Source organism: Lepisma saccharinum, chromosome 1, assembly GCF_977018435.1.
Source record: "Lepisma saccharinum chromosome 1, izLepSacc3.1, whole genome shotgun sequence".
Taxonomy (NCBI): Eukaryota; Metazoa; Arthropoda; class Insecta; order Zygentoma; family Lepismatidae; genus Lepisma; species Lepisma saccharinum.
The window spans coordinates 106,670,849-106,742,937 of NC_139229.1; the positions used below are offsets into that span (position 1 = coordinate 106,670,849).

Consider the following 72,089-nt stretch of genomic DNA (forward strand, 5'->3'; position numbering starts at 1 on the left):
ACCTACAGCTTAAAGTAGGATCCGAACCACTATGTGCCTCCACCGGGTATCGAACCCAGGAACCCTTGATTGCAAGGCGACGACGCTACCACTATGCCATCGGGGAGGCCCTAATGCACTTGTAATAATAAGGGCTTTCTTTCATTTTCAGCTAATCATATTTGTCACATACACATCTCATCGCTTTGCATAAATACTTAAATATTAATGAACTGAACACGTCATCTCTTTACTTTCTTTCTTTTCTTTTTATCGAGAAACTCATTGAAATAACTCTCCTATGCAAACTCACACATTATCTTCACATGGCCAAACTTTGCTCTGATTGGCTGTTCCACAGAATCCAGTCGAGGAAAGCCAGTAGCAATTAGAACATGTCCTATTCCTCCAAACCAGTTAAGCAGCCACCCAGGCAGCCATCACATCCGGGCAGGTAGCCGGTTCGGCGCCAACTAATTGGATATCCAGTTCCGTGTGATCTGGCCTTAACATAAGCCAGATTGTTTCTCGCATTCCAACAGTTTCTGTAAGAATCACAAGTTTGTAGTTATTGCGTTATCGGCGTTATTGGGGGTATTCTCATGAACGTCCGGAATACGTACACGCTCCGCCCTTGAAAATGAATATCAACTTAAATGTAGGTAACAAACTATTTCATATAAGTCACAGTAATTTATTTATGTTATTTTTTATGAGGGCGTTGAAAGAATATGATAACTTCTTGAGGAGGCAACACTATCATGAAGGGGGGTATGGAACGTTTGCCACCTCCCTCTGGAAAAAATACCTTGATTGCTCCTCCCTGGAAAAAATCCTGAGGACTTTCATAGCCTATGTGTACGATAGATGTGATATGTAGTAGTATGAAAATCAGTAACGGGATGTAAGTGTTCGGCATTATGATGAGGTAATTATGAACAAAAATATTCTCAGAAATTATTAATAACGCGAGTTATAAAATAATACTTTGTATTGGTGTTCCATTTTTGCAATTTCGTTCTATTAGAAATGTTTTTGTACAAATGATTAGGGGCGCTTACTTATGAAAACATTGAGTGGGCTCAAACACTTGAGATGTAAGTCTCATAAATCCTTCCATCTTAACACTAGGCGAGAGTATTCCTTGCGACACGGGGAGAAAACTGGATTTTCTTACAGCATGTTTCCTGTTGGAAAAGCCAGAAGAAATTAAACAAGGGTCCCCTCTTATAGGAAAAACTCAATAGCTTTTTATCATTACTTCCTTGCATACTTTACATAAAACACATTCTTTTTTTTATTTTCATCGTTTAAAATCCACATGCCCTGCCATGAATTTTGAAAACTTCGAGTCCGTGTCGCTTGCACCGAGTCATTTGCGCCGAGGGTTCTTATCGGTTCATTTCCGCCGCGACATATGTCAAGACCTTCCTTGGTGGATTTTCCCACAATCCGGAGTGTCATTACCGCCGCGCCCATGTGTGTTTATGACGTTGCCCAGCTCCAGCTGTGTTTATCTTCGATTGAAAAGGAAGGTGATTGGTAAATGAATGTAAGATGAAAGTATATCTATGAGGGATCTACATTGGGAAATTAGTATTAATGTAAAACTGAGACTTGAGAGAGACGACAAGATGGCTGAGAATATGGAAATGATAGAAACAACGCGTGGAATGCCTTCGAGCATTTGCATACCTACAAGAATTCAAATAACGTTTGTATTGTTGTTGTGCAAGTGCATCGAAATATTGTGTTTATATATATTTTATATAATGTTTGCAAAAAATTACACTGTATTTATAATGTTCTTGACGATTTTATGTAGTGTATAATAATTAAGTGTAATAGACTGGCACATTTATGTTGCTTCCAAAGTGCACATTTACGTAGTACTTGTAGAATGCTTTCAATATTTTAACAATACTGTATTTACAATGTTTTTTTACGATTAACGATAAATGATTAATAGTTAATAGGCTGATACTGATTTATGTATTTTCTGTTGTGGAATAAAATTGATACAAGTAATCCTGTGTAACGTCTTTTGAAATAAGTAAAGAAAAGTCATATTTGACTCTCTGGATAGGTTTAACATTTCAGTGTAAACACAGCTGTGCATCATCATAAACACACGTTTGATTTTATGTCTTAAGTCCACTTTATGCACTATGCACCATGTGCCCATAAACACACTTGCGCGCGGCGGTGATGAAACTCTGGATTGTGGGAAAACCAGCCAAGGATGGCCCTGACATATGTCACGGCGGAAATGAACCGATAAGAAGCCTTGGCGCAAATGACTCGGCGCAAACGACACGACACCGAAAACTTCTACCACCAGCATTCTTTGGTTTCAGTTCAATTGATATAAAATCACGATCCTCAGAATTAATTGAAGATTTTCCATTACAATGAATATAGACACCGGTGACCTCCACCAGCTTCCTCAAACAAATGGGGATGGAATCCACGGTTTTCTGCAAGAATTCGTGTGGGAAGTGTGTGTAATTGTGTTCCGAATCAGTGCCTCCAATTCTTCCAGTGTGCGAGTTTTGTCCGATACACCTCCTTCTTTGCCCAGCCCCACAGGAAAAAGTTACAGGGCGTGAGGTCTGGAATTCTTGCAGGCCATTCATGAAGCTCTCGTCGTCCCAGCCATCGTCCCCGAAACTTCTGATTCAACCAGAATCGTACGGTAAGTGAATCGCTTGTTTCAGAACTCCCAACCTTCACAAATGACATTTGTGAGAAAATAACAAAAATATGTACAGATCGCAGACTGGGATAATGTTTGTTACTAGATATAATTACTTTGCCGCTTAGTATGTGGTTGTATGTGTGAATTGCTTGATGAATTTTTAAGTAGGAACGCATACTTTTGCCTGGATTCAAGCGTGGGTAGCTGCAGTTGTTTTCTGCTCGTACGTGAAGCCGTGTTGGCTGAACTTCGTATACTACGAATAGCCCAATTTTGCATTTTTCTAATTTATTGCTGTTATTTCTGTTACTCCCATAAAGTGCAGAGGAACAATATTCAAGTAACGGCCTAATGAATGCTTTGTAGAACGCTTGCAGACAAATTGAAACTGCTTGATTCTAGGTGCTGCACGGGCACACATTATCTTCACGTGTTGTGAAAAGGATAAATTCTTATCTAGGTACATGCCAAGATATTTTAGACACTCACTTGGTTCTATAGTCGAATTACCTATTTTAATATTGTCAACTTGCGTGATGTTATTGTTTTCCGAGGATAGGATAATATTAATACGAGTACTTGCGTCTTAGACTCGTTCACTTTCAACATGTTAAATTTATACCACTCAAGAACTTCGGGCATTTTTAATTAATATTTGCAATTATTTATTTTTGTAATTTGTTAGATGCGCAGTCCATGAGACAGTCATCTGCGTATAAATAACGTACTATTCAAAGCCAAATTTATTGTCTGCGATATCATTTACAAACATGTTAAAATATTTTGGGTCTAGAATAGATCCTTGTGGTACACCAAGAGATACATTCAGACTGTTCGAAATCGGGTTGCCAACTTTTGTATCGATACTCCTATTGCATAAATAACTTTCCATCCAGTTGCATGCAGCAGCAGAGAAATTGAATTGCTGATATAGTTTCTGTATTAATACATTTGGGTGAACAACACTGTCAAATGCTTTACTGATATCTAGTGAAATTATGCCTATCCATTGCTTACCTTTACGATCTAATACATGCCGCCAGTTATGTAACAGTTCATGCAGAAGCAATTCTGTTGAGTGATTTTATTTAAAAGGGAATTGTTTGTCAGTAAGTAGGTTGTTACAACGTAAGTATTGTTCTAATTGTTCATATATTACCTTTTCAAGAATTCGACTTACCTCTTTAAATATAGGCCTGACTCTCGCATGTTCCCAACTGTTGGGAAAGATTCCGCTTTTTATGGATGAATTAATTACATCGGTGAGAGGTTCGGCAAGTCATGAAGCGAGCAGATATAATATGCGATTACTTATTCCATCGAGATCTGGACCATTTCTGACATTAAGATTTTGAGGGATTTTCAGAACGTCATCATGTAAGACGGGTGTACTTTGAGCTTGCTGCTCTAGATTGACTGGAGTCTTCAGTTTGTTTGCTAGTTTCATTTATCTTGAGCGTTAAATCGTTCGTGGATGTATTCGATATTGACTTACCGACATTAGCAAAGTGGTAATTCAGGATATTCGGCACCCTCGCAGCTTCGGTAACTATTTCATTGTTGTGTTCAATAGATGTAATGGATTGGCCTTTACTGTCATTTCCAGTGAAGAACCTAAGAATCTTGAGTTTATTGTTGCCTGCATATTTACCAGAATAGATCTGTTTAAGGAGATACTTTCTTTTAGCATATTTTACTGTCTTATATTGTTCCCAATTGTAATTATTATTTGAACTACGTGCGCGTTTGAACATGCGGTTCTTGAGTGATATCAATCTAAGAAGACCAGCAAGTGATCAAGGGACGCTTGTTGGCTCTAACACGAAACGTTTTTATTGGTGCATAGGCATCAAGAGCTTCGGTTATTAAACTCCAAATATGCTACTTTATCGTTTATATCCGGCATCATTGTTGTTTTGTAAAAGTGTAGATAGGAACAATGATCAACGAACTGCTGTTCAGGAAAATTTTTAAATGAATGCTTAGTTACGAGTATTATTGGAGATCTTTGTGGCCTTAGGTTAATTGATGTGTATATCAGAAACTGATCGCTTAAATCATGCATTGCCACAGCGGATTTAACATGTATTTCTTTCTTGTTAATAAAAATGTGATCTATGAGACTTTCACTAGTGTCGGTCACGTGTGTCGGCAAACGACTGAGCTACTTGTACCCCGCTGATGCCATCGAATCGAAAAATGAATTATCCGTTGCGGTAGGTTTCATGACGTCACGATTTGTATCTCCGACGAGAACCGAAGCGTGGCGAGCCGGAAAAGACTGCAAAATAATTTCTAACATTTCATTAAACGTGACAGCGGCCTTGGAATGTCTATACACGCATCCGAGAATTAAAGGTTTGTCGTTTTGTTTGAGTTTTAAAGACACCCACAATCCTTCAATGTCCACTTCGGACAATAATAAATAAGTGCAGATATTACGTCTGTTTTCACGTAAACAATTAAGCCGCCCTTTTGCTTAGGATAGTCTCGAACGATCCTATACATTCTGAAGCTTTCAATTTCAACGTAACGATCTGGAATGGAATTATCTAGCCGTGTTTCGGCGATTGCAACGCAAGTGAAATTACTTAATTGTGAGGCTGCGATTTCATGTACTTTGCTCTTTAGGCGGTTAATATTGATGTGGCCCACAGTGATATTTTCTGTGTCCAAATAATTATGCAATTCACTGCCTAAGTAATTTCTGGACTACGAGTTTGTCTTAATTTTGTCTCAACATTATATTTTTCCACTTTTTGTTATATTATCAATTTATTTATTCCCTGAAGAATCACTAGACTTTATAAATATCGAACTGTAAGTGATGACATACAAAGGCAGGAATCAAAATATCGTACATTAGTACATATTTTTAATGATTTATTACGTATACCGCTTGTTTTGTTATCTCAAACCTGAGAAGTTAAGATCGATCCCTTTCATAATTATAATAATTTGTTTTCATTGTAGCCACGCCCACATTATTTGCGCTAGATCCTACACATTCGTATTAGGATCGAACCTGTAAATCTGTTGCCAGTACAGAAGTAAAAAAAAATGCAAGTTTTGGTCTGATTGTGTACAGGGTCTCTCTCCCTCTCCCTCCCCCCTCTCTCTATCTATCTATCAAACACACACACGCAGTATTTACGTAGATTAATTCACAACACCGAGTAAAATTCCATTTATACACATTTGCTCAGAAACGTATTGGAAAGATAAGATATTATTTCAAGTAGAAACGTATCCCATATACAATGATGACGGGATTTCTCTTGCAACAATGTCTTTGGACACTCTGAGAACATGTGGGTGATGAGAGAGAAAACCGATAATGCATAATTGATTATGAATCATCCTTGTGTTTAATTCAGGGAATCATTCAGAATTTTGTTTCGTAACAATCACATCTTGATGATACGTAATCTACGAAATCAAGTGCTAGATATTCAAGTGCGAAGGGACAGTATAAGTATGACATTCGTCTAGCCATTAATCCAGTGTAATCCTGGCATTGAGGCGTATTGGACATGGTTCACAATCTTATATTGTTCTCCTTCACCTTGGCATTGGCGAGTGCCAACGCGTCGAACTGGAAGAATTTATATGAAGACCAGCAGTTCCACAATGTCAGCGAAATGTTGTCTTCTCTTCGTCAAAGCGAAAGTCTTGATCATGAAATAATATCTAAGTTACCCATTCTTGCTTTGTCTATGGAATCGTCTAATAGTTCGTGCAATCTTACGAGTTTATTCTTGCAGTCTCCCGACGGGTGGATCGTAAAAAGTAAGTATACAGCCATATTTCGAGTGTTTATTCACATTAGTGTTCCTGATTAGAGAATACCTTAATTTTTATACTAGGATCACCAGGAGCTGATTGGACTGTCGACTTAACATTTCTGTAGGCGATACATAAAAACTTGATATTATGCCTTCTTTGGGGTTTCGTTCTCATCTAACCTACTTAAGTGTGTAAAATTTTATTCTGGCTTTATATGGTTACATGACTAGGTTAAGCATTCATTCAAGGTCCAAGGGCGGAAGGTGAATTCCACGTTTTTATCTCCATGCCCCAGAGAAGACATAAAATTATTAACAAAGATTCCTTCAGAACTGTCTAATCATTAGCCTTACACGTATCATTTCAGTATAAATTAAGATTAGTGCTACATCAGCTATGTTGGTCATCATTCAACAATATTATGTCAATAAAAACAGTAGCGCAATCGACTTAGTATGACATTTGATTTCCACCACCAAATTCAATCACACGTGCGACGTGTTTACATAGTAAAATATTTATTGTACTGTAGTTCTGGGATGCAGAATTGATGTACAAGTTCCTTGGAACCAATATGGCTAATACAAGATAATATTATAAAATGTATGAGGGGTTGTATTTGAGATTTCTCAAATACATTTTCATAATCGTAGTAGTAATGAATTAATTGTTTGTATGTACAATTAAAACAGTAATCTTTAGATAGAACCGGATTTTGAAATACTTTTCAACATGTTCAAAAGAATGGTAAAAGTTTTTACTTAGCTCAAATTCGCAATCCTGAAGCAGTGGTCTATCGCAAAATGAATACAGTTACTGTCAGTGGGCTTGAAGTTACACCACCCAAAAAACACATACATATGTCTTTGAGGTTTCATTTTGAACACCCTGTATTTCATCCTTGCAGAAATGAGTGCCTGATTTCCATACAGGAACTTTTACGATCATTGTGCGTCTTCCATTCCAACCTACGTATTTTCATGGACGTCCGCAGGATTTTTTCCAGGGAGGGGCAAGGAAGGTATTTTTTTCCAGGGGGGGCAAACAAGGCACATTTTCCCCAAAAATAGTGTTGTTCCCTAAAAAAACATTGCTTAAATTTGAATTTATGGTGTTCATGCAATATTTAACACATATTATTGTGGCAAAAATGAAATTATATGTGTGAAATACATAATTGTTGGTTGACTTTCATTTTCCAGGGGGGGGGGGGGGCACGGCCCCCCCTTGGCCCCCCTTCCGGACGCCCATGCGTATTTTCATTCTCTATTCCTTATTTCCAGTGCTGGACGCATCCGCCAAAATTGAACCTGGAATAATGCAAGGAAATTTGAAATGGTTTGGGAATTACGACCAATGTGTAAGCTTGAGGGTTCCAGAAAATGGGACAAAACTCTTCGGCGGAAAGTATTGCTTAGCCACAATATTACCCACAACAAACAACGCAAGTGGAACCACAGAACAACCAACAGATGGAAGCACTTCTACGCCTGCCCAACCTTGGATGTTTGGTGCTGACCCAATTATGATCAATGGTATTCGAGCAATGCAGCAAAATAAAGAGGTAATTATCATCTGTAGTTATTTCGGCTTATGACAAATGTTAAATGATGATATGAATATACGCATAAAACAAACTGACCTATCTGTGTTTAAATAAAACTTAGAACGAAAGCACATTTATGTGAACAAAATCTCCATATTGAAACTAAAATTAATCGAAATAAAATTCCAAGCAAACAGTGTTTATAATTTATTATTACTTTGTTATTCTACCAGCAATATGATACACTGTTCCTTGTAACTTCGCAGAAGTTAAAATTTTAAAGAATAGTGGTTAAAATGACAAACGTGTATACAAATAGCAACAAACAGTGAATATACACCTATTTATGTTTATTGGAGTGTTTTGCTTGTCCAGTTCAATATACCTGTGTTCTTATTCAGTAATTCAGCTCTTCAAGTAAAGCACATCTTCTTATATTTCATTCCATCTGCTTTCACAGGAAACTGATGCCAGAGCTGGCTACGACATGTTGCTAACAGCCCTTGGAGGTCTGCAGATTGCGTTCTGCATGCCGTCTACTTGTGGTGCCGATGACCTACAAGATCGACTCAACGAGATCCTTAATCTAACTGAATTTGAAGCTTTCGTCAGCCCTACCTCTTGCTCCACGGACGAACAAAAGAGTTTCGAACCGAAAGACTGGGGAATGCTGTAAGTACACATTCAACATAACTCAAATGGTGTTCGTTTCTCAGTTATCTCTTTTAAAAAGTAGATTAACCGTCTGAATATTCAGATAACTTATTTTCCTGTACATTCGTAACTTTCATCGTGGTCAATTCAATACGTTTCAAGTGTTTCTATACAGTATATTTCAGTTTTTCTGATTTTTGTCTTGTGGCAAAAAGGCTTGATTTGATTTATTATACTTCGCTTTTTGTGCCACTTTTGGGTAATTTGCGAAGATGGGAATGAGGGATAATATGATGAAATTGATGAATGGACACTCAGAAACATCCATGCTCAGGCCAGGATTCGAACCCGGGATCCCTAGCGTCGTAACGCGATGTGCTAACCACTCCGCCACAGGGGCAGGCTTGTGGCAAAAAGACTTCAATAAATGTTGGGGCTTTAACAAATTAGCTGTTTTAATTATTGTGAAGTCATCTTACGTTCCTTGTAATATTTTGTGCGAAATACAGTTAACCTTGCATCGTTTCTAACCAATGTTTCAATTGCTCTTTCTTTCATGTTATTAAATCTTACAAATTTATTAAAAAAATTCTGATATACACTCTGGAGAGCATTGTAATGATTCTCATGAGAAATTCACCAACTTTGCTCGATGAAAATTTAGCGATCTCCAAGAATTTCATGAAATGAGTTCTGCAAGACTTCTCTTCAATAGCATTTGTGCTATAAGCATTTTCTAATTGATTGTTAAGATTAATTATTCATATATTCACTATCATACATACCTTTGAAGAATATATAGTTGATGCACTCATGAATATGTTTTAGTTTTGTTGAAGCCGTAATTACGTACACTTCTAATGTGACTTTTCTTACACTTGAAATGTTGCAAAAGATCTAACAATGTTGAACTGAACTGGCCCCATTACACTATTTGCCTCTTAAGTCTGTGTTGTAAAAGTGTGTACGAGGGAAGATCCATTACTGAGTTCACGCTTCTACAAGGTTGAAATGTAAACAATCACTGTACTACTTATTAATTTATTTCATTTTTTATTACAGATCTGTACTCATTGTTTTTGCTGTTTTGATTGTCCTAAGCACTGGATACGATGTCCTGCTCACTTTATACGGAGCGGAACAGATAAAAGGTATATGTCTGCTTCATTGCTCTTTTGCTCTCTATAGTCTGTTCTCAACAGATATTCTAAAAGAAACGTTGCCAAATGTAACATTAACTATTAGGATAAAAGTCATATAGTCCTCATGCGACAATATTTCTTCGTTTAGAAAACTGTTAAGATACGCTACTATCATATAATAAAGTGATCTATCGACCTTGAGATGGCAAAAATTAAGTGTTTTGTATCGTTCACTGTTAATTGTCATTGTTGTGTCTGTGTTGCAGGGCGTTGGCAGAACATTTTCGTTGCATTCTCCTTCTTCTCCAACGGAAAGCGTCTTCTGAGTACGTCATCCTCTTCAGACACCATGGGCTGCTTTCATGGGATACGATTCTTCAGTATGATGTGGGTCGTCCTTGGACACAAGTTGATGGAGTTTATCAGTGTGCCACTACTCAACTTTGTTCCTTTTTTCGAGGTTAGTTCAGATTGTATTAATAGTGACAAAGAAAGAAGATACCAAATATATGTGAACCGAAAGATGAAATTTTGTCGGAAATTAATTCGGTAGTTGTGAAAGAACCAAAGCAAATTAAATTAGTTTCGAGCGAGCTATTTCCCATCCACTGCAAGGCTTTTCGTCTCCAGATGTGGAAGTTTTGGAGTTTTCACCCAGTCCCAAATAACACTTGCTGTCAACATGCAGCCTTCGCTCGCAATTCAGGGAGACCCATTCATTTGTTAACCGGTGGCGGAGTCGCACCTTGGACCTAAAACTATTGCGCTGAGGCAAAGTTTGGCAATGCATTATATCACGAGATATTCCCATCACCATTTAAGAAAAAACTACCTAATTGGTTCACTGCTTCATGTGTCCCTCCCTACTCTCCTGTGCAAGAGCCAATAATAGAATTCGAACTCCGTTCTCTCACCGTGTGGGAAATAATGTTTTAAATGGACATAAACTTTATGTCATAAAGGCTCTTAATACGAACTATGAAACATGCCTGCTTGGTGTATGGTCTGAACCTTCTCTCAATTTCCGACGTATGACTACTACTAGCACTCCGTTGATGGACGACACAATTTTTTAACCCCCCTTTTTCGGTCTTATTTATATCACCATTCAGGACATCCCACTATCTTTGTCCTGCAACCTGAGTCAGGTATTGCTAATTTGTCTTTGGACAGGATTCAAATTGCAGAGAGTAGTGACAGGCCATTCACAATACAGGATGAAAATTGACCTTATGTAATCCCCATGCATAACCTATATTTCCTCATTCTTCGCAGGTAAGAAAAGACTGGCAGAAAATGGCAATCCTCAACGCATTCCTATCCGTGGACACGTTCTTTCTTCTTAGTGGAATTCTCTTGGTTTACGTCTTCCTGAAGGAGATTGAGAAGACAAAAAGGTTCAACTTGATAGACCTGTTGGTGTTTTATCTGCATCGATACATAAGGTATGCGATACTTACGTCCATTTCCACCCACATTATTGATATCTAAATTTCAAAACTAGTTGAAATTGTAATAAGATATTCTTTCGGTTAGGTTTCTTATTATTAGTTAACAGCTACTTCTTTCTGCCTGAAGAAAGTACTGCAGGATTAAAGTATCGGTCACTACGAAACGTTTCCTGTGTATCTTGTAATTTTACCAGTCTTGTTCAGAAACACTGACTTAATAACAGCTTGCTGTGTAATTCCAAAGAGATATCTCTCTGGGACGGCAACTTTGGGAATGTCAGAAAGTTAAAATGCTTGAAGTCTAGAGTTAAAGAAGACACATGGTAACTTTTCTCTCTTATTTTCAGGCTCACACCAGCATTAGCGATTATGGTAGGCCTCAACGCGACTTTGTTTTACTTTATCGGATCTGGTCCCCTGTGGAACGCTTCAGCTTCGATCGCGAGGGATGCCTGTGCTCAGAGCTGGTGGAAGACGCTCATCTACGTCAACAACTACAAGTACATGAAGGAGTTTTCAGGCGCAGAGGTCAGTATATCTGTTTATTTCTCCATCTCAAAGGGATACTATTTTGCAAGGTTTATCTGGCCGTCAATTCGAGTTGAAACGAGGCTGGGAAGTCATAGAGAAGAATAGGGAGAAGGGCTTATGAGTTGACTAGATTCAAAGAACAAATGAGGACAAACATTTCAAATGTGTGGGCGAAGAAATACTTTATTTTAAAGTATTATATATTTTACATAAAGTGTTATTGACATAATTCAATACTGCACGATTACTTTAACAATAGTGTAAGAAATGGATGGAGTAGTTATGTTTGTTGCACTGCTGAATGCAGGATCTGAAGTAAAGAAGAGCCAGTATGTCTGCAGCTAATAACTACGTAAGAGAAAATTAGAAATCGTTTGTATCCATCTGTGCGGATACACAAATAGATGAGAGACAAATATTGAAAATATAACAGATGTGAAAGTAGAAGAAATGTGTTAAACATCGTAGCTTTGTTAAGTAAAAATAAAAAAAATATGTTTAATTTAGTATTTTCATATCGGGTCACGTGACTGGACATTTCGAGGATGGCAAATCGACAAGCCAAGGCAACCATGATAATTTTCACAGTTATTATTTACATATTTGCGTCTTCAGCACACAAGTGTGCATATAATGCATAAAGAGACTCGACTCGTCTTGTTTTTGTTGTTTCGGAAAATTGTAGCAAGGAAATATTTTGCAAATTTTACATTTGATGTGCGATGTGTGTTACTGTTAACATACAAAGTTAGAAGAAACTCCAGCTAAAGATTTCAGATGTAATTTCCAAACATTAGCATTGCTTGTTGACACACTTATTGTTTCCTTTCAGTGCGTTGGTCAAGCGTGGTACCTCCAGGTAGACATGCAGCTGTACTGGATCTCACCCGCATTCCTCTACCCTCTGTGGAAGTGGCCCTCTGTGGGATTATGGCTACTTGGTCTCCTCACAGTGTTGTGCATAGCCTTGCCGTTCTGGCTAACTATTGACATGAATCTTCCATGGACAGTGGTTATTACGTAAGCATTTCCTGTGACTTACAATTCTCATATGCGGCTCGTTCATGAACACGAGCAGCTCCACACAATCCCTAATTGGTGTTACGTCGCTTTTCTACCACTTGCAGCTAAGTGTGGATGATGATTTCATGAAATTGATGAAGTGGGCGCTCACAGAGAACACCCATGTGTAGGCCCGAACTCAAACCCAAGGAAGCAGGTGGTGCAATCGAAATTCAGGCACTTGACACGCTCGGCCACCAAAATGGCGGAAAGTTTTATCAGGGCATGAGAAGTATTTGAAATTGGACGTTCACAAATTGATACATAATTACAATTTCAGTTCACCACCCATGATACATGAGCATCTAAAAATGCTACCCTTGAAACAGAAAAAAATGAAAGATGGAATCTGTTCTAAAAATACCCACCATATTTACGTATTCCTAGCAACAAAAGATTTTGACAAAACTTTAATTGTACAATTATTTAACTAGTGGCATTCCTAATAGGTATTGCAACTTTCCTTGTGACGTGATTAAAAAAAAGAAGTGTTCTCCGTTTACCAGTCAGCTTAAGTCGACGTTTACTTTCAGCAATTTTTAGTTTCTCGTTATCAGAGATTGGTTCGCTCTGTGTCCTGGTGTATCATTGGAGAATGTCATATTTTACTGAGATGTGGATTCCAGGAGCTACTGAGCTGAAGACCCAAGTCACTGTTATGGTTCAGCCTTCTCGGTCAATGTTTATAGCATTTCTCTTTTGCATTTATACCTCATTATTTATACCTAAGCAGTTGTAGATTCTGTATACATGTTTGTTGTAGTGTTCAAATTTTCCTCCTTTTGATTATATTTGAAAATTCAACTCTATTAACTTTTTATGAAGAAATGACTAACCTTTCATGTAATTTCCAGGAGCGATAAGATAATGGACTACATGAGCTACATCTACGTTCCAACCTACTGTCGAGGATCAGTCTACTTTATGGGGGCAATGCTTGGTTATTACCTCTACAAGACAAGAAACCAGAAGGTGCACATTCCAAAGGTAAATATTACTGGAAGCATCCAACGAAGGCGATTTGCTATTTGTGTTTGTATTTGTGTTATTTTGCGTCGTATTTCTTCCATTTGGTTAACCGCTTCGGTGAGGACGGGTGATGATTAGATGAAATTCACGAAGGGACACTCACAAGGACACTCCCAGGAGTGGATGGGACTCGAGTAACTATGGCGAGCAGTGGCGCAGGGAGAGGAGTGCCTTGCCTCAAACAATTTGGCAAACCTAAGATGCTGCCGTTCAAAGAATCTTATTCTTGGTAGGAAAACGCAAAAAGTCTATTTTGCCTACATTACCTCCCATTCCAAAAAGAAAATTATAACTACTGCTTTGATTATACTATACTCAGTCACTCTTGATCTGTAGTCTTCGAAAACTTTATAAGGAAGTAAAAGCTGTTTAAAATGTGTTCAATCCATGGAATGGAGCATGGAACTTATCAAGCTTGTACACGTTTCTAAAACCTATTATAAGCTATTTTGAAAAAAGCCATAAAATTCTAAATTATTTTATGAGTATTGCTTCCATTATTTGCAGTACATATTTTTGAAAATTTTATTTTAAAAATTGAGACCTATGTGGCCTGTCTTAAATTCATAGGCCATACGTATATCTATGCACACACACGTCACCTACGTCACAAACTGTTGCATTGTGGGATCGAGCAGCCATGATTATGGCGGGTTCTTGTAAACATTCGGAATTCAAGCGGGCGGGGGGGGGGGGAGATTTGAACCTTGTTAACGATGGTATACTTTGTGCAATATTAGGTTGTTTAGGTCTAACAGGCACTCACGTTTATCCTAGAATTTTCCGAGCAAGAACAGAAGGTGCAATTCACGGCACAGAATTTTCCGATTGTTGATTAGAATACGCCGTCATGGCGAGAATAAATCGTGCCATCGCATTTCTCTGTGACTTTGAGTACAAATGGGTTGAACTGGTGTTTTTTATCATACTTGCAAGCAGTGTTTCCTTGTTATTGTTTTATTTGATAGAAAGGTGCATGGGCGTCCGGAAGGGGGGCAAGGGGGGCCGTGGCCCCCTTTTAAAATGAAAGTCAACCAAAAATTATATATTTGTAACATATTATTTCATTTCAGCCACAATTATATGTCTTAATTATTGCATGAATATGATAAATTCAAATTTAAGCAATGTTTTTTGAGGGAACAACACTATTACTGGGGGAAATTTACCTTGTTTGCCCCCCTGGAAAAAAATACCTTCCTTGCCCCTACCTGGAAAAAAATCTGCGGACGTCCATGGAAAGGTGTTGATAAGTTTGACGATAAAAATGATAACATTCAAAGTTAAATTCATCTTGATAATTGCACGCTTGTACTTGATTCTTTATATTTCATTCATTAACAGAAACTGTTATTAATTGTTATCCTATTCATGAGAAAAGGTGCCGGTGGTAGATCTTGCGTACTGTCAAAAAAAGCACTGCTTGGTTAAAACATGTTAATGATATATCAAAGTATCACAAATTGATTGATTTATTTGGTTTATTTTACTTCGTTTTTCTGCTATGTTTGGCTAGTCGTTAAGATGAGTCATGCCCAGGCCGATATTCGAATCCGGGACCCCTAGTATCGTAGTGCGATGTGCTAACCACTCCGTCACTGAGGCCTGCATATCCCAAATTGTTAAAGTTAAAGCAAGGAGTGGAATTACTGTTTTTCTACAACTCAACATCTCAAATTACTGCCCTTGAAACGTTAAAAGGAACATAGAAGATAACGGCTGAGTCTTGGAATTTTCAGTTAATCTGTACTCAAGGTCGTAGATGACCACTTTCTCCCACCCCGAGCGGGAAACATAGGTTACTTACTGGATGTAAATATTTCAAGCAGAATCCGAACCACAAATAAATACGAAAACAAACTAATTCCATGTAGCTGGTTCAAGTAAATAAACACAAGTGATTTAGAGTTGGCCTTTTCGTTGCATTTTTATGCAATGTTACCGACATTTTAAACAGTACTAACAACAAACGTGCACTTGGCGCAGGTGTAACGAACACTGCGTGGTGGGTATTTCCTTGCAGACGACAAGCAGCTTTGCCGCAAACATGGCGGCGGTGCGAATCCTGACGTCACATGAAACCCACCTATATGGGGGACGGAGGTTGACTTTTGTACACCCAAATCAAGAACATTCCCGCGCCACTGGTGGCCAGATCAAATATGTACCAGTGACAATTCCCTGTTCTGCATATGGTGGCCACGAAATATGTTCTCACACACATGCGGTTGTAGCATGCATCTTCACAGAGTCTTATACGCGAGAAAATATTTTAAAGCAAGTGTACGGAAATTAACAATATTATGTCAGAAGAACTAGTAATATCTAAAATAAGACTTAAGTTTCAAAATTGTTCGGTTTTTACTTACAGTGGTTGGTTGCGTTAGGATGGCTTCTGTCTACGGCCTTCTGTCTCACCGTCCTCTACAGCCTGATCATCGTCTACGATGATGGATACGTTTATGACGCTGTAGAAGCTGCCTTCTACTCCAGTTTGCATAGAGTGGCGTGGGCTGCTGGGATTGGGTGGGTGATATTCGCCTGCGTCAAAGGATATGGAGGTAAATATGTTATTTCTTAATTTCGTTCGATCATTGGATGCAAGAATGCATACTTGTTTCAAATTGTATGTCTGTTCTATTAAATATTTTTAACAACTGCTGTGTTGCTAAAAATACCATTCAACATAAAATTTAAAACATTTTGGAGTACAGCATAAAATTGGAGTCTCCTCGTTAGCTTTGGAATCTGGAGTCTCTATGAGAGTACACACCAAGAACTTGAAATATATAAAATCAAGGTTGATGCAGTTTTGAAGCATGAACTGACATAGGTCAGAATGTAATTTTGGTTTCTTTGAAATTATCGTGTCTGATTATCTCAATTCATGCATTTTTATTGCATCACACAAAACAGAAGCTGATAAGAGTACCCTTTGATGTATTTCTGTGTGTATTCTGATGCAGTTTATTCACTTTGATGATGTGTTATTGGAGTCAACATATTTGTAACAATAAAATTTTGGGTTCAGTGTGCACGTGATTTAGATAGCACTTTAAACTATGGGTTCAGGCACGAATTTTACCACATAAACGTTCTTCATTAATTACAAGATACTTTTTAATATTTTTGATCGTAGAAATACACTCTAGTGAATAGGATGTGATATAGGAATGTTGTGCTTTATATATATTTATTCCTTTTCTCTCCAGGTCCAGTAAATGCCATTCTTTCCTGGAAGCCTTTCCAACCTCTGAGTCGACTGACGTATTGCTCCTATCTCGTGCATTTCCTCATTCTCAATTACATGCTAGGCACAGCAAGAACCACAGACTATTACTCGGACAGTCGATTTGTAAGTATATCATTCTGTGCCGAATTTAATTTCAAATATTAATTTCCGTATCAAATGCAATCCTCTTTTCTGTCTTGTACACTGTAGAAAGTTGACGAAAAGAAGTTGCTTTCCGTTTCTCTCTCTCTCTCTCTTTGTAAGTATACAAGCAGACTTAAATTTTACTGTTTAATATTGTAAATTTTACGGTAACTTCTTACAGTTCAGTTTTCTTACACGTTACCAATTTTCAAGGCTTATTTTTATTCATGTACGTACAGAGTTCTTTTCTGTTTTCCAAATAATTTTTTATCACTGATTTTTACATGTAGTCTAATGCTGCTTCACATTAGAAATATTCCTTGACCTTTATTAATCGATTTATTCGAAACGTTTGTGAGAGGACCAAAGATATGAGCGAAAATACGTTTATAACGTTGCTAAATTTTGACAACCTCTAGCAATCGCATTAGTTTTCTTTTTTTTTTATCTCAATATAATATTTTCTTATTTATAACCAGATTTTACAAGAATTTTGTCATATTGCATTCCCTTTAATGCATGTTTCATGTTATTTGTCCACGTGAGTCTACTTGGAACACATTGTTATGTCTATTGTAGCAAAAATGTCACAGGTTGTTAAATTATATCAATTAAGCAAACATCTCACCTACCACCCTTCTCCCTTGTTTGGTGTCCAAATGTTCTCCAAGGCATTTTACTTTCAATTTATGTTTGTCCATATTCTAACATTGGAAATAACGATATAAAGTGTTTAAACAGAAAAAGTAGGAATTTTTTTCACAGTCTAAGGTTGCTTGTATCCTTTCTTCTTGCAGACAGAGATATTCCTTGGAGACATGGTTCTGACTCTCCTATTGGCAGCCATCTTCTCGTTGGCCTTCGAGTCGCCCATCCTCATCATCGAGAAGGAGATATTCCGAAAAGGTAAGAAGACCATCAGCAATGACTACATGTGTGTTCTTATATTCGCACACGCATTCTCAATCTCTCTTGCGTTTAATATTAATTGTACACGCACACTCACAAATTTGGTCTCCCAAACGCATCAACTTATCTCTGGCTATAATATCTTTATAATGTTTTAATCTTCCTCCGATGAAGCAAGGTCTACATCATGGGCTAATATTCTTTCTCTTCCTCTCTTGATAGGCGGACAGAGAAACAGCAGACCGCAGGAGAGGCAGCCTCACGTGTCCAATGGCACGGCAGTTGCTGTGACCAATGGCACGGCAGTTCCTGTGTCAAATGGAACGGCAATTTCTGTGCCAAATGGCACGGCAGTTGCTGTGTCGAACGGCCACGCGAATGGAGGTTTCATACACGACGATGATCACTCGCCATCGCAAGTTGTTGTGTTGAGTCAGAAACCAATCGACTCCGAAAGGTAGCACCTCAAGAAATCACCATGATAATTCATCACCAATCACCATTCATCAACATTTCCACTCGATGCCTTAATTCTCATCGTTTATTTATGCCATTATGGAGTATTATTGATTTATAATATATTTATTCGTTTTGTATATTTAAAATCATTACTTGTTTGTAAATAAAATATTTTCATACTATTCTGCCATGAGTATATGTATCTTTCTCTCCCATCCATCTTCGCGATTAGCCAAAAGTGTCAGAAAAGCGAAGTAAAATCAATATTTTTTTGAATTGTTATTCCTTCATTTCTTTGTATAGCTGGCTTTTCTTATTTCTTTTTTAAAGAGAAACGACGAACGGAGTGGTGTAATAATCACTACCAACTCGGTTAGAGATGTAGCTACGAGTGATTGATTGATTTGCTTTATTATACTTCACATTTGTGCCACTTTTGGCTAATTTGCAAAGTGGGGGATGAGTGATGATATGATGGAATTTATAAATCGACACTCACAAACATCCATGCCCAAGCCGGGATTCGCTATGTGCTAACTACTCCGCCACGGGGTCCGGCAGAAATGTAGCTACGACTCTGATCAGTATTTGGAACGTTGTGTTTAGCATACAACATGAATGTTCGTAAGTTCCAAAAAGAAATACACATCCTTCTACAGGTAGTCACCAAACAGGAATATCACACACAATGCAATGCAAATTAAATACGTAAAGAATTTGAAATTGTGTAAACATTTTAGTTGCTCTTCTCAGTAAATAGTTATCAATTCGTACGCTAGATGTCACGCCGCATTCTCTGTACCGCTTTTGAAAGTTACGGAAACTGCAAACAGATGGAGTACGTTGAAATAATGCCAGGCTCTCGGTGATGCAAAAGTTCAAGAGCAAGAAGAAAAACTGCTGTTCTGTGTCAGTGTCAATACTCAAGGCGTCCTTCAGGCGTATTTTTAAACGGCTAATTATCCTTTATCTAATAATGTTGCAGCTGATTCCGAATCCCGGCAATGTTCCAAATGGAAAGACGTGCAAACACAACTCGGTGTCCTAAAAAAGACGGGAGGAAGAAAATATACAGATTCTGGATTCAGATAATGTTGGAATTAATGTAGGCCTACAGTTTTTTCTCTCTCTCTCTCTCTCTCTCTCTCTCTCTGCTTCATTTCTGTCTTTTCTTTTTCTATCTTTCGTTTTGTCGAACTTGGGTCCAACATAACATGTCGTGAAATAATATATCAATCATTAATTTTAGTAGCAGAGGCGTATTCTACACGTTTATCGTCGCTAAACAAACTTTTCTCGTCTATTTTTTTAATATATACATTTAGCTTTAATATGTGGGAAATTGCTTATTATATATTATACATGCTATTAAACTGGATTTGTATTACACGATTTAAAGAACTTACAATACTGGTTTACAGTGGCGTCTCGTCCCTCGGGGCTTCCGGGGCTTAGCCCCTAAGAAAAACGAACGTATTGACGTAATTATCAATCACCATAACGCATAACTAGAGTCGTTTTCACGTTCAGAAGACACAACGGCGCTTATGGAGAAACCGCACAGTGTTGCCAATACAGCGCTAGCTCATGTCGCCGGGAAATGATGACCTTCCTTCACAATGAAGGTGTTACATATTTTGTATATATAATGATAATTATATGTAATTATTAATATTAATATTATACTGTGAACGTTACAGTTACCCTTTTTACTATGATCCATTGCGATCACTACACACGCGAGTGTAATGCACGAATATGACACTTCAGAAATCACTTAGAAAAGTAAAAATCACTGAGAGCTCACACAACTGAAAACACTTTTTCGGGAGAGGGAAAAAGTCTAAACAGACCAAAGCAGATCTCTCACTCAAGTAAGGGGAACCTGGCACATGGGTTAGATTAAGTTGCAACCCAAACAAACAAATAAGTTATGGCCCACTTGAACTGATAAGACGTGAATGACTCAAGCAAGGCATGTCATATTTCTATCTTGAAGCCCCATATTTTGTCACGTGTTGGAAAGCCTTTCAAGGGTTAATATGGTGTCTATGAATTTATGTGTACGTTGGAAACTGAAAGGTGATCTTCATTTCAGTATTAATGTCGACAGTAATGTAAACGAAAACAACGTGTATTTGCGACAGCAATAATGTTGATCACAACAGCAGCATTGGAAATAATTGTCAATTATTAAATTTAAGTAATTTCAAATCTATTATAACAAACAGCATGAAGTTCATATTTTTACTGAATGGTGAAAACTTGGTGGTGATTAGCCGGAATGCTGCGGTGAGTCAGCTCAAGATGGCCAGACAACGTCTCCTTACTTCGCGCGCGGTTCGGGTTAAAAAGAAACTCCAAATGCATGGAAGTAATATTTCTGGGAACCTTTGAGTGGTTATAAAAAATAATTTCATTATTTTCTCCACAACTTTGTCGCTGGAAGTTTTTACTTGGAATTACAGAACAAAAAATGGCCAGCGACGACATTTTCTACTGCACGAATATAAAAAATCTCCACATACTTTATTTGAATATTTTTTAATGCGAATATGCTTTAAAGTATTGATAAATTCTGAGTACCACCGTCACCTATGACAATTAAAAAACAGTGTCAATTTTTTTCATAATGAAAGCTTCAATTGTACGGCATGTTTCAACGTTAGGAATGAAAACAATGTAAAAATTGTGTTTTGACAGAAAATTTGCGTTTTTAATTTATCTAAAATTATGTAAGCAAGTTACCAGTTTTATGTGTTCACCATCGTATTCTCTACAAAATTTCCTGCAAAACTGCAGGTACCGATTTTACTTAAGCTAAATTTGTAAATCCAGAAATTTGACAACAGCGCGCTCGTATTTCCCATAAGAAAAGCATTGCCCATAAGAGCCCATTGTGTCTTCTGAAAGTGAAAACGACTCTAGTCCGAGCGTTCATTATATCCCCAGCGGTTAACAAAGGGAGCGGTACTCTTTGTTAAAAGAAACACCCAAGCTGGCGGTTTTCTTTTGAAGTAGAACCAACAAACTGGAGTAGGAAAGCAATGTTGCCAAACTGAAGAGATAAAGGAAAAGCAGAAGGAAATTGTAAGGAAAAAAGAAAAAGAAAGAGAAACAAAATTAAAGAATATGGAAAGAGAAAATAAATACATATAAAGATTAAAAAGGAAGTGTTTAAGGGTATTATCGAAGGGGGGGAAATATCCAACTCTTACATATTAGGCCTTAATTGACACGGGGGTTCTGGGGGAAGGGATTCTGAATTAAACGTGGGGGGGCAGTATCCAACTCTAGGTCTTACATTATGGCTGGTATTTTAGTTAGAGGGGGATTTAACATTAAATTGAGGGGGTATCCAATTCTTGTGTATTACTATTGTCTTAGACTGTTGCGGAAATTCTGGTGTGGAGACTGAGAATTTTTTTTTTTTTGGAGGAGGCAATGCTGTCTAAAAAGTAGCATGGAAATTTTGGTGGTAGGATTGAGTATAAAATTTAAAGGAGGAAATAGGAAGCTCTTGATAAAGTGTTAAACCTTGGACTGTCGAGAGATTTCTGTAGTGGAGAGAGAGTTCGAACATTAAATTTTTGAGACTATTTAGCGATATTGTATGTAGTACACGTTTTCGACCCCAAACGTGTCAAAAGAGAAGCTGGAAAAGACAAAATATCTAGGGATCTTAAGGAAGTATTGACACCCCATTAAATTAATATTCTTGAAAGCCTGCAAAGAAATGGGTGTAAACATTTTCTTGTTCGCTTCACCCGCTATCATGTGTTGCGAGAATGTGTGTTTGGCGCTTTACTGAGGTGAATGTGAAGTTTCATACTATAGCTGCGTTACAAGACATAAGCGATATTCTCGATATTCATTAATAACATCCCTTCTTATAATATAATGCTTAGTGTTGGTATACTGCTTAATTTAAAGCAGGTGCATCATTTGGGACAAAAATATATCGAATCCGTATTTCTAACTTGTCACAGGAAAATTTTAAATTTGCACTGAAGATAAAATCCAAGTAATTATTGTTATGGATTACGGTTTTTTACTAAAATAATTATATTTACCCGAGGAAAACGGGGGGCGAGGGCAGTGGCGTGCCCAGGATTGTCGAAAGGGAGGGTTACGTATACTTTTTCTTGGTAGTCAACCCTCATTTTGTCATATTTTCCTACCTTTGACACTCTTTTTCTTAGGAATACTGGGCCACAGGGAGTTATAACCCCCACCAACCCCCCTTGGGCACGCCACTGGGTGAGAGTGAGTTCTTTGAAAGAGGAACCCTGTTATATTATCGCCCTGAGGTTAAGAATTTCTAGCTAGGGTTTTGTAATGTCTCGTGAAACAAATTGAATCTGCCATACGGCTGGAGCATATTATTTGGTTTCCCAAGATTGAATTATTCTATCTTTATCTTAAGTTGTCTAACAATTTGTGTTAAATACTCAAATTGAGTTTTATAAACCCACTCAAAAATACTATTTATATGCATATTTACATATTTTAATGTACTACATTTAACCAATCAATGTGCTAGCTTTAAGTTTTTTCGAAAATCGAACAATCAAAAAATATGGACAATGTAACATGGTATTTCATTCAAATAGACATCAACTATTACACATTCATTAAACTATTTCCTGGGGTTTAGGAACGATTTTAGGGGTGGTCATGAGTGATGGGCCCCCTGTTTAGGGAATAAGGGCAGATCAAGTATAGTGTTCTGTAAAGCTAACAAAAAAGTTACTTTCGGTAGACACGCTGTCGTAATTAAATACTTTGTGGGGATTACGATATGGTTTGAGGGCGCGAATGATGTTTTGGGGGGGGGGGCACATGATATAATCTGGGGGGGTGCATGACATGCTTTTTGGGGGGAATGCGCCATTGGCTTTGAGGGGGGTGGGCACCTCTGCTCTCCATGAAGGAAATAATATCCTGCAGTTTTGTCTTCATACTTAGGATTTTCACTAGGAACCGTGAGGGATAACTTGCATTATGCAAAGTCTAAGGAAAAAGCTAGAAGCACAACACTATAACAAAGCAAGAAAACAGCACCATAACACAACACAACTAGTTAAAAAGAATCAACCCCGCACGTGGTTATGGAGCAAAAATATTGAGAGGCGCCTTGCAACTACAAGAAATGTAAAGAAAATGTGGCAACAACGTCTGAGTGCACGCGCTTATCGGGAGCGGCTTGGCTATTGTTTGCTATTGTTGTCAGTGTTAAGTTTTATAAAAGGGTTGCCGATGGGGACATAATAAACGCGCGGACTTTTACTGTAGTGTTTTGGTGGCTTTTATTCAGGGACGGCGCCAGGGGTGCGCACGGGTGGGCAAGCGCCCGCCCAAAAATTCCTGTGCCCACCCGATTGCCCACCCAATCAAATTCAATAAGTACATATACTTGGAGATATATGAATAATTCGATAAATAAGTGTATTCTGGTGTTCATAACATATATATTTTAGTTGTGAATATTATCTATGCTAGAAATATTCACATATTATCAACCCATAAAAAGCCAATTTTGTCATTAGAAAGTGAAAGTAAATACTAGAGCTATTGAAACAAAAACTGTGATCAAATGAATACTTCCATGATTAAAAGCAGTTAGTAGGCTTAGGAGGCTCAAAATTATGCAGGGTATGATCAAGATTAGATCAGAATTTAGGTCGAACTTGAGGACTGCGGCTCCGGGCCTCCACATACGTATATAAATCCCGGCCTGGGTATGGTTAAAATAATCTCTAAACAAATAAAATCATCATCTTAGCGTTACTTCCACCGGCAACACAATACATTATTTTGACTTTTTAATTATTATTATTAGAATAATTTAATCAAGAAGACTTAGATGGGTAAGCCATGTGACACGAATGGCAGAGGAAAAAAATAGTTTACAGGATTCTTGTTGGGAAACCTGATGGTAAGAGACCAGTAGGAAGGCCAAGACGAGGATGGAAGGATAACGTTGAGATGGACCTAAAAGAAATCGGCAAGGATCGAAAAGATTGGATTGATCTTGCCCCGAATAGGGACAGATGGAAGGCTTCTGTTGCTGAAGCCATAAACCTAGAGAGTATAATATAGTTTTAATTAGCTCTGCATTAAAATTCCAGAAGTGTCCCTTTTTTTTATTTCATTACAATTTTTATATACTTCTTATCTTCAAATATCAATATGGTATGCGAAATATCAACTTTATATTCATTTTACTAATAAGAAGGAATCACAATAATCACTACAATACTGCAGTGAATAAATTTTAATAAACCAGTAATGTATGGAAAAAGCTACAGAATTATTCAATTGCTAATGAGTGGCTTATCCTATTTAGAAATCCTCGTTCCATACATAAATTTTGCCACATGAATCAGCCGAAAATGTCATCAGAATCTGTACATGCAGCTGAAGTAAAGAAAAAAAGTTACGTCACGAAGTATCCACAAGACGATTTTATTACTTTGTTTTTAAATCCACTTTTATGCTCAGATAGGCTAATCGGGACTAAACCTACAGTTTAACGTGGAACCAGTGTGCATTGTGCTTCCACCAGAGGAGGGAGGAGTCGAACACAGGACGTCTTCATTACAATGCGACAGCGTTATGCCTTTGGGAAAAAATATACATAAAGAACTCGCACCAAACGTGACATTTTATCACCACAGAAGATGCGTCCATTTTAGGAGGGTGATTGCCTGAGGAAAATATTTGAGACTTTGGGAAAACAACATCTTTGTTCACGGAATTAGCTGTCTTGACTTGATCCACTAATGAAACGCTGTGCAATTGAAACTACCATCTCAACTTTCTAAGAGGTATGAACTAATGCAACTCCATTTTTGGAAGAGTGAGTTGTGGTTGATTTGTTATATTTAACCTTTAAAGAGCCGAGCCGGTTTTCGAAAGTAACCCCTCTCTCGCCGCGGCCTTTGCGCGCGATTTTTAAATTTTTACACTTATTTCAGAAAAACGTTATATCTCGGATACTATTTGAGCAATCTACTTCGGATAACTTTTGTTTGAAAGCAAAAACATCAGAGCACGCGACCGTGTACAATTTAGAAAGCCCAAGTGAGAAAAACGGGGTTGGGAGGGGCCAAGTCCCAAAATTTCAATGAAAAAAAAATCTGGCGTTTGCACCCTCTTCTCCCGTTATTTTGGAAAAAGGGCGCAAACATTTGCATTGTTTTCAAAGAGTAGACCTTTTGCAACAAAGCGAAACTTGTTTCAAGTTCTAGTTCTCATACAAGCTGAAATATGAAGCAATATGTACAATCCTGCATTTTGGCTAAAAATAGCTAATTTGCATATTAGAGAAAGGGGAGGGGGGTGGGTTTTCTTCCACATGACATTTCAATGTCTTGTCTCAACATCTGTCAGCGTTTACAACCTCACATACAAGTATGAAGGTCCTAAAAGCACGTGAATGTTGTAATCCGCACCATGGGTCATATATGACCCATTGGCTGTTTAAAGGTTAAGTCATTTTTCTGCTAATTTCGATAATGACGACGATAAGGTTCAATGGTGATTAGATTAAAGTTACGAAGGGGCGAAAACAAACACAAGCTGACACTCAAAATAAAAACCCTCATAAATTATTACTTTGACAGTGGTTCCAAGCACCAGGGACTCGTTGCCTGAAAAATCAAGTTTCCAGGGTGTGCTGCACAGGATAGAGGTTGACATTCTAGTGTGTTCGAAATGGTCACGCCATGCAACCCAAGTCATTATGAAAAATAGATGAATTATTACTGGCACGGTGATCAACTTCGATGAATTCCTTGTGTTCTAAATCATTTTGTTACCTCAAAAAATATGTTCATGTAACCAACCATACGTGTATTGCTTCTCCCGCATTAGTAACATGACAGTTCAGAAAATGAATAACAACTTAGCTAATAATCTCTTCAATTCTGAACAGATTTTTCGATCTTACTTGTTTGTGAGTGATATTCTGTCAAAATAGCCTTTCATTAGCCTAGGAATACTTCATGGACAATGAACAAAAAATTTGATTTCCGTGTGTGTTTTAAATCATTCCTAGTAAGACGTTCATTTTAATCCAAACATTCAGTGGCGGCGATTAGGAGAACCGGGAAGTGGGGGATGCGGTTCCCTCGCCAAATTTTGCCACTTTTTGCCCCTGCACTATGGCCTTTTTATGCTAAGCCTTTTCTACCAAGAAAAAGTATATTGTCCTTGTCCCTCAAATGTTGGCACCCAATCACCGCTACTACAAACATTCAGATAGATTTGTCAGTTGTACAAACCTTGTAAGCTAAGAAAAGTGACTCCCAAGGAGTAAGAAAACTCTTTCAGTTAAAAACTCATACGATGAAAATACTATGCTCAGGAACATGCATTTAAATTACGAGAAACTTCACGATTGTCTACCATCGCACTTTCTATCATTGTCGCCGAATACATAAAATCAAGTATGTGCCTTGTATTTGCAACACAAGCTTAAATCTAATTCAAATTTATTTCACTGTATTAACATGCATACATTAGAATGTATGGCTGGGGTATGGCTGCGCATGTGTAAACACTTCCTTGAAATAATTGTGTCCATCAGAGACAAAACGAAAGGAAATGGAACAAGATGCGAGAATAGATTAGAAAAGAATAAAGAGGAAAACAAGGAAAGGGAAAAGAAGTAAGAGGAAAATCGGGAGTGTAAGAGAGAGGGGGATACATACGTCTTACGTACACATACATGGTCTTACATTTATACTGCCCACCCTAATCTATCACTAAGGAGCTTCTGCCCACCCGGTCGAAAATTTCTGGCGCCGTCCCTGCTTTTATTCGCTATGTTTGAGTGAATTGGGCAGGGTTGATGTTCGAACACAAATTGATGAAGGACATAGGCTGTCAATAACAAGACACAATGAATTTGTCCGGAAAAATAGGCATATATTAAATAGAATTATCGATTGCTTAAAATTCTGTGGTCGACATTAACTTGCTCTACGAGGACATAATGAAAGAGAACAATCTTTAAACAGAGGCATCTTCCCAGATTTATTATCCCTTCATAGAAGAGGGAAAACTAAAGAGGAAACTTCGTGTTCTTTATTGTAGTGAAGAGTTGAAAAACATAAACTCTATCAGTATATTGCATTCATTTTTTATTTAAAATTATTTAGAGGGTACCTTTTCAGAAACAGTAAAAATGACAAACATAGTTTTAATAACTCCAGTGGCAACAGCTGAATCTGAACGATGTTTCAGCACATTGAAGCGTATTAAAACCTGCTTAAGAAATGCAATGGGACAAGACAGACCAAATGCCTTGGCACTTGTTTACAATTGTAATGATGCGATCATTACTGGATCCTTTTTTATGTTATAAACTGTGTATGGCTATGTATTCCTGTACTTTTGGGTTCTTGGCCGTTGGGGAGCGGTAAGTTTCCAGTAACGGTTTAGGTCATTAGCGGGGCCTATAAATAGGAAGGGCAGGGGAGCAGTCGGCCTCAGATGTTTGGCGGAGTACAGCAATGTAAGAGGTATCTTTTTCTCTGAGGGGAGCGGCTGGGCGAGCTTTCTTTCCATACTATGTGAACCGACGGCGGGGATGTTAACCTTCTTTCTTTTAATACACACACTTGCTCTTTTCATATTATTCCAATAGTTTATTTCATGTGGGAAACCGGGTACACAACACACATACCTTCAGCCACCTTTTTTGGTACTGAGGGTTATATTTTTTTTTACTCGTGGAGCCAGTGGCTACGCGAGTCTACACACTCTCTTCGGGAAGGGGGTACAGGGTACACCGAAATGTAATTGTGCGAATAACGGCCAAGAATTAACTTCTGTAAATATAATATGAATAAACCTATATATATCTAAAAGGAAATGGGCGTTAAGTTGTAATTTGAAGAGGTACGTGTCTATTGCCTAAACTAGCATCCACAGAACTTCAGGTACTGCAAGTTTTGAACCTCGGGACAAGGATTCAAAAATGTATGGTTGTGTATATTGTGTATGTTGCTGAGAATCAGCTTAAAAGCACAAAATATACCGTTACATACTGGGGGCTCATAGTCGGGATATTTTTTGTAAGAAGTACTGAAGGCATATGTTATTGCGAAGTGGAAAGAAAGTAACAGAAGACAAAATGGCAATTCAAATAGACAGGGAGCTCATTGGCAAGTTGCTAGGCAATGCGAACTTGGAGGGAAGGCCTGAGGAAGATATTGTTGGGGAACTTGAGAGACTTTCTCTAAACCTTACGCAAGGAACTTCGGCAAGGACGTAGCGAGGGTTACAAGTAATGAGGAGGTGGAAGGAACGAAGAAGTACAAGGAAAAGGTGAAGACCCAGGCCAAATCTTCGTATTTCGACAACGAGGGAATTCTAAGGAGAAATTTGCCTACGGAAAAGTACAAAGAGAAGGGAAAAGGGAAAATATGGGCATCTACTTCTCTACGTTCGCAAATTCTCGTGTCGTTGCATGATAATGCATTCGTTTGTCATCCTGGGAGATTGAAAACGTTAGCGAAGGTTAGGCAACAATACACTTGAGTAGTGTAATTGGCCATATAACCAGGACCGGAAAGGAAGAGCTCCCCTCAAGCAGGTTTGGCTATACTTAAAACAAGCTCAACATGTCCATATGAGCTTTTTGCTCAAGTGTGGAACCCTGCCTAATCCAAGATTTTTGTAAAAAAGCCCTCATGGATTCCATGAGAAAGGAAGAGCCTCCTCAGATTGATTTGCCTACACTTATAAAAGGCACTTCTGTGAGATTGTTGTCCATAAACTTGTCAAAAATATGCCCCTCTTGATATTTTTTTTACCACACTTAAAACTAAGCCACCCACACCAATATACACACCTACACCCACCCACACCCACCCACACCCACACCCACCCACACCCACCCACACCCACCCACACCCACACCCACCCACACCCACACATATTTACTTCCGGTCTACTTCCGGTCCACTTCCGGTCTACTTCCGGTTTGCCCACTTCCGGTCCACTTCCGGTCTACTTCCGGTCCACTTGTGGCCAAGTTGTGGCCTATTTCTGCTTTATTTATATTGCATCATGCTGTGCAACAAATTATTATCCAATATAGAGTTTTGATTTGAACCCCAAGAAATTTTATATAAATACCAAAGCCAAAAATATTAACACACATACACACATACACATACACACACACACAAATCACACTGCTGAACCCAGCTGATATTTTTATCCAGCATAGAATTTTGATTTGGACCCCAGGAAATTGTATATAATAAACAACAACAAAAATATTGTAATCAATGCAATAAAAATATAACCAGCCCCAATTGGGATAAGCACCAAATATATAATTGTAATCCAGATAAAAGCAGAATTCTCACAAAAATATGCCCCAAATGCCATAGAGAATATAGCATCCAACACTTCACATATAAACATACAGATACTTCTTCTGTACAGTCATCAACAATTCCAAACAAAATTGAATGTGATTGCCCTGTATAGTTTGGATTGCAAGGCTAAGTTTTGCAATTTTCTAGACCAGGAACTTGACCCTGTGCACCAGAAACAGGCTCTCCACAAATTATGTGAACATCATGGAGCACACAATTTTGAGAATCTCAATTCTAATTCAGGAACAAGAGATTTGGATTTGATGTATCTGGAAATATTTTTGCATCTTGAATCAACCTGCAAACAATATTACATGTTAGGCTGGGCTATTTCAACAGCAGTAAATATTTACCAAATGTTAAAAAACAATCAGAATAATATCTTCCAGGAAATATAGATACCTGAACATGCAAACATATTTGAAAGAAGAAACATTGCAAGATATATAAAATCAGACCACCTGTTGGATTGTTTTAGGGAAAAATTTGAAAATCTATCAGAGTATGATTTTTTTAAAGTGCAAAATGAAACAGAGGCAAGATGGGTACTTGACAGTGATGTTGGGTTTGGGTATGTGAGCATAGAATTGGGTTCTGAGTATGATGATTTTGAATCCAATACATACTGGCATAGAATTGATGCATACCTGTTGCATTGTTCTTGGGGAAAATATGTTGCTTTTTTTACAAAAAGTACTTCAAGTTTAGAAAAATTTAGGTTTTACAAATTTTTCCATGATCATAGAATTTATACAAACAGCAGGTGGCCTGTTGATGACATAACATGGGACACAACAATTTCCATACTTGATGAGGCAGGAAAATTGGATGTAAATTCTGGTTTATATTTTAATGAGTTGATTATGTACCTGCTTAAAAACAATATCAATTCTGGCTTATTCAATACAAGATGGACTTAAATAATTAGAGTTTTTACACAAAATATTGAGAGAATATGTTGTTTCTAAGATCAGCATTGATTCTGTAGTACAGCATTGCTGTGGAACATGTCAAGTTCTTGGATTCTGTCACAACTATTCTAATACAATTAATATCACAAGTACTATTACAAGGCACGCACCGCATAAAATTATAATTCCAAGCGATGGCATGGATTCCACGATTCCATATCAGACATACTGCACTTGGAGCTTCAACAATTCGGGACTGTGCAATATATTGTCTATAAATGTAGGAAAAAATAATATTGTACGGGTTGCAAACAAAACTCCCAATTCAGGTTTCTTAAATTTGAAACAGAATCCAAACTGTCTGGAATTTCATAAAAGTGAAGCTATTCTACAAGCGGGTCTATCTCAGCTTTTGCATGATATATTTGAGCAAGAGGTGATGTGTTTATAATATTTGTTGGGTTGTAATATGTTATTCCATAATTTGACCTATACTGGTGATACCTGGGAATGGATATAATTTTTGAATTTTGGCTGAATGAAAATATATCAATGTTCTGTGTGAAGTCTTTCAATTCTCTAAATTGATCCAATCTTGTGCTTATAATTGTTGCCCTTACAAGTTTTGCAATTTACAATCTGTGCAAACATCTTAAACCTAATAGGACCGAGCTCCATTATATCATAGGTTAAAACATCCAATGCAAGCAGGGATTCAACATTGTTTTTAGCAATAAATATGCTCTCTTCTATATCCATCATGTCCATAATTGATAAGGAGACACAAATTTACAACTATTGTAATTGATTGAAGCAATGCGGTGAAACTTGATATTGCATTGGTTACATATTTGTTCTGATCAAAGGCATGAGCTATGGCACATCCAGATTGAATGGCTGCATATATTAAGTATAAGCCAAGAAAAACAATCATCGGTAAGAAAATACACTGCATTAAACACAGACACCATATGTTCCATAATCCTCTGCTGTAATGCCGAGACTCATGGCCACATGGTTGATGTGATCATGTACAAATTTACACCTAGATTCTTCAAATTTTTACAGAAATCTGGAATATTGCAAATATTTTCTGGTGAGCACAAGCTGTGATACACAGTGACATATTTTAAATTTGGAAATTTACCTATGAGGATTTTAGACATTTGTTGTTTGGACTGAATGAAATGGTCCTGTACTTCATATGGCACAAATTTAAACACTGTGGCCTGGACTGTGTGGGAAGAATCATGGAGTGGGGATTTTTTAATGTGAGATGCAGATGCGGCATGCAAATTTGTGACTCAGAGTTGTTCTAATTTCAGATGCAAACATATTTTGATAGAAGATGCCTATCCCGATTTATTAGATCCAAGTCTGTACTTGATGATATCATGCCCAGATTCCACCAAATTACAGAGTTTGATTTGTTTTGTGTGAGAAATGAAACAGAGATTCAATGAGTCCTAGACTGTGGGAAGCAATTTAAATATTTGAGTCTGGGGGACATCACCCTATTTGAGGAATATCAATATATAAAGGGGGAAGAATCAATGGATTTTTTATTTTCTTCGATGTGGATTATACAAGAAGGTGGTACTCAAATTATATGATTTCCGGATTCAAATTCAGTTTGCACCGATACGACATAACAGATAGAAACTATTTCAATGCATTAGAATTTCACCAGGAGGATGACAATCTTATGTACAGGGGTAGTGATTTCAACCCTGAAACCTTTTACAATTTTGATAAGAATCTTATATCTATGAACGAACTATCTATGTGTTTTATGTGCAGAAAATTTCAAAAATGCAATGCTTCTTGCCTAGTGATTGTTCTGCAAAACGGCATATTTTATTCCCAGTGCAGTTGCGGGAAGCAGTTGTGTTAGACAGATCTCAAATCTATGCATGAAGATTTAACAATTGGGAACAACATCTGAGAACAATATTGAATCTATAAGATGCCAATTTAATTGTGACCCAATCAGTTGTTAATATGTATGAGTGCAGGTATGAATGTATTGATTCTGTTTTGGGGATATGCTATGTAAATTAATTTGGCATTTTGTTTTTATAGGGTGCCAAAATGCAAACATATTTTGACAGAAGAAACATTGCACGGTATATTAAATCTGACATTCTTGTTGATTCTATAAGGCATGAATTTTCAACTCTATCAGAGTATGATTTTTTTGCAGTTAGGAATGAGATAGAGTTTAGGTGGTTGCTTGACAGGGATCATAGTTTTGGGTATGTAAGCATAGGGCTGGGTGATTACATACATTACCATGAATCACAGGTATTTCACTATAGAATAGATGCATTCATGCTTCACTGCTATTACAGATCCTATGTAATATGGTTCAGCAAGGCACAGGTTTTGCCCACAAAACTTATGTTGTGTTCAAGCAGAATCTCTACACACTGATGTGATAGGGGTGTAACACCATGGTCAAGACCTAGAATCTTATTTTTGCTGTGAATAGTGTTTTTGGAATTTTGAATGGAATCAACTATAAATAGTTATTCTTTCTTATTAAATACAATAAAAGATCTTTTATACTCGGACAATGGGCCCGTGTAGACATATGGTCCATAAAATGAATTATAATCAGGTGGGGGCGCCATATCTAAAAAAAAATTATCAATACATTATTTTGCATGTAATAGGTATTTCTATGTTAATATAATTCTACACACTAAGCATGTACATGAGTAACTTATTAAAACATGCAGCATAAGAAGAATTGTTGAATTTCATATTCATGAGGTATTTGCCCCCATCATATATATTCCCCTCCCCATCTGTTATAATATCTGCACTATTAAATCTAAACCAACCCCTATTATTTATATGAAGTTGGGGTATGTAGAAAAATACAAAAAATTTATTGTGCAATTCAGCAGATGCCTTGCTGAACCATATTACATAGGATCTGTAATAACAGTGAAGCATGAATGCATCTATTCTATAGTGATATACCTGTGATTCATGGTAATGTAAGCATAGGGCTAGGTGATTGTTGAAACGTTTATATAGGAACAATAGGCATTGTGATTTGAAAAATGGCAATCAATGCCCATTGTTCCTATATAAACGTTTCAACGTATGTTCAACATACGTATGTTGAACATACGTTGAAACGTTTATATAGGAACAATGGGCATTGATTGCCATTTTTCAAATCACAATGCCTATTGTTCCTATATAAACGTTTCAACAATCACCTAGCCCTATGCTTACATTACCATGAATCACAGGTATATCACTATAGAATAGATGCATTCATGCTTCACTGTTATTACAGATCCTATGTAATATGGTTCAGCAAGGCATCTGCTGAATTGCACAATAAATTTTTTGTATTTTTCTACATACCCCAACTTCATATAAATAATAGGGGTTGGTTTAGATTTAATAGTGCAGATATTATAACAGATGGGGAGGGGAATATATATGATGGGGGCAAATACCTCATGAATATGAAATTCAACAATTCTTCTTATGCTGCATGTTTTAATAAGTTACTCATGTACATGCTTAGTGTGTAGAATTATATTAACATAGAAATACCTATTACATGCAAAATAATGTATTGATAATTTTTTTTTAGATATGGCGCCCCCACCTGATTATAATTCATTTTATGGACCATATGTCTACACGGGCCCATTGTCCGAGTATAAAAGATCTTTTATTGTATTTAATAAGAAAGAATAACTATTTATAGTTGATTCCATTCAAAATTCCAAAAACACTATTCACAGCAAAAATAAGATTCTAGGTCTTGACCATGGTGTTACACCCCTATCACATCAGTGTGTAGAGATTCTGCTTGAACACAACATAAGTTTTGTGGGCAAAACCTGTGCCTTGCTGAACCATATTACATAGGATCTGTAATAGCAGTGAAGCATGAATGCATCTATTCTATAGTGAAATACCTGTGATTCATGGTAATGTATGTAATCACCCAGCCCTATGCTTACATACCCAAAACTATGATCCCTGTCAAGCAACCACCTAAACTCTATCTCATTCCTAACTGCAAAAAAATCATACTCTGATAGAGTTGAAAATTCATGCCTTATAGAATCAACAAGAATGTCAGATTTAATATACCGTGCAATGTTTCTTCTGTCAAAATATGTTTGCATTTTGGCACCCTATAAAAACAAAATGCTAAATTAATTTACATAGCATATCCCCAAAACAGAATCAATACATTCATACCTGCACTCATACATATTAACAACTGATTGGGTCACAATTAAATTGGCATCTTATAGATTCAATATTGTTCTCAGATGTTGTTCCCAATTGTTAAATCTTCATGCATAGATTTGAGATCTGTCTAACACAACTGCTTCCCGCAACTGCACTGGGAATAAAATATGCCGTTTTGCAGAACAATCACTAGGCAAGAAGCATTGCATTTTTGAAATTTTCTGCACATAAAACACATAGATAGTTCGTTCATAGATATAAGATTCTTATCAAAATTGTAAAAGGTTTCAGGGTTGAAATCACTACCCCTGTACATAAGATTGTCATCCTCCTGGTGAAATTCTAATGCATTGAAATAGTTTCTATCTGTTATGTCGTATCGGTGCAAACTGAATTTGAATCCGGAAATCATATAATTTGAGTACCACCTTCTTGTATAATCCACATCGAAGAAAATAAAAAATCCATTGATTCTTCCCCCTTTATATATTGATATTCCTCAAATAGGGTGATGTCCCCCAGACTCAAATATTTAAATTGCTTCCCACAGTCTAGGACTCATTGAATCTCTGTTTCATTTCTCACACAAAACAAATCAAACTCTGTAATTTGGTGGAATCTGGGCATGATATCATCAAGTACAGACTTGGATCTAATAAATCGGGATAGGCATCTTCTATCAAAATATGTTTGCATCTGAAATTAGAACAACTCTGAGTCACAAATTTGCATGCCGCATCTGCATCTCACATTAAAAAATCCCCACTCCATGATTCTTCCCACACAGTCCAGGCCACAGTGTTTAAATTTGTGCCATATGAAGTACAGGACCATTTCATTCAGTCCAAACAACAAATGTCTAAAATCCTCATAGGTAAATTTCCAAATTTAAAATATGTCACTGTGTATCACAGCTTGTGCTCACCAGAAAATATTTGCAATATTCCAGATTTCTGTAAAAATTTGAAGAATCTAGGTGTAAATTTGTACATGATCACATCAACCATGTGGCCATGAGTCTCGGCATTACAGCAGAGGATTATGGAACATATGGTGTCTGTGTTTAATGCAGTGTATTTTCTTACCGATGATTGTTTTTCTTGGCTTATACTTAATATATGCAGCCATTCAATCTGGATGTGCCATAGCTCATGCCTTTGATCAGAACAAATATGTAACCAATGCAATATCAAGTTTCACCGCATTGCTTCAATCAATTACAATAGTTGTAAATTTGTGTCTCCTTATCAATTATGGACATGATGGATATAGAAGAGAGCATATTTATTGCTAAAAACAATGTTGAATCCCTGCTTGCATTGGATGTTTTAACCTATGATATAATGGAGCTCGGTCCTATTAGGTTTAAGATGTTTGCACAGATTGTAAATTGCAAAACTTGTAAGGGCAACAATTATAAGCACAAGATTGGATCAATTTAGAGAATTGAAAGACTTCACACAGAACATTGATATATTTTCATTCAGCCAAAATTCAAAAATTATATCCATTCCCAGGTATCACCAGTATAGGTCAAATTATGGAATAACATATTACAACCCAACAAATATTATAAACACATCACCTCTTGCTCAAATATATCATGCAAAAGCTGAGATAGACCCGCTTGTAGAATAGCTTCACTTTTATGAAATTCCAGACAGTTTGGATTCTGTTTCAAATTTAAGAAACCTGAATTGGGAGTTTTGTTTGCAACCCGTACAATATTATTTTTTCCTACATTTATAGACAATATATTGCACAGTCCCGAATTGTTGAAGCTCCAAGTGCAGTATGTCTGATATGGAATCGTGGAATCCATGCCATCGCTTGGAATTATAATTTTATGCGGTGCGTGCCTTGTAATAGTACTTGTGATATTAATTGTATTAGAATAGTTGTGACAGAATCCAAGAACTTGACATGTTCCACAGCAATGCTGTACTACAGAATCAATGCTGATCTTAGAAACAACATATTCTCTCAATATTTTGTGTAAAAACTCTAATTATTTAAGTCCATCTTGTATTGAATAAGCCAGAATTGATATTGTTTTTAAGCAGGTACATAATCAACTCATTAAAATATAAACCAGAATTTACATCCAATTTTCCTGCCTCATCAAGTATGGAAATTGTTGTGTCCCATGTTATGTCATCAACAGGCCACCTGCTGTTTGTATAAATTCTATGATCATGGAAAAATTTGTAAAACCTAAATTTTTCTAAACTTGAAGTACTTTTTGTAAAAAAAGCAACATATTTTCCCCAAGAACAATGCAACAGGTATGCATCAATTCTATGCCAGTATGTATTGGATTCAAAATCATCATACTCAGAACCCAATTCTATGCTCACATACCCAAACCCAACATCACTGTCAAGTACCCATCTTGCCTCTGTTTCATTTTGCACTTTAAAAAAATCATACTCTGATAGATTTTCAAATTTTTCCCTAAAACAATCCAACAGGTGGTCTGATTTTATATATCTTGCAATGTTTCTTCTTTCAAATATGTTTGCATGTTCAGGTATCTATATTTCCTGGAAGATATTATTCTGATTGTTTTTTAACATTTGGTAAATATTTACTGCTGTTGAAATAGCCCAGCCTAACATGTAATATTGTTTGCAGGTTGATTCAAGATGCAAAAATATTTCCAGATACATCAAATCCAAATCTCTTGTTCCTGAATTAGAATTGAGATTCTCAAAATTGTGTGCTCCATGATGTTCACATAATTTGTGGAGAGCCTGTTTCTGGTGCACAGGGTCAAGTTCCTGGTCTAGAAAATTGCAAAACTTAGCCTTGCAATCCAAACTATACAGGGCAATCACATTCAATTTTGTTTGGAAATATTGATGACTGTGCAGAAGAAGTATCTGTATGTTTATATGTGAAGTGTTGGATGCTATATTCTCTATGGCATTTGGGGCATATTTTTGTGAGAATTCTGCTTTTATCTGGATTACAATTATATATTTGGTGCTTATCCCAATTGGGGCTGGTTATATTTTTATTGCATTGATTACAATATTTTTGTTGTTGTTTATTATATACAATTTCCTGGGGTCCAAATCAAAATTCTATGCTGGATAAAAATATCAGCTGGGTTCAGCAGTGTGATTTGTGTGTGTGTGTATGTGTATGTGTGTATGTGTGTTAATATTTTTGGCTTTGGTATTTATATAAAATTTCTTGGGGTTCAAATCAAAACTCTATATTGGATAATAATTTGTTGCACAGCATGATGCAATATAAATAAAGCAGAAATAGGCCACAACTTGGCCACAAGTGGACCGGAAGTAGACCGGAAGTGGGCAAACCGGAAGTGGACCGGAAGTGGGCAAACCGGAAGTAAACCGGAAGTGAACCGGAAGTGGACCGGAAGTGGACCGGAAGTGGACCGGAAGTGGACCGGAAGTAAATATGTGTGGGTGTGGGTGGGTGTGGGTGGGTGTGGGTGGGTGTAGGTGTGGGTGGGTGTGGGTGGGTGTGGGTGTGGGTGGGTGTGGGTGGGTGTAGGTGTGTATATTGGTGTGGGTGGCTTAGTTTTAAGTGTGGTAAAAAAAATCAAGAGGGGCATATTTTTGACAAGTTTATGGACAACAATCTCACAGAAGTGCCTTTTATAAGTGTAGGCAAATCAATCTGAGGAGGCTCTTCCTTTCTCATGGAATCCATGAGAGCTTTTTTACAAAAATCTTGGATTAGGCAGGGTTCCACACTTGAGCAAAAAGCTCATATGGACATGTTGAGCTTGTTTTAAGTATAGCCAAACCTGCTTGAGGGGAGCTCTTCCTTTCCGGTCCTGGTTATATGGCCAATTACACTACTCACTTGGATAGGCCTAACTAAAGACGTTATCCAGTATTGTAAGTCGTGCCAGCCATGCTGCGTATTAAAAGATGACAGGAATAAGCAAGATTTCATGTCAAGTAAGGAGGAAACGAAATTCAGGATGGAAGACGCCAAGAAGAAAGCTTGTGATAAGAAACGCAGCAAATGCACGTTTGAGGTGGGGGATAAAGCTTGGCTTAAGGAACATCCTATCTCTGGGAAGGCCCGCAGAGTAACCAGTAAATTCTCGGGGAAGTCCTCTGGAACACACGCAATTGTGGAGCAAACTTCGGCAAATACTTTTAAAATGAAACACAGCGGGGACGGAAGAATATTGAGAGCCAACAGTGACCAGTTAAAGCCTTATTCTTCGCGAACTGACTTTGCAAGGAAAGTAGCCGAACCCAATTCAGCAAAGAGAGCGCACGTAACTTCTGCAGGAGGAGCAAGACGAAGATATATCCCGGATGCGTTACAAGCTGAGAAACAGATTCTAGTCTAATTTCAAAGGGGGATTTTTTTGTAAATATTGTACATAGGGACTTATCTATCTTTTCTTTATTCTATCTTTCACTTATTTTCTCTACCTCATACCTCATTCAGTACTCATACAAAAGTGTCGTTCCGCAGTCAATTTCATCGCGAAATTAACGCAAAGTTAGTGCGTATTCTTTTTCCGTGTAATTTCGTCGAGAAGTCGAAGTCGGTGGCTAGTGAACGCAGTTCTAGCGCTGAGCATAGCAGTAACATCTTCGGATGTAGAGCCAGTTCGATCCATTCATGTGGCAACCGGTCGAAGCGGTGACTTCCGATCTCGGCAGGAGCGCAGAGCAGTGGCGTTGCCGGGAGTCGAACCAGCAGCCTTGGTGACTTGGATGGATTTCCAGGAGACTGTCTCTCATTGGTCCAGGAGGAAGGATGGAAGAGGTGCTGAGTGGGTAAGAATCGACGTGGGTTAACCAGCTCCAGTGCTGAGGGAAGAACGCGGATCTCGAAGTACACTTGTGGACAAAATTAGAGTGAACATTGACTTTCAGTGTCGTGTGATCTTCTAATGAAAGTGTGTTTGTAGTGAACAGAAACTGCGGACAAGTGCTTTGTGTATATTATTATTATTTTTCTAGGTTACAGAACTTTGATTTTTCTCTCTTCAGGAAGGGGGGACTATGTAATGATGCGATCATTACTGGATCCTTTTTTATGTTATAAACTGTGTATGGCTATGTATTCCTGTACTTTTGGGTTCTTGGCCGTTGGGGAGCGGTAAGTTTCCAGTAACGGTTTAGGTCATTAGCGGGGCCTATAAATAGGAAGGGCAGGGGAGCAGTCGGCCTCAGATGTTTGGCGGAGTACAGCAATGTAAGAGGTATCTTTTTCTCTGAGGGGAGCGGCTGGGCGAGCTTTCTTTCCATACTATGTGAACCGACGGCGGGGATGTTAACCTTCTTTCTTTTAATACACACACTTGCTCTTTTCATATTATTCCAATAGTTTATTTCATGTGGGAAACCGGGTACACAACACACATACCTTCAGCCACCTTTTTTGGTACTGAGGGTTATATTTTTTTTTACTCGTGGAGCCAGTGGCTACGCGAGTCTACACACTCTCTTCGGGAAGGGGGTACAGGGTACACCGAAATGTAATTGTGCGAATAACGGCCAAGAATTAACTTCTGTAAATATAATATGAATAAACCTATATATATCTAAAAGGAAATGGGCGTTAAGTTGTAATTTGAAGAGGTACGTGTCTATTGCCTAAACTAGCATCCACAGAACTTCAGGTACTGCAAGTTTTGAACCTCGGGACAAGGATTCAAAAATGTATGGTTGTGTATATTGTGTATGTTGCTGAGAATCAGCTTAAAAGCACAAAATATACCGTTACACAATAGAGAAAGAATACATTTCAAACATAGAGGGCTTCAACGAAAAAGTAATAACAAAATTTGCTGAGCAGAAGAACAGGAGTCAACGTTCGTATAAAGGTATGTTTCACAACAATACCTGTTTCTTTTGTAATCATGTGAATTGTCATTATATTTTAAATTCTTTAAAAAAAAAAGTCCAGTTTTGTAGTTTAGAAGAAGATAAATACCCCTTTATTGTAATTCATGTAATTTGTCATTACATTTTAAATTCTTTCAAAAAAGTAAGTCCAGTTTTGTAGTCTAGAAGAATAAAATACCTATTTTTTGTAATTCATGTGAATTGTCATTATATTTTAAATTGTTTAAAAAATAAGCCCCGGCCAAGTTTGAGGCCACGAGACGCCACTGCTGGTTTATGTACGTAGGTACGCCACAGTTCATTGTCCAACTCGCCCTTCTGACAACCAGGTTTCCTCCTCTGTTGCATACAGGGAGGGCGAGGGAGCCGGGGAAAAGTAAGGTCCGCTTTACACCAAAGCATTTTTCTTAACATTTATGCCATGACCAAATTGCTACCGTGTAAAGTGAGAAATTTTATGGCATGGCATATTTCATGGCATTTCTCAAGGATAGAACCCGTTCTATTTCCGTAGCATTTTTCGTAGGATAACCAATCAGAAGCAACCTCTAGGTCACGAGTGCAGCTGTAATGGCGGCCGCATGACATGTAAACAATGTATCACTTCACATGTTTAAAATACGATAACTGTCCAACCAAGAGGAATAACGTTTCGTATTAAATTGTGTTAGGTAGAAAAGAATGGCGGTGCGTAAATACATATTTTATAGCGTTTACTGTACACGTATGGAAGAATATTTTAGTTCAATTGTAAACACCGTTCACTCACCATAGATGGTGTAACTTCACGTGCCTTTCGTGCTATATATATTATTAGTACATTGTAATCTCAACAGCTAACCGAAATGTTCCATGAAATGCTTTCATGTAAAGTGCCATCTGCTATAAGATTTTTGAAAGCATTTACATAGCATTTATGCTAGAAAATTTTTAAAGGAAATGCTTTCGTTTAAGCCGGCCTAAGAGTATACTTGACCCCTCCCCCCACCCCAACCCTCATATCTTCATTTATTCTAATTTACAAGTTAGTATTTTCGTTAACCTCCTTGGGACGTGAGCAGCAAGTACTGAGAATTTCTATGATTTCGCAAATGTAACAGTTATGTAGCAAAATTTAAGCCCCAAGTTAGATTCTGCCACACGAAGTTAAGTTACGTACGTTGATAGAGGAAGTATTCACGAACAATATTTTTGCCAACTGGGGAATACTTCCATCCCTTCAATCACTGGCTGTAGACCCATCAGCTTTCCCCTGTGTACGTCAGTGTAATCTAGATGAGTAGACTGTAAAACTTTTCTAAAGTTGCGTTGATTCAACTGAAGAGCGAGTAGTGAAAAGGGAGGGGGCGAAGCAGATGTCAGCCTCTACACAGCTACTACACCGCAGGCAAGTCGTAACATGCCATTCCACCTCTCCGCGGTTATTAAAACAGGATAAAGAATGAAGTTACATTCGTAAAATTACCGGCCGCTTTCCCCTCGAGGGGTAAACACAGGTTCGCCTTGGCAATTTCGCTATATTTAGCTGATCGCCGGCAAACGTTGGCGTCAGTGCGCCGTCTTGAGTCACGTGTTGGTATAACGTTTGCAAACATCGCAAGCATTGTCCAGGGAACTTGTCCAAATCCTTGCCTTTCTCTCCTTCGACTAAATTACGAAGTTGTGTGCTCTTTTTTGTTGTTTCTTTGCTTACTTGGCCCTTAGAGCTCGCAATGACGTTATGTTTACTCAGCGTCTTCCTACGCTGCAATCAAACGCGTCCGCAGAAATTTTTTTTGAGAGAGGTCAGGAATCGATTTTCATCAGAGGAGATAGAATGTTCTCTTTAGATCAGACATTTGTTAAATGAGTATAAATATATTATTATTGTGTCCTTTGTTCAGTATTTGTGTATTTTACTGATTCACGGTCATTTGTACATTTAAAGTGGGATCTGAACCACTGTACAATGTGATTCCACCAGAACTCATTTACTACGGTGTTAACATTACGCCATCGGGGAGGCGCATGTTTCTTTTGCAGTGTAAAAAACTGTGAGCAACTTCCTCAACTCAGGAATTATCTTCTATGAAAAAAAAAATATATATTAAATAGCCTCATTGTATTGTAGAGTATTGTAGAGTAAAATTATTATTTTTAATTTTCGGGTGAATGAAAATATCTAAAAGTGGTTATCTAGATTCATCCTATCTCAGTGTTCACGTAAAATTCGAAAATTTCCTGTCAAGTGGTCCTCGAGATAATCGAGACAAAAGTTATCCCATAAGCTTACACAGGTTTGACGAGGAAAATGCTCACCAGGGCAGAGGCGTAACTTGGAACCATAACTTTGTGGAGGCAGAATCGAACCTGGAACTTAACTTTGGGGGGGGGGGGCAGAAGCTAAAAGTTTTCAAGCCCATAAAAATATCATCCAGGATCCGTCCCCGCCAACTTACGCCTATGCGGTAGGGTATAAGATCGATCACCTTAACCTAGTAGGAAAAAAATTACGCCCGCGAATTTTTCAGAACTTCAGCTGTTGATATGAAGAAATTCTATTGTTTAAATTTTAAAATGTGTGTGAGAGAAACTATTCTGTTTCAGAATAATAATTTGTTAGTTTGTTATATTGTATTACTTATTTTCTGTTCTGGTTTTATACCATCCAAGATTGAAAACTTCCTTGCGTACACTTTCAGAGGCTTTATTTTTCCGTCGCCTCAGAGCAGAGGGCGAGGGCGTTGAGTGATGGATTTATGCTCTCGCGTGGGCATGGACGTTTCAATGCTCCTTCATCAATTTCATCTATGAGCATCAATTCTCACGATAAAACCCGGAGTGGCAGAAAAGCGACGCTAATTAAAAAAAAATATTTTTTTTAAATAATAATAATAATACAAATACGCAGGAACACGTGGTTGTGGAATATCTGCAAAGCAATAGAACTACCGGGGACTTGTGGCAGGTGGTATCTGATGGATTTCCAGGAAGCTCTACGTTTCATTTCCTCGGTGCGTGTTCACGCGTGCACATTATGCAGGGCGAGAGATTTTGCATGGAGATAGCACAAGTGGCCTTGTTTTCCGGCTGTCATTTGCTGGAAGTTGCTCGCCTTGATAACGAAATTCTGATTAGGTTGACATACAAGTGGACGACTCGTTCGAACAGCACAGTCCTGAATTCAGGATTAACCTCCATTTCCCTTACTTCAGGATCGTGCGATCCCTTACTTCGATTTTCACGGGCTGCTAATTTAATAACTAATTAACTCAATTAACTCCACTGAACTGAGCTTAGCAACGCAACAACGAAGAATCTCTCGCCTCACCTGCTGGGCGAATTAAACATTACATGAAATATAATACGGTCAGGATAAGTGCCTAACAGTCGGAGTTACCAAGAATAAACCTAGGAGGATTTGATTTTAAATACCTGAAATGACGTTACATAATACTACGGTGTTTCTGAATATACACATATATTAAAGCACAGATAAATACACAGTACATCTTGCCCTCTTTCACTCGATCTCACATTCATTCTCTCATTCTATGGCATATTGCGACAATATGACAAATACAAAGGTTAGATTATTTACTACTTTGACCATACTCTTGCTATGTCTTGGCTACATTGCCTTTTACAATTTATCGTTTAGGATTTTAAGTATAAAGTGAATAATTGTTCCTTGTGCGAACCCCTTTTATCTTTTCTGAAGGTATAAATATATTTCAATGAACTATTGCTTGCTGTTAACATAAACTCTCATCTTTAACATTTGATTACTCCGCCGGAAAACAGATGTCTAGGGTTGCCATAGCACTGATTTAAGTTATGCAATGATTTGATTCACGCAGATTCGCGGTAGATAGTCGTCATCTTTCTCACACACGCACATGGTTGGATCTTACCTTAGCTGCATTCCCTCTGACCTGGGTTGGGCGGAAGTGGTCCTACAGTTCTGGAAGACATCTGCACTCCAGTGTTGCACTTCGCGGTTATCCTGGTTGGCGAAAGTGGATCGGTCGGCGGCTCCATCTGGCCTCATCGGATCCTGGCTTCACTCGTTCACTGTCGACTCCATACGACAACTTGCGCAATAATAGGTCAGTTCTTCGCGGTCACTCGTAAGTACAGATACGTGACTTGGGCGATGAGATGAACATACGCGATGAGCCATTCGCGGTTTCACATGGATATCAAATGTTATTAACTTTCACTACTTTGGACGTTGTTTCGGACGATTGACACAGGTGGACGTGTCTGGCGTTATACTCACATAATCACACGTATGTGCACGGATGCGTAGACGGCAAGGGGAGGAGGACCCCCTGATTCTACTTTGCTCTACTCCATGGCTCTGAAACACTCACTCGAGGAAAACAAATCCCGACCACGAGTCTGCTTGCAACTCGCAGCTCGGTCGCGCGTAGCTCACACTCTGGTGGCGATTCTAGGCAAAACTGTGCAAAACTGTTCCAAATCATCCCTTTTATTCCAGATTTGAACGTAGTGACGCTGTACCCTCTATGATCAGGTGCTTGTTTATTGTTTCTGGTGCTTTGACCGTTGTCCTCCTATCCTGGTCAATGCTCACTCAGGTCCTTAACCCCTGGCAGCAGCCCCTCGCGCAGAGATTAGGCTAACTCTTCCTCTTTTGTATTAAGTCACGAAACGCAGGAACAACTCGGTAGGGTAGCTTCTCCCTTTCAATCCGGCGATGAATCTTTAATAATTCATAACTCCCGTAGTTCTGTTCTGATTAGGCTCAAATCTTGGAATCAGTACTTTCATGAGGTGTTCTTCCGCTGGTGAAAATCTCATCCAATTCGGTCCATTGGTTTAGAAGTTGCATTTTTCTTGATATTCCCATAAGAATGCATGTAAATCCGAATTCGGGCGGAAAACTGTGGTTGAGCAAGCTATTGCTGGCTAAGGCAGTTCGCTAGACACCTGTATTCGCGACGGATATTAATATTACCAATTGCAATTAATTCCTACTAACGGGCAATTAGATTAATTACTAGTCACTCAATATTTGACCGTTACACGATGAGGATAGTAATTTTTTCCATCAGTTCCTTCAAATACCAAATCAGTTGAGGAGTACACTAGATGTTTCGACTATTTACTTTAAAATGACACATCTACATACGAGATGTGTATATGAGGGGAAATATTTTTCTATTGATTGATTGAAAGTTGATTGACTGATTGATTTTACTTCGCTTTTTCGGCTAATCTCGAAGACGAGGATGTTTGGTAATATGAATAAAGTGATGGAAGAGCAAACACAAACACACATGGACAGAACACAACAGAAGTCCCACCATGGATTCAGGCACCAGAGACTTATTAGATTACAAGATTGAAGTTAACGTGGTGTACTACGTGGGAGAGAGGTCTGCTAATTGATCTAAATTTCAAACTATCATATTGATATTTTATTCTGAAAGTAGTATAAGAATATTTTGAACCGAACATGCATATCTAAAGCTGTAATATAAACTGTGTGCGTATGGCAATGGAGGAAATAAATCTGTAGTGTTGTTATAGGATATATCATGATTGTTTTTAAATCACGAATTATAAATACTGTATGGTTTTCGAATTAAATCTCACAATAAGTGCTTTATAACTGAAGAGAAGCCGAGGTAATGTAAACGTGACTATTGTTTATTTGGTTGCTATTTCGTATTGTGGAAGCGTATGGAGCATATACAACTAGGGTTGCCAGACGTCCCGTATATACGGGATTGTCCCCTTTTTTAAAGAAATGTCTCGGTATCCCGGAAAATGTTCTCGGGACGTCCATTTGTCCCGTATTTAGCTAAAGAAATAATAAGTGAATGAGAATAAGTCATGTTCTGAATTTTAAAGTAATGCACTGGAAAAAAATGTCCCCTTAACGCCAAGAGTTCACTCAAATATTAATATATTTTGTCAAAATGTTAAAAATTAGGGATTAACAATGCTTTAAACAGCAATTGATTTTGTAATGTTTTTAAATGTTATAAAAAATAAATTTAACTATATCCATGCCTATATAATCTGTATGCTCCTTTTTTTTTATTTTAGAAATCTGACAATCCTACATACAACCCCTATTGATAATGAATGTAATTGCATTGTAATTGTATACTAGTGTTCTTGTGTTCGTCAACTGATATGTCAGTGTGAAATATAATTTTTTATAATCTCGCATACATTTTTCGACAGTACCAACGTTATTCTTACATTCGTTGTTACAGAAAATATGATTTTCCCCTTTCTTCAACAGCTGTTAGTTATTAGTTATTACTTATTAGCATCTAAATTTGTTTTGTTTGTGCGGTTAATTAACGTTTACACATAAACAATTGCAGAAAAGGTGATATTGTTGCAGATAAATGAAGAATAAAGATACGAAATGTGATGAAAATGGTAAAAACTTTGCAGCAATGCTCAGATTTTAACTGAATAACGAATGAAAAAGGCTCGAACACATACACAGCAGAGACACCACTTTTAGGTTATTGCAACTAATACAGAATTTATAAAATGTCTGTGATTTATAAAAACGAATGAACTTTCTGGAGGGAAAAAAATAATTGCTTAGGAACATTCCAGGATGTTTCAGGCCTCCAGTAAAAATTAGCGCTAACAGTGACTACATTAGAGGAAGGGGGCGAAAGTCAAATACTGTTTTAGCTCAAGAATACATTTTTTAAACTGTATTCAGACGTAACCTAAATGCGCATCTCTACAGAAATCAATCCATCCCCTCAAATTTTCCTCTCATTAATTCTGGCACCATCACTGTTCGCACTTTGAAACGAAGGCCAAGATAGTCCTGTAAAAAAGTGCCAGCCGTTATGAAGCTTATGTTGTTGGCTACTCTTTTATTTAGCTGTTACAGGAACGCTTACGTGGGTTGGATGACTCACTCAGTGCATTGTGTTCGGTGCTTTACGGTATTTCATTATCTTCGCTTCCTTTTTATACACGTGCATTGTTTGGGCATTGGACTTGTAATTGCATTCATCATTGAAGAAATGCCTGCCCGCTGATAACCTTGAGGGACGAACACGGCAGTGAGAAAGAACTCAGGACGTTCAACCCAAAGATCTCGGTGCAACGTGCTGCAGTCGCACAAAGAAGGCGTTCATAAGATGGTTCAACCACTGTATCCGGTAGAACCGTTTTAGAAACCGGATGGCCACGTGGCCATTTGCCGTCTCAGTGCCCGGGTGTGTTCGGTGTTTGATTCGATTCCTTGTTGCTATTCTGGCCCAGGGACGTAGATAGATTGCTCTGTTGGGGGGTGGATCACATGTGAGTACATTTGTAATAGTTATATAAGTTTCGAAAACTAATTTTGATCATAACAGGGGGGAAAAACAGGTAAGTCAACGATCGTCAAACTAAAAAAAAAAAACATTTTAATTACAAAACGTTACTGAACATTTAAATATTATGGTACCAAACAAAAAACAAACAAAAGAAAACATATTTTGGTGAATGGAAATGTCTGACGTACGGCCATGAAATTAGGCGGATGGCAGAAGTTCGCGCTGTTGCCACACACATAGGGTGACCAGACACATACATTAAAAGAAGAGGACAGAGCATGGCGAAAAAGGAGGACAAAGTCATAAAAAAGAGGACACCGCAAAAAATGGGTATACATTTGCCATTACTCATAATTTAATCAATATACAAAAATCTTACCAACATTTTGCTCACAGATGCTTTTCAGATCTCTTTCAAGAACTTCATCTTACCTTTATGCAAAGAATCAGTTTTTTTAACAAATTACAAAGAATATCTATAATTTGAAGCACAGAATTTTTTTACTCCTTTTCTAATTTTTGGATATTAGACTGAAATATCTCCACAAGTGAATGCAAATGTAACAAGTAAGATTCGCTTAACTTATTTCGAAAAGCCAAATTAAAATTTTAGGTAGTTTAGATTGGGTAGAGAAATATGATTTCAATGCCACGAACATTTCTAGCACTCTTTCAACAGCAGAGGAAAGTGGCAACCACCTTACACTTTACCCCATATTCGTTTCTTCCATCCTTTAAAACTGGATATTTTCTTTCGCTTCGTTATTTCATAAAAGTAAATATTACTTAATAATCAAAATTCTCACTACGCATTTCTGTATCGCGTATGTATAACTCGAGAAGAAACTGGCCGACCTCTGTGTTGGAGTGGTTAGCACACCGCGCCACAACGCCAGAGGCCTCAGTCTCGAATCCCGGCCTGGGCATGTGTGTCCTTCATCAAAATCATCATATCATCGCTCATACTCATCTTCGCGATTAGCCAAAAGTGGCAAAAAAGCGAAGTAAAATAAACCAAATCAATCAACCGAAAAGGAACTGCACAGACTACATGGGTTCCAGCCGTCTCAGCGCTTAATACTAATGACTGGGGTGCGGAAATTTGCCTATTTGCCTTTTTTATTCCTTTGTAGTAAACCCTAGGCTTTCGTGTTTAAACTTTAAAGTTCGTTTCATGGAGTTTCTATTCCGAAAACACATCTTATAGTGCCTATAAATTCCTATTTTGATGGTTAGTGCCTATTTAGCTTAATCGTGCCAAAAAATTGATATTCTGTAATTTTTGCATACTTCAGCTTTTTCTTACGTGCATTTGGCTTTCCCTATATTGAAAGATGTAAGGCTTTGTTGATGTTGTAGTGACTGAAATCTGGAATTCGCCAGATTTGATGGTCTGAATTGGAACATTGTTTTAAATATTTTTTTTGTTACAATGGTGCAAATTGTTTATTCATCATTTGTTCAAATTCGCAGTCATTAATTAGCACAAGCTCTTTTTGTGAGAATTACTTTAACAGACGATTCCCCGCAAATGTGAATTTCGATCAAAAGAGTATTATAGTATGTTAATCGCTAGCGCACTTTTATGTATAAACTGAAGTGCTAAATACAGTATAACTATTTTAATGTCTTTTTTAATTTTAGGGTGCCTTTTAAGTGCCTATTTTCGTGCCTTTTCTTAGTTTATGGTGCCTTTTAAGTGCCTATTTTCATCATTTTGGTGCCTATTTGACTGCCTATTTCAGAGGTTTTTAGTGCCTTAAATACGCGCCCTACTAATGACTCAGTCGGGAAAGTGATAGTATTGAGCTCCCAGATGCTAGGTGAGCATTGCTCGAATTAACGCGCACCAAATGAAGCATTCTGTATGCAGCACATTTGCTATGGTCAATGCTATACTCTTCCCAAAAAAGGATGACATTTACGGATTTCTAAAAAATCCGCCCGGACGCCGGACAAACACCTAAAAAGGAAGACATATCCGGATAAAAGAGGACGTCTGGTCACCCTACACACACAACCCCGTGTGTTCGGAGTATTAAGAGAATGAAAGATCTATCTCGTTGTAGAGTTGGTCTTTGTAATCCATGTGATACAAACTGACAGTATTTGCTCGAAAGGTCAGGGATGAGAGACAAAAGTGCCGCGGAGAGAGGTCGGTCTGACGCTCGTACTAGGCAACGCAGCCCGGTTGACGTCGTCACACAGTGCCCGGGAACCAGCGACTTTTGTCCCGTTCTCGCTTTGCTTTTCCCATATGTGGTACCAGTGGAATTGTGCCCAGCGGTCTATTTTCATGGCCGTGCGTTTAGTGTTTGAAACGAAAGAAATTATATTGTCTTCTATAGCCTATCTTAATAATTTCATTTGAGTTTTGTTGAGTCTTGGTTTTAAGTCCACTTTATGCACAGAAAGGCTAAGTGAACTTTTATATTCAACATAGTCTACATCCAAGAAAGTGCAATAGCTAAAAGGATGTAACCGCTTGAGATCTTTACAATAAATAAAAGGTAGATGAAAGAAAAGGAGAGGGAGAGAGAGAGAGAGAGAGAGAGAGAGCAGGAGGCAAGAAAGAGATAAACTGATGCAGTGAGAGTGAGACGTGCAGAGAAAGGGAGAGAGAAAAGTTAAACAGAGATTGGGAAAAAGAGAGACAGAGATATCAAGAGAATTTAACACTAAAGAAGCCAGTGCCGTGCCCAAGGGGGATTGGTGGGGATTATACCCCCTTTGGGCCCACTGTTTAAAAAAGAACGTCAAAATGGGGACAGGCTACTAAAAAGTACACATGGCCCCACTCCCTTTCGAAAATTCTGGATTCTCCACTGAAAGAAGCTATTCCATTCTTACTATTTAAAATTGAATACCTTCTCTTATTTAAAATGTTGAATGCTTTTCTTTGCCTTTCCATATTTTATTTAGGAAACTCAGATGTTTCGTGGTTCTGAGACACGTCCCAGTTCTCTAGGTTAGCATAGCGAGGAAATTGCTCACATTGAATCATTTACCGTATACACACTCTTTCAAACTCGACCGAGCATGACAGTAGCTGAAATTGCATTTTTCAAATGTTTCAACAAAGGTCACCTTGCAAAGACAACCGTAAAAACTAGTTACGTGTACCGAATGGCATGAGTCAGCCTAATACTTTCGAACATATCGCAGTTCGATGTGATGTTACTCATTGTAATTACGTAACTCGTGGAAAACATGTTTCTTAAACACGACGTCACATTAGCATACTTGGAAAAAGGTGTCGACACAACAACAACAAAAATCAGAACACGCCAGTTTATATTATATTTTTTAAAAATATATATATATTATTACTTCAGTAAGTTCCTAGATTTATCTTCGATATTTTTAAAAAATGCTGATATTTTGGAAGGAAAGAACAACGGTCCCAGAAAAAAAATAGTGCCATTTAATGTACCGCTAAATACCATACAAATAATGTATTTCTGTTGAAATAGCATTCACACTTGTCGAAATGTTCTTGCTTACTGTTGGAGGGGGTTCAACCCCTTCTCTCCTCTGGCGGCGTCACTGGCCCAGGCGGCAAGTGATATCTTCTAATTCATTGTGTTTCTCCGTGTGAACCCACATAATATCCGTCCAACCATGGTTCAAGGCAACAGTGCACTAACTAAATCGTTGGGGGCCCAGGTGAGTGTCATGATTTGCCCCCTTCCTCATGCCATTACCCCAATCATAATATTTTTTACGCTACGAGGACGGTATTGCAATTATGCATTCAATGCTAGACGTATCATGCTATTTTCAAGTCCCTGTTTAGGTAAAGAAAGCAGACAAACTAGAAAAATCAACATTGTGTGTTTATTGAAAAAGTTGCAGTGTATGTCGAACACACACACACAGTCACTTTCCGTGACTAGCAGAACAACAGAAATGAGAGAATTTACTACTACAGTTCTTTAAGAGCCGAACTTTAAAGAAAAATCATTGACTATTTGGTATTTGATTTAAATTAAAAGGCATTGGTATATACATACTTTCGCGACCATGCATGTATATCTTAAAAATGTTGCTTTATCTATGAGAAGTTATCTATGTTTGAAAGTGTGCGAGGAACAACTTGACCCACAGGAAGATGGAACACTGCGCTCACTCTTCGGAATGTGTTCTCATGAGAACCTCCAAATGCCAACCTCTCGTCCATGTAGTACATCTTGGACGGCGTTTTGCAGGCAAACGAGGCTCTGGCGCCTGGACCTGCAGCTAGGATAATCCTCTGTAGCAATTGTGTTGTGTCATTCATGTGTTTGTGATTGTCCCTTCATCCATTTCAACTCATCACCATTCATCCTCATCTTCGATTAGCCAAAAGTGGCAGAAGAGCGAAATAAAATATAACCAATCAATCAATCATTTTTATTCATACGGCCGAGATTAAACACCTCATTCTTCCTTTTCCCCATACACTCATTTACGAATTTCTAAACTCGTTGGGAGTTTGCCGGATTTCAGTGACGTGCACAGGTCAGGATGAGGGCCGGATGAAGACGAAATTGGGCCTGATGCTTGAAATCTTCGGTGAACAATAAACACTACGACGTTATAGTTACGTCACAGCGCAAAGAATAATAGTAACTGTACAATAAGTAACGCTGTGTCTAGGCGTCCGAAATTGGGGCTCCAAATTTAATTCTAAGATTTATTTTCAGGTTAATATAGCAAAAGAAAACTGTTCAGCTTTCGGAAAATTCTCGTCTGTTTTCATCCGGGCCTATTTCAGGAATGGGCCTAATGCTGCAGCATCAATAGCACCCGCCTTAATCTGGCCTTGCCCAGGATTTTCGAAAAGGGTTGAGGTTACTTGTACTTCTTTGTAGTAGTCAGTCCTCATTTTGCCATCTTTTCCTGCCTCGGACGTTCTTCTGGGCCAATAGGGGGTTAACTCCCACCAACCACCCCTCTTTGGGCTCAGAATGAATTCTGATAATGGAAGAACAAACAATGCACTTGGTGCAAAACTAAAGAACAGGGAAAAAAAAAAGGTTAAACAGTCAACAATGACTGCCAACAAGTGGACGACCTGCCAATAGGCCAGTCAGCACATCCTGTTGGTGCATTTGTTGTTCGTTGCAACAAAGAATACCTTCTTCTCCATTTCCCCTGTGTTGGCAGATTGCAAATTATCTTCACAAACACACCTTAAGTGCCAGTGTACTACAGCGCAGAGTGGGGAATTAACGCTGCTTTGAGTGCCTTCGCGAGCCAACCTCTGCTGTAAACAAAGTGATTTGCTTCGCGATAAGGCGTTCTTTATTTCCCTGTTTACAAGCCATCTGCTACCTCGTCAGTCCTTTTGCAAAACACAATGGACATCTAAAGCATGCGTTATTTTTCAAGGTCAAATGTATGAGGGAAGCATCACAGAAACAATCTGTTACGTGTGGTTCTACCTCGAGCGTGCGGTGACGTATGGGGCTACGCAAGCGACTGAAGATGATTCCATTTCACACAAATATGTAATTAATAATAATAATAACAATCAACGGTGTCCGCAGTCATAGCAACTTTATTATTATTATTAGGTTTTTGTTATTGATACTGCTATTATTACTGCTATAATTGTTGTTATTATTATTATTACTACTACTACTACTCTTCTTATTATGTTTTTTTTTTAAATTGCATACATTTGTAATTTCCAAATTCTGTATATCTATACACAATTTGCATAATCGTATACTTAACATATTAATACATGTAGGACAAAAAGTTGTTTTCTATAGTTAGATAATCAGTGTAAAATAGACTGTAAGCTTAAATGTAACCCTACTTTAAATAATAATAATAATAATAATAATAATAATAATAATAATAGTTGCTGTAACTTACGGCCTGTAAGTCACAGAAAACAATATTTTTTGTTATAAAATATCGCTACAATTTCACTAATGGAATTACATTAACTGTTCCTAGAAATCTCAAGGGGGCATCCCTTGATAACAATAGCTACCATTACGGAAAATTTGAACCTGCAATAACCATTTAAGGTTAAATATTTCTTTTTAAATTATGGTGAGTGATTTAAATATACTCGTTAAAAATACTATAGTATTCCAAGTGGATAATTTACGTAAAGCAGCCCCTTCCCAGCCCATTCCCAAGGCTCCAACAAACATAACCCACTTGGGAACTTCCTCTTCGAGCAGTAAACTATGAAGAAATCAACTGCCGTAATATGTAAAAGTATTTACGAATTGTTTGATCACATCCGAAACTTTATATCAAGAATAATTATATTATTGTAGCTTACTTTTTTATGAACCGGCAATTTCTCGCGAATAAATTAAATACCTTATTGAATAATGCATGTTTTTACCTGTTCATGTAATAATAACAATAATAATTATTAATAGGTCTATTTTAATAATATTATCACTATATTAATAGACATATTACTCTTATTAATCTATTAATTATAAAATGTGTTGTTGCATTTATTATTACATGCGAGACACCGAAATAGTTCGGAGATACGTGCCTGACTGTAAGCCCAGTTCTTGATTAGCCTATTTGTGCATAACGTGGACTTACAAAACAAACTTAAACAAACTCTTCTCTCTCACATAAAACGTTTCATTATTATTTTGACACGTTAACATAACGACACGATTTTCAATCACCACCTTGAAAAATGTTCTCTTGGCGCCTATGTGCCCAGCCATGGGTATTTGAACCACGCGTCTGGATCCCTTATCACAGTTGTCCACACTGTAAAAACAACTTAGTCAAAATCGAGCAAAATTTAGTCACTTTTGACTAAATCCAGTACTGAAACTAGCACCGACTCGATTTGCGTCAAAAGTGACTACATGCATTTAGTCATTTCATTTCAGTGTGTTACATAGTCAAAAGTGAGACATATATTTATTCATTTTTTGACTAAAATTTAGTCAAAATTGAATAGTTACCGCTTCTCAAGGCTGAAGTGGATTTATTCATTTTTTGACTAAAATTTAGTCAAAATTGAATAATTGCTGCTTCTCAAGGCTGAGGTGGATTTATTCATTTTTTGAATAAAATTTAGTCAAAATTGAATAATTACTGCTTCTCAAGTCTGAAGTGGATTTATTCATTTTTTGACAAAAATTTAGTCAAAATTGAATAATTACTGCTTCTCAAGGCTGAGGTCAGTTTATTAATTTTTGATTGAAATTTGGTCAAAATTGAATAACTATTGCTTCTCAAGTCCTTGATAATTTATGACGACAAGTAAAATACAAACAGGCCTCACATGATGTGTGTTAGATCTGACTGACTGAGCAGGTTGATTATCAAAAATTGGGTTATGACTAGGGCCAGGATTTTGATGACCTTAAAATTGCCAAAAAATTACTTTTAAAAAATGCATTTATGCAAGAAAATGCCCTATAAACTTACAAAAATGACCTAAAAATTCTGAAAGATTTGTAAAACAAATTTATAAACTACCAAAAGAAATTCAAATTACAAATTAACGTTACAGTATCTACGTATCACATGCTCATTGCATATGGTAGTACAAGTAAGAAAGTTCACTTTTTGTCATCTTTTACACTTTAAGTACTGAGTTGCAGTCAGGCCCGTACCCAGGCTTTTTTGAGGGGGTGGCCAGATCCATAGGCGAATTTCAAATACATTTTCTCTCATATTATACACTATATATATATATGTGTGGGGGGAGGGTATATAGGAGAGGGTGGGTAGAGAAATTGGCTCATTGTGTTACGAAATGTTGAAGAATAGCATTTTCTAACCTATATATATCAACCACATGACAAATATTTGCAGTTCACACTGACATTTGTTTCTGTCAGAGAGCGAAAAAAAATGTATGATACGGGTATACTACATGTGTGCATAATGCAAACAATTCAAATAGCCTACGAAAAGCAACATATGTGTGTGGGGTTGATGAGGGTTCACACCCATTATGCAAAGTCCCTGACTTTTCCAGGTATTTTACAAAACTGTGTAATGTAACATGCTAAAAGATAAGAGTTACACTTCAACTTTGTAAGTTAATCAAATGAATCACGTTTCTTGAACATTTTTGAAAATAAATGAAAAATAAAATGAAAGAACCTTTTTATAAGCAATATTATCCAAAAAAGAAGATTGTTTCCGGTTACAAATTCTGCCAAGCAAAAATCATTTAATTCCCCTGAACGGCTAAGTGACTTCACCCTGGCAGTGTGTCTGCTGGCATAATATTGTTTCTATGATGTATTTTCGCTTTTAGAATCTTATTCGACAGTAAAAATAAATGTCAGTGGCAACCAAGAAGCTAATAAATGGGGATGCATACATGTGGGATAGAAAATGCTATTATCAACGGCTCGTAGCATCGAAATTTTTGGCCTTGATGTCTTCTGCATACTGTGAAAGTTGTCTGTTGTACGGTCACACCACTGTGTATTTATGTTCAAGACAATTACAAGTAGAAAAGTTGCAGTAAATCAAATTCCGATTGGCAGAATTTCGTAAATAATAATGTACTTAATTTCTTGAGTGTTTTGGACAAATAACAATATATGTTAAAAGTACTTCAGAAAATTTTTTGACCCAAAAATCTAGCAACGATTCTGCTGTGTACTGGATTCTCCTATTTACATAATATTAATTAACCCTAAGCCATTGAGTGGCAGAATGGTCATCAGTTGCAGAAAAGCCTTGATGTCGGAGAAAGAAAACATAGTTTTTTATCCTTCTGCTCAGTGGTGGCGGAAAGGGATCACAGACCTTGAGGTGCGGGTGGAGAGCCAAATGCCCCTTATATGGTTGGTTTTGTATTGCAGTCATTGAGGAACCTTTCTTCCATAATGTAAAGAGTATAGAAAATCCCCCTCTATTCTAATTATGTGAAACATTTGTGACCGAGCCGAGGCGAAAAGGTCGGGACATGGATTAAAAGGAATGGACTGTCCCGACTAAATCGGAATGTGTGATAGCCTTGCATCAATGGTTATAGAACTAAAATAGCCCAACATTGCAGACTGCAGACTTCTAGAGCCTGTCCCTGTCCAGAAACAACCTATTCATTTGTTCAAGGACAAAATTGAAATTCATGCAAAATTTGAAAAACCATCAACGTAATTTTTGTAGGTTTTTATACGTTCAATTTGAAATTTATCATGGCGTGAGAGGGGGACATGCCCCCTGCCCCCCCTTGGGTACGGACCTGGTTGCAGTCAGTGATGTGCCGTAGACTATAAGTTTACGTCTACATGCGTTGTCTGCACGTAATCTACGCGTAGATTACATTGGGTTGTAGTCTTGTAGTCTACATAGACTACGTAGACAATCTAAAGTGCATTAACATTCATTTTCAAGGGTTTCATGAAACAAAAGTGACATTTTCAACTATACTGGTTCCTAACGAAATGAAAAGAATCCTATTTACAACAAAATTTCTCTTCTCTTCTATTATCAACTATAGAAGAAGATAAATAGTATGCCAAAAACAACAACAGATGGCAGTCGTGAGCCAAGAGTGGTCTTTCCCCCATAAAACACTGTAATATTTCCTATGTTAGGTTTCTTCCTAGGTGAGAAATTGTTCGAATTTGGAAGAAAGAATATGAAAAGTTCTCTTCACACATCAGCAACTGATACGCAATATAATTTTCTTTCAATTCCATGGCACCATTTGCTAAGTTATCACCTTTCGACATGTTGTTTACATAGATTACGTAATCTAAGTGTATAAAATAGTCTACGTGTATAATGTAGACTATCGTTGTTTACGCGTAGACGCACATCACTGGTTGCAGTACACAACGAAAATCATATGCAAATTTTCAAAAGTGAATGATTGTCGGTTTTCGGACAAGAGAGCCTTGTAGTACACGAAAAAATGTCTCTTAACTTCCACCGACACAAGAGGAGCGTACTTGAAATAAACAATATCACTTGCTGTTAAGTCACTTTCAATTCCATCGAGTGCTTCCCTGACAAAATGTCCAATACAGAGCACAAAACTTTGTACCCCTTGTTTTTAACAATAATCCGTCTGGCGACAATGTATTTACTGATAGAGGGGGGAATCACATTGTCTGAGCTGAATTGTTGCACAGCAACTTGTGTCAACAATACTGCACAGAATTGCTTTGTTTCTTCAAACACAGTCCTATAGAACCACGCTGAAGACAATGAGATGAGAGTCGGGAACCTCTCTCCTTCAAAGGGTTACATTTGCACGTAAAATGCCCCTTCTTTCACCAAAATGTAGGAAAATGCATAATATGACTTTTATAAGGCCGAAAAATGACTTAAACGGTTTAAAAAGTTTAAAAAATTACTTTTACTCCAAAAAGGGTAAAAAAATGCCCTAACAAAGTCATCCCAATTAATTCACTTACGTGTAAAACACGTTCCTATCTACTTATGCAATGTTTCTGCCTTGCCAAAAAAAAGATGCATTTGCATCAAAATCCTAGCCCTAGTTATGACTTAAAAATAAGTTTGGAAAGAAACCAGTTAACCTAAGATCCAAACTGCTATTTTCTTTTTTTACCACACGTGTGGCTATGGTCAAAATTCTCTTGACGTAGCAAAGACGTCATTTGCATTATCTGTTTACTATAGCTACTCTGGCCAACACGCGATTTCTTCCCCTCAGTTTTGTCCGGAAGAAGTGGTAATAGATTAGAGATTGAGAAACAAATCAGTCAGTGTATGGAAAATAGGAAATCCCGCCGTAAAAAACGAGCTGTGTTATGAAATTTATAAAATAGCCAAGTGTGATTCCTGACAGAGGCAACCAATGTCCTTGATAACAAAAATTGCACCAGATGTCACTGAGGTCATGTTGCTTACCATCTGGAGGTGTGCTTGATTGATTGATTGAATTGTTGTTTTAAGTCCACTTTATGCACAGAAAGGCTAATCGGGACTGGACCTACAGTTTAAAGTGGGATCCGAACCACTATGTGTCTCCACCGGGTATCGAACCTGGGACCCCTTGATTAGAAGGCGACGACGCTAGGAGGTGTGCCTCAAGCTGAAATATGATCTGCTGACTATGGCGTCTTGATGAATAGACTGCTTGATAAAGAAGATATAAGTTTTCACGGGTGTTGAAATGGTGCCGTGGCACCACTAACACACAATTTTCTAGTGTCACTCTTGATATTTTCAGAAGTCTCTACAGCAGTAAATAAATAATCCATGTTTCTTCCAGATATATAAATACATGCACGAACGACTGTATTCAGTTGTTATTGCTGTATCGTTAGTTGATATTAATAATATTTTTATTAGTATTAAAACTATTCCGCTGCAGCAAATAAATTTTAATTCACTTGCAAGGTGTCATGCCCATAAGGTTTGTAACAATACATGCACTTTCGCAGAACATTTGCTAAAGGGCCAGAGCAGGCACGTATCCAGAGAGGGAGCTTAGGGGGCTCGAGCCCCCCCGAAAGTTTTAGGGTTACACTAGATAAAATGAGGTTTTTGGTTTCTTGTGGTGTGAAATAAAATAATGTTACAATCATTTAAGGAGAGAAATAATTATCGAGGCAAGACGGAGAATGTTCCGTAACCCTGTTATTAATAATAGCACGTATCCAAGATGGGGCACAGGGGGCTCGACCCTCTCCCAAGGAAATTTTTCAGTTTACGTTAGATAAAATTAGGTTTTTGGCTTCTTAAATAATGTGAAAATAATGTAAGGAGAGAAATAATTATCGAGGCAAGACGGAGCATGTTTTATACCCTTGTTATTGTTAATACCACGTATCCAAGATGGGCATGAGGTGCCTCGAGCCCCCCCCCCTCAGGAAATTTTTCAATTTACACTAGAAAAAATTAGATTTTTGACGTCTTGAATAATGTCAAGATAATAAATTTATAAATCTGAGAGAAATAATTATCGAGACAAGACGGAGAGTGTTCTATAACACTGTTATTGTCAATAGCATGTATCCAAGGTGGGAATCAGGAGGCTCGAGACCCCCTTCAGGAATTTTTTCTGTTTACACTAGATAAAATTAGGATTTTGGCTTCTTGAATAATGTGATGATAATTTGGGAGAAATAATTATCGAGACAAGACGGAGAATGTTCTATAACCCTATTATTGTTAATAGCACGTATCCAAGCTGGGGTTGAGGTGGCTCGAGCCCCCCAGGATTTTTTTTATTTTACACTAGATAAAATTAGGTTTTTGGCTTTTTGAATAATGTGACGATGATTTAAGGAGATAGACAATTATCGAGGCAAGACGAAGAATGTTCTATAACCCTGTTGTTGATAATATTGCACATAAACTTTTCTTGCGCTTTCGATGTTGTCGCAGCGCACTTGAGCACTATGTAGAGACTTGTCAGCATTTGGAAGCTACACAAGAAAGATAGCACCACATATAGGGCAATTCAATTTCTAATCTCTGGAAGGCGGGAGAGGGTACGTTCTTGAATGAGAGAAGGAGTCAACTACTGGCAATATTAACGAATCGTTTTATCTGCGGAACGTTCTAGAATATAATGAGGATATCAATACCCGGATTCAATTTTTCGGTTGATCTGTACAAAGAATCGGTTAATGAGATTTCAGAGGTAAGTGTGACAATTCATACAGTCGATTGGTGATCAGATCAGTCAGCGTCCTCTGGTTGCTTTATAAGATATAGTGATTCGAAAATGAAGACATTGACGACAGCAGAACTTCCGGGGCCTCAGTGTAATGCTAGTTCGGTTCGAGGGCCGAAGGGATCAAAGCCGCCTCTCTCTCTCTCTCTCTCTCTCTCTCTCTCTCTCTCTCTCTCTCTCTCTCTCTCTCTCTCTCTCTAAAGTGATTATTTCAGCAATACCGGATATTGGAGTGGTTTATTAAAACAGAAATAAACTGCATAGATCAACTGAAAATCAAAGTTTTGAGTGATGATTTAGTTTTGCCAGAACAAAATTTCGTATATGCAGTCCGAGAATTTCATGGTATAAAAAATACTTTTGTTTAAGCCTACTGGGTTCGAAACACATTAAAACACTTAACTACCATAAAGAGACTGCCGAAAATTTTATGAATGACGAGAAGAGAAAGCAAGAAGATGTTGCATATGTAGACATTTTAGGTGGAAATTGCAGGCTCTACCAGGACCCAAATCAGGGCTCTACCAACTGAGCCATCCTTGACTTCAACAGATTTTTCGATAAAATGTCTACATAGTACATGTCATGTGTATATCAAATCGTAAGGTGTTGCCTGTATAATGAACAAGCACACAAAATATAGGAGAGAGAAGAAAACTGAGGAGCATTATCACCGGTTGAGGATATTTATTTCTGTGGTCAACAAGAGCTACTACTTCGAGGTGACCATGACAGTGGCCTAATAAGGGAGATTTCACACCGTGTCGCCTGAAGATTAGGTTTGTGCGGCCTTTTGTGTAGCTACGGTGTGAAACGTTGCTGTTGATTGGCCCATTCAAATCGACATGTATCACGTGTCCCTTCGGTTTGAAACCTTAAGTCTTGAAAATCCAAGTCACAAGGATGGAAAATTAGGGCCTTGTTAAGGTTAGGTGTGAAGGCAGGCAGACGACAGCATTCTAAAGGATCATATCCAAACCTGCAGGAAAAACGCATCTTACTTCAATCTCCAATACGATGATAAAAACGTCTGGTGAGTTGATTTTAAAAAATGTGTCGGAGATAAAGAGAGGCGTGCCCAGGATTTTCGGAAGGAAGAGGGGTTACGCATACTATTTTTGGTGGTCAGTACTGATTTTGCCATTTTTTTCCTGACTTTGACGTTCCTCTTTTCTTTCTTTTTCTATTTTTTTAAAAAAAGGAATACTGGGTCAAATGGGGTTATTACCTCACCAACCCTCCCTTGGGCACGTCACTGGAGATAAATGAGTAAGCATTTGATCATACTGGGAGACGAAACATTAGATGTGTTGGGAACGGAAGGGTTTTCACTGTGCATTAATTGTTTCGTGATCCACCTGTATTCGAGAAGACTTCCTTTGTTTCGTGCCAATATATGACAAGACAGCGGAAGCTGTGACAGGCATTTTTGAACACTTGTGAGTGCTAAGGCCTGAATCTGCACAATTTGGTGCGTTTTGGCTTTTATAAGAGCTGAAAACATGGGAGGACAAGACACGTTAGTGGTGTTTAGGCTCGAATCAGAGAGAAATATTCGAGAGCTGTCTGCGTCCAGTTCGCAGCCCACAATTTGAATCTCGCGTTGTCGAGTGGATTGTCCATCCCGTGCATGTGTAACAGCTTCGTAAAAACACTCAAGGACACCATAGATGTTTTTATGCCTGATGAGAAGAAATGGACAAACACACATACTGAGATGGTTCCGGGACACAATGTTAATGCATGGAAACAGAGGAGTCGAGTGGTAAAAAATGTTCCGATTTCACGTTCTGATTAAAATTATAGCCTTACAGTGGCAACGATTTAAGGGATAGTTGCTCCCCATTTTTTATTTTTTTTGCCTCACTCAACATTATGGACTCTTAATGTTAAGCCTTGGGTACCAAGAGAAAGTAAACTCCCCCCCCCTCGTTTTGGAACCCAATTGCCACCACTGGTCTTGAACATACAATTGTGAGGTTCTTACTATACCCCTTAAAAAATGGTGTTGAGCCCCCCCCCGAAAGGAATTCCTGGATACGTGCCTGGGCCAGAGAATGAAAATAGTGTTTTGGAGTCACACACACACACACACCACACAAGCACTCAACTTTTCACTTGTCAGAAGCCAGGATTATGCCTTATCCAGCGTTGCCTGTCCCACAAATTGCCCAGCGAATACAATAGCAAACCAAGCAGGCATTTTTGAAAATAAGCTACAAGAAGGCAGTATGGTTACTTTGCCGCATGTTGTTTTAGTTTATGTGGTTATATTCTCTTGTTAGTATATTCCAATGTAAAATGGCTAATGCTGTATTTGGAATTCTCTGTTAAATAAATAAACACAAACACACACCCCCACACACACATGCATTCCAAATACAACAAATATGTGTGTGTGTGTGTTTATTTATGTGCGATGTGTGATGTGCTTCACTGTGTTTCTACCCTAAGGGTAAAAACACAGTGAAGCACATCGCTCATCGCACATCGCCAGAAACTCGCAGGGTCAAGTTTCTGGTAATTCAAAACTATGGAGTTAAATGGGGAAAAGCATAGTGGAGCCTGCTCATCGCGAGAGGTTCCCAAGAAAAAACACGGTTTGATCTTGGGTCCCTTGTTTCAAGTGAAAGGCTCCGTGATTGGTCCACTCAAGGTCACTTCTTTTGACAGAGTTGAATTTGAATTTGAATTTAAAATTTTGGGTGCGTCAGCACTAAGGCTATTTTGCACCCGTCACATTATACGGGGTCCAGCCCCTTATCGTTACACATAACAAATCTAACTTTGTAAAACTAAAATCATAAAATATTCTGACTTTCGTTAAAAGGTGAGGCTGTAAAGGAGCACTCAGCACAAAACACACAAAACACAGGACAACACAAACAAAATTATACTGACCACGGGACCAGTCGCCAGAGCCTCGTTAGTTTGCAGTCCAGGGTGTACTAAAGTGAGGTTGACTTTTGGGCGCCTACGTGGAAGGTACCCCTTACACCCCGACAGAGTTGTCGTTAACAAGCTTGTGCGATGGTGTTCAATGTGCCTGCCCGACAGCCGGTTCATTCATTATATCCTGACATTTTTATGACTTGACCGGACTCCGTGCAATGAGCAAGGATTCCTGTGCCTCACCGTGTTTTTACCCTAATGTGCACCAAGGGAAAACAGAGATCAGTGATCTAAAGCTTGTCGTGGACGATTTCATGGACAGAACCATGACTAACAGTGGCGTGCCCAGAATTTTCGAAAGGGGAGGGGGTTATGTACACTCTTTTTTAGCAGTCGGTCCTCATTTTGCCATCTTATCCTGCCTTTGACGTTCTTTTGTTTAAGAATACTGAGCCAAAGGGGGAAGGGTTATAACCCCAACCAACCCTCCCCCCCCCCCTTCAGGCATGCCACTGATGACCAATTTGCAGAGAGCATGCCACCTTATCGGTTGCCACCCTGTGACCCATCTGTTCGTCAGAATCATCTCTTGAGCTTGATGAATCTTCCCATCAGTGGTGGAGGTGGACCGCTTCGTGCTTCCCGCTTGTCCGGTCATTTTTAAACCTCTCGATCCACTCATATACACATCTACGCAGTAGAGCACTGTCCCCGTATTGTACTGAAAGTCAGAGGCCGTGTCTGAAAGGTAAAAGACCGTACTTGAAGCGAGCATCCTCCGAGTATGGTCTTGGAGTGCGGTCTTCAAGTCGTGGACTGGAAGTACACGTCTTTCAAATTGCACTTCGACTGCAGCGCCAAATACAATCAGTAGATAAAACTGAGTACTCATTGTTTTCCTCGCATTTTAAACACTTATTTTTCACCATAGAAATCACATAGCATTTTCAAATGTTCGTACACATACATTTCCAACCATTAGAAAAACTATAATCAACAACTTGCTGGCCCGTAACGTATATCTACCTGTATCGCTGGTTTTCTACCTCCGTGATTTTAAACAAATGAACAACGAGTGCGGAAACCACGTGACCTAGTCACCAACCATCTGCACTGCGAGCTGTGCACTTGCGTACTTCTGTTTTTGGCGCTCTTGAACTGTACTAGGTGACGTCACTTCCGCCAAGACCATACTTCAAGTCTGTACTTTGTACTTTTCGGACAGAGCCTAAGGTGAAATTCAGCCGCTGACACACGTTCGGAGCAGAGAAACGGATCATTGACCTCCGTTCTTCCTTGGTGCACACTGTCAGCAGAGCGGCCATGTTGACTCTGTTACAAAAGAAAGAAAAACGGAGCGATTAACATGAAACCTCGGCCACATAACCACAACAATACCACCTTTCAGCACGCGAGCTCTGAAGGCAGTGTGGTCAACCTAAAGAAAGTTATGGTGAAAGTGCGGATAATTTTTGACTTCCCCTCGTATACAAGGGTCGTTCAAGGTTGACCGGGACTTTTATTTCTGCAGAGGAAATAGGTAGCAGAAGAAACACCAAACTATGTCAGTTTTTCAAAGTATTCTCCGTGCGCGCCGAGGCACCGTTGCCATCGCTCTGGCAGCTCCCGAATTCCTTTGGCGTAGAAAGAACTTGGTTGTTGTCGTAGCCACTGGAGGACATCGCTCCGCAGTGCTTCGTCTGTCGTGAATTTCTTCCCTCCCAGATGGTCTTTAAGGGGTGCAAACAAATGATAACCACTGGGGGCTAAATCCGGAATGTAGGGGGGATGGGGCAGAACTTCCCAGCGCATGTCGGCCAGAGTTGTTGTTGTCACATTGGCCGTGTGAGGGCGGGCATTGTCATGGAGAAGAATGACATTTTCAGACAACATCCCAGGTCTTTTCTTGCGAATGGACTTTCGTACAGCACCACTCAACAATGTGGAGTAATACTGGGCATTAATCGTGCTCCCTTTGTCCAGAAAATACACATGGATAACGCCCTTCATGTCCCAGAAGACACTTGCCATGATCTTTCCAGCGGACGGCTGCGTTTTGCTTTTCTTGGGGGGCGGGGAACCTTTATGCCGCCACTCCATGCTGCGTCTTTTGGTCTCTGGGGTTCAATTGTGCAACCATGTTTCATCACACGTGATGATGCATTGCAACAATTCATCACCTTCTGCTCGAAACCGATTCAGAAGCTGTTCACAGACCGTCCTGCGTGTCCACTTCTGATCGAATGTCAGCTGGCGGGGAACCCACCTTGCACAGATTTTGCGGAAGCGTAAGTGGTCGTGAATGATTGTCTGAACATTCCCGACACTGATATTCACCTCGGCAGCAATATCCCGCACTGTTACTCGCCGGTTCTCAAGAATCATTTGCTCAACACGTGCGATATTCACTGGTGTGACTGCAGTCGGGCGAATGTGTCCATGCGCTTCATTTGTCACCAGCTCCCGTCCTTCGCGAAACTGCTCACACCATTCGTACACTCTTGTCCGCGACATCGTTTGTTCACCATACTGTGCTTGCAATCGTCTGAAAATCTCAGCTGGTTTCACTTTCTCCTTCACGAGAAATTTGATTACACACCGCTGCTCCACAGCCACAGACACACTGCTTGCCGCCATGTTCGCTGCAACTGCTGCGCATGCGCGAAATACGTCATGCCAGGCGCTAGTTACTCGCGAAGGAATACATTACGTCACCCGCATGTTTCATCATGATCCGGCTATTCATCGATTTTTTACGTACGAAAATCCTCGGTCAACCTTTAACGACCCTTGTATATATATGAAGTTGAAAATCTTACCTGGGGGATGTTCCTATGGTTTGACATGGTGACAGCTGAAGATGTGAATTTACCGCACATATTATCAGGAAAGGACCTGCAAACAAATAATGCAGAGTAAATCAAAACTCTTGATTTAAACATTTTTTTGTGGTACAGCTACTCTGAATATCGGCGCATGGAGATTGTGAGAATCTGTGAACTTACCAATGTCTTTATCGAAAAGGTAACCTTGGTGTTTAAAAGAAACCAGCTTTCTTATAAATTCCTGATAGAAATAATGTAACTACTTCTTGCCAAGAATCTAAAAAAGAAACGGGTTTACCTTTTGACTTATTAATTCGTTCCACATGACATGATTAATAGTACATCATTAAGAACTTTGAAATTGATCAACAACTACATAAACTATCCTGATCCAATTGCAGTTAACAACATAAAATTTTATGGCATTTAAAAAACCAACAAAATAGAATTTAGCTGTCTTGTCACAACTTGTTATCTCAGCCTTGAAACCCTAAAAGCAGCGAGAGCCTTGCATGGCAACTAGAGAATTCATAGCTGGTATTATCACCAGTACAAAGACAGGCGTTGGTCTTTCCTTATCACCAGTGACCTAGGTTTCGTTTCTGACTTTACTTTGAAAGTAAACATAACAATGTGTAATTTGTGTGGTGTATTATCGCGTGAGCTGTATAGTTCAACTTGAATCACTTCCAAATAAATGAATCTGCTTTAGATGTTGTTTCCATTTGTTTCCTTTTCTTCTCTCTGGGCTTATTATTATTATTCTCTCAAGAATTGGAATTAGTATTACATGAAATATATAAACTCATACAAAACAAATACACTCTATAGAGTTCTAAAAAGATCGCCTTATTGCACAATTTTTAAGTTTTGTTTTTAAGTCCACTTTATGCTAAGAGAGGCTCATAGGCGTGCGAATCGGGGGGCCAAGAGGGGGGCGATTGCCCTCTCTAATCATGGACGTCTGCAGATTTTTCAACGGAGGGACAAGCGAGGTATTTTTCCATGGGGTATATTGCCGCTTCAAAAACACCACTTGAATTTGAAATAATCGCATTAATGTAAATTACTATGATTGAAATCAAATTATACGTGTGAAATATATACTTTTAGGTTGACATTCAATTTCTAAGGGGGAGGTGTGGCTATCCTTGCTCCCCTTTCCAGACGTCCATGTCCATACATTATTATACTTTCACCTAGAAATTTAAAAAACACTAAGTTGCTGACCAAGGCAGTTTATTAAGATGTAAAAACATTTAACTTGTACATGTTAAGTGTTTTTACATCTTAATAAACTGCCTTGGTCAGCAACTTAGTGTTTTTTAATATGGAAACAAGGCTTAATTATATTACAACTAGAATTTTAGCAGAGATGACTCTTATCGCCGTTATTAAAGAAAATAAAGTATTTTCAAGCTGATTAAAGTTCAAAGCAACTATGGGGGAAGGGGGTGCAGCGGCGGAACCACAGGAGGGCAATGGACATTGCCTTCCCAAACCTTGGACGGAAATCAATTCTAGGGGGCCAAGGGGGACAAACATTGAGGTAAAAGAAAGCAAGGCTAGTGGAATATAAGAGTAGCAGGAGAAAAGGATACTCAAGTCGGAATTAGTTTTCATGCATTATTTCTTCCAGACAGCCAAGAGCACCTGCAGGGTGGCACAAAGGGAAATTGCCCCCCTCGATATAAAAATTTTATACAAATAAAAATACATTTCGTAAAATTCTCAAGTTCATAGCTGCTGGGGCGGCGGAATTTGGCCCTGGGCACCGAACGATCTAAATGAAAAAAAAATGTAAAAGAGAATGCCATGGCGCCCCAAGAATTTTTTTATGCCATATTAAATCGATATTGTTTTCAGTTTCAAAAATTTGTATCTAAAGATTTTCTTGCTCGCTAAGCTCGCAGTTTTGTTGTTTTCTGTAATGCATCGTAAATTAATAGAGAGAGAAGTTATAACTATCAAGTACTTCAGACTCTTGCTGTTAAACAGTTTTGTCTTAAATCTATGAACACAATTGTTTGTACGAAAAGAAGCGTGGCACATTTCAGAGACAATTTATTTATTCGTTACGGTGCCTCTATGTTGCTGCATTATATTATTGCTTGACTGAACTTTCATCAAGGCTTTTGCACCCCCCCTAATCAGAGGGTCTGCACACGCCTATGGAGAGGCAATGTGCTTCCACAGAGGATCGAACTAAGGTTTAATTTATTCTACCAGCGTACACCATATCACAATAGTCTAGATTTGATTTGATTTGATGTTTTAAGTCCACTATATGCACAGTAAGGCTAATCGGGACTGGGACCTACAGTTTAAACAGGGATGCGAACCACTTGTGCTTCCACCGGAGGTCTAGAAATGGTTTCCTTGTGTGAGTTTATTTTTAAGTCCTCTTTATGCACAGAAAGACTTACCGGGACTGCACCTACAGTTTAGAGTGGGATCCGAACCTCTATGTGTCTTCACCAGGTATCGAACTAGTCTACAAATGGATAGATAAGTGTTTCAACTAATCGGTACTTGATTTCTGATGATAACAGTTTGTTTACAAATACCTGAGTGTTGGCTAATGTGCTCATCCCATGACAGATGAGAATCAAATACTAATCTAACATTTAACTAGTGGAGCTCTCCGTATTACATCATCATTAATTTTAATTGTTGTATTACTAAGCTCGACGGGGCCAATGGTGTTTCAAGTTCCAATAACATGACTTACTAGCATTAATTTTTAAGGCCATTTACATAATTCCATGTTTTCATCACAACGTAAGTCATTGCTTGTGTATTTAATGTTAGTGACAATTGTGTTGTATGAAATTATTTAGTTAGTTGATAATCGCCGGCATATGAATATTTGTTACAGTAGACCTATTTGACAACTGAGGGTAGGTCTGCAATATGAATCGTGAACAAGAAGGGACCAATTTTACACATTGACTTTGGTTACGTATATGTTACCAGTTACAGGATTCTTGTTGGGAAACCTGATGGTAAGAGACCTGTAGAAAGGCCAAGACAAAGATGGAGGGATAACGTTCAGATGGACCTAAAGGAAACTGATAAGGATGGAACATTGGATTAATCTTGCCCAGGTTAGGAACAGATGGAAGGCTTGTGTTGCTGCAGCCATAAACCTTCGGGTTTAAGAAGACTAGGGAGTTAGTTAAACGCACGGCCATGAAAATAGGGGACTGGGCAGAATTGTGCTGGTGCCACATATGGGGAAAGCAAAGCGAGAACGGAACAAAAGTCGCTGGTTCCCCCGCACTGTCTGGCAACGTTAACCGCACTGCGTTGACTAGACCGACCTCTCTCAGGGGCACTTTCGAGTTCCATTCGATACAGAGTCGGTGGTCGTGGGAACTGAAAGTTCGTTAAAGGCCCAGAGCAACTATACAACGAGATATTTCCTTCTCTTAAACCTCCGAACACACGGAGATGTGCTCCGACGTGGCAACAGCGCGAACTTCTGCCACGCGCCTAATTTCATGGCCGTTGCTTAAGATAGTTCGTTAGTAAGGATAGATTCTGATAAATTGCATAATTCAGTTTGCTAAGCAAATATTTATGTCGTACGGTAAGAAATGAATTAGGCACGTTAAGTAGATAAAGTTCTACAATAACAGGAAGCTGTCATCAATACTCGAAGTAATATTCCAGATAGATATGAAACAGTAATTCAAATAAAAAACTGTTTTATTATCCCCCAAGTCATACTGTTGATAAGCGATTATCATTGTGTTAGTTTACTCATAAAGATAATATGACGGCAAGTTGCATTCAGTAAACGAGTTTTCTCTACATAACTTTACGCAAGCACGTGACTGCCGGCATAAAAGGCAAAGGGAAGGTTATCACTGCAGCGCAATTTCTGATTTTGGTCAGAAATGTCTCAAAGTAGTGTTTGATAGCAATATTAATTTTTGTTCTTCTAGTAAGGTAGAATTCATTTAGTGTGTATACTTTTCCAACAACCAGTAAAAAATCAAATTGTTTGAAAACACAACACTGATGGTAACTGAAGAACACGACACCAGAGTTTCAACATACGTAATAACTACAGAATATATGTACAAAAAATTCTTTCTTCGAAGATTAAGACTATTACTTACAAGATTCAAAGACATAAAACTACAACAAATTCCTTGTTCTCAGTAAATTGTAACAACGGTTGTTGACTGATAAAAACTCTAATAGATAATGTAAATGATGTGTTGTGAACTAATTGTAGAAATAATTGACGTGGCGTTGTACCGTGCGTCCATTTCGATCTGCAGCCGAGAGATCGGGAGAAGCATGGCGGGCGGCGCTGACGGAGATGCCGACATTTGCGGCCTGTAATGCCCGCTTATTTTTATGGACATATGCAGACATTTATATAAATATTGCAAAACGAGCACTAACCTGTGTTATAACACGCAAAAGTTCTTCTGTAATTCATCCAAGTTCTGCTCTTATATACACAAATAAATACGCTATAGAAACGATGTTAAGAGCCACAGATAATAAAGCATTTTAATCATAGTTTTGACCAGTAACGTCCTGTTTAAGTTTATATCCTTGAAAGAGTTTTGTGGCCATGGGAATCATTTGGAGGTTTCGAATGTGCAACACTGTATCAGGATTACACTGCAGACGAAACCGATAAAAGTGAATGGTTTTCGTGAGCTTCCTTGCAATCCGAAATATCCGAGCTCGAGTTTTTTGTGCCTTCCCGACTAGATGAAGACAGAGTTGTAAATATAGTGGCGAGCAATGTAAACCAAGAGCGTGTTAATTTCGTACTGTGCGCAAGAGTGTTATTCTTGGTTACTTGCAGTTACTTGTTTGTGTTATTGTAGTGTGTATGTGTGACGTGTCAGTGAGACGATTGGAATGCCAGCCGCAAGATTCACGTTAGAACAAAGATTTTTTATGTATGACACGTACGTGAAAACAAACTCGTGTCGAGACGTGTGTAGGTAATTTGTACAGAAATTCCCATGCGTTTCAACTCCACACAGAGATACGGTTAAACATCTTGTCCTTAAATTACGAGAAACTGTATCGTTAAATTTTAAAACACCTAAGCAAAAACGACGGATTCTAACCGAAGCAAAGCTCGATGATATTGGTGCAGCGTTAGAACGTTCTCCAAACAAACCTCTACGCCGTGTTTCACAAGAGGTGGGTGTGTCAAAATCATCGGCACATACAGTCACTAGCCCGACCCTGTGGCCGAGTGGTTAGCACATCGCGCTGCGACGCCAAGGGTCCCGGGTTCGAATCCCGGTCGGGCTTGGTTGTTTGTGAATGTCCATTCATCAATTTCATCATTTCATCACTCATCCCCATCTTCGCAAATTAGCCAAGAGGCACAAAACGCGAAGTAAAATAAACTAAATCAAATCAAATCAAATCATACAGTCACTAAGCTACTAAAA

At 38.3% G+C, this 72,089-nt stretch overlaps 1 protein-coding gene across 1 annotated transcript; it reads left to right on the plus strand.

The window, feature by feature from the left end:
* Positions 1 to 2,613: 2,613 nt before the first annotated feature.
* On the plus strand, positions 2,614 to 18,624 carry LOC145984981 (nose resistant to fluoxetine protein 6-like). Its single transcript, XM_083118453.1, has 13 exons — positions 2,614 to 2,674; positions 7,747 to 8,027; positions 8,470 to 8,681; positions 9,726 to 9,891; positions 10,122 to 10,265; positions 11,081 to 11,250; positions 11,604 to 11,784; positions 12,620 to 12,807; positions 13,704 to 13,836; positions 16,250 to 16,439; positions 17,091 to 17,233; positions 18,052 to 18,160; positions 18,386 to 18,624. The coding sequence occupies exons 1-13, from the start codon at positions 2,614 to 2,616 to the stop codon at positions 18,622 to 18,624; spliced, it is 2,217 nt and encodes a 738-aa protein (XP_082974579.1).
* The last annotated feature ends 53,465 nt before the right edge of the window (positions 18,625 to 72,089 follow it).

What these genes read in the sequence shown, in the direction of transcription:
- LOC145984981 (XM_083118453.1), top strand. Translation starts at nt 2,614, where the DNA reads ATGAAGCTCTCGTCGTCCCAGCCATCGTCCCCGAAACTTCTGATTCAA. An exon ending in CCATGGACAGTGGTTATTAC is followed by an intron (nt 12,808 to 13,703) that starts GTAAGCATTTCC and finishes TGTAATTTCCAG; the next exon opens with GAGCGATAAGATAATGGACT. An exon ending in CTGCGTCAAAGGATATGGAG is followed by an intron (nt 16,440 to 17,090) that starts GTAAATATGTTA and finishes TTTTCTCTCCAG; the next exon opens with GTCCAGTAAATGCCATTCTT.